The sequence below is a fragment of the Carassius auratus genome, chromosome 8 (assembly GCF_003368295.1).
Source record: "Carassius auratus strain Wakin chromosome 8, ASM336829v1, whole genome shotgun sequence".
NCBI classification, from domain to species: domain Eukaryota; kingdom Metazoa; phylum Chordata; class Actinopteri; order Cypriniformes; family Cyprinidae; genus Carassius; species Carassius auratus.
Window position 1 is genome coordinate 8,630,721 of NC_039250.1, and position 72,089 is coordinate 8,702,809.

Sequence of the window (72,089 nt, forward strand, 5' to 3'; positions counted from 1 at the left end):
GACTGACAAATTGTCTTGTTGAAGATTCGCCACACTTTAAACTTGATAGTACTGAAAATGAGTCTGAACATATGACTACTTTAGGTATATTAATGTGTTCAACCCACTGAAGAGCCAAAAATATGACAATCATTTCTGTAGTATAAACAGACGCATGATTAGATGTTCTTTCAGGTATTCTATACCTACCCACTTGGAACATATGTGTCCTGTTTCAGGATCTTTAGATTAGAGTTGGGTCCGAGTCCACCTTTGTCGAGTACGAGTCAAGACCAAGTCCACAAACATCGAGTCCGAGTCCGAGTCCAAAAGGGGCCGAGTTGGACTCAAGTCCGAGTTCTTAAAGGCCGAGTCCGAGTCGAGTCCGCCCGAGTCCAGAAAGTAATTAAATTAAAAAAGATTATAAATTGGTATTGTACATTTTTACATTCTATTAATATTTTAACCTTTCAACCCATTAAACCAATGGCAATATAAAAATGTAATAAAAAAAATACCACTGTTACATCTAGTCATTGACATTGAACCTTTTTATTTTATGTCAACAGAAATAGTTTCCTATCAAAAAAGTTTTCAAAGGTTTTATTGTATTATAAGTGCATGAAAATACAAATGAACCTATTTTATTATTGTTTCACACTATATTGTCCTCCAGTTAAAGATGACATTTCAGTTATTTAATGCCTCTCCCCCACATTTGACAGAGGTAAAGTGCAGCCAATGAGGAGATCCTTAATGATGACATTATGAATTTCTTGTTGTCTTGGAGAACTTGCATCATAAAGTTGCATTGCAAAGTTGTATTTTGTTAAACATTGGAAAGTGTGATAAAACTATTTAAAAAATATGTGTGTATATATATATATATATATATATATATATATATATATATATATATATATATATATATATATTTTTTTTTTTTTTTTTTTTAAGATAGGGGCTACATGTTTCTAATCTGTATATTGTAGATTATGTATGGGCCAAAGGGGTTTTCAGGGAAGTTGGACAATAATGAAGACTCTAAAGACTCCATGTTTAATATGAATAAGGGATGATTTATGAAATATCTGTACTGTATTTATAGTTAATGATGACAGATTCACAAACTGAGTTTGTAGTAAACAGAACATGAACACGAGTAGAGCAGCTGATGATACTGAACTGCAGCATGTGCCGGTGTCCTGACATTTTATCCTACCGTAAGATTTTCCTACCCGGGTTTTGAGCGATTCTCGTTCTCGAGTCAAGAACCGGTTGTATCAGTTTTCAGATCATCAGTAAACTGAACCGAAAACCGTTTCTTTCGGACGCGTCCGATTCGAGAACCGAGGAGCTGATGATACTGCGCATTCGTGATTCAGCATGAAGCCGAATGACTCACAGCGCGTCTGAACCGAACTGATTCTTTTGGTGATTGATTCTGAACTGATTTTGTGCTAATGTAATGAGTGCAGGTAAACCGAGGGCTTGAATGAAGAGCAATCTGACGAAACGTAAGTTCATTTAATAACAAATACATCGCAATGGATTATGTATCCGGTGAACTGTTTTTTTTTCAACCGGTTTATAGAATCAATCCGTCCGAAAGAACCGGTTCGCGGAAAAGAATCGAACTTCCCATCACTAATCCACATTGATATCCAGTGAGTGGTGCGTGTGTTTCGTCTGCAAGCATGAGACTTCTGCCTGCCGGTGTGGTGCAGTGAAATGACAGAAGGGGAGACATTCATTAATTTATCATTTCAATTTTATGCTGGTTTTATTGTTACAAATGACGTGGACTCGACTGTACTCTGAATATTTTCCGAGTCCAAAATGTTCAAGTCCGTGTCAAGTCCGAGTACAAATTCACCCGAGTGCGTGACAAGTCCGAGTTCATTCAAAATTGGACTTGAGTCCGGACTCGAGTCCGAGTCCAAGTTCGAGTACCCCAACTCTACTTTAGATACATCTATGTATATGAGTTACTTTAAAACTATATGCTCTTTATTTTCCATCTAAACAAAATTCCTTGATGTTTTATTTTATTTTAATAAGTCACTCACACTTACTTTAGTGGCCTAAATCATTATGTATTTTATTTTGTCAATATCAACTTCTGACACGAAATTCTACATTCATAAATGTATGTTTCTCAAAACTCCCCACGTTTGGTGGTATTTAAAGAGGAATTTGTGATGTATTTGGAGACGTTAAAAGGAATGAAATGTCCCAAAGCAAGATTTTTGTATTCTTCATTAAAGGACTTTGGTTTTTCTTAATGTGAAAATCTGTTACTCCCCTACTTTTTCGTTCTTTATCTTTTTCTTCAGTGTTGTTTTATTAATTTATTTTACATTTATTTTGTTTTATGATGTACAGAGTGTGAACGAAAATTGAATGTAATTTCAGACCGTATTTGTAAATCTACCAGTAAAGTACTCCTTTATGTTTTTAATGTTTAAAACTTTGAATAAAAAATAAATAAAAAACACCCACAAACACTTCCCCCTAACACTTCCCTAATAACGTTGGTCCAAAGGTTTAAATGTATGTTAAAATAATTAAAACAAAGCAACGTTATTAATAAAAACACATCATTTCTTATTTGATGAAAACATTCTACATGGTTTCAATATTAGACCGCTTTTACTTTAAAATTAGGTTAACCTACACGATTTAATTTTTTCATCTCAACAAAAATTCCTTGTTGGAAAAAAGTGCTGTTTTATTTCATTTTAATAAGTCACTCACACATACTTTAGTAGTCTAAATCCTTGAATACGTCTTTTATGTTGTCAATATTAACTTCTATCATTGCTATATCGTTGCTGTAACGTTTGATCAGGCTCCAGTCCACCAGAGGGAGCCTTCACCTGAATATTGAACTCTGCCATTTCCTGTTCCTGCCACATCATTTCCTGTCTTGTCATTTCCTGTCACCCTGTATATAAGTCATTTGTTTGCACTGCCATTTTGCGAAGTATTGCCAGTTCACTGCCTTACTAAGCGTTATTTCATTGTTCCATTGTTGATACTTGTTATGATCTTTGCTTTTGCTCTTCTGACTCACGTTTTTGGATTACTGTTTTGGATTTGTCTGCCAGTGGATTGTTTTGCCTGTGTTTTGACCCAAGCCTGTGACCTGACCACGAGTTGTGAATATTGTTTAGATTTTATGCTCAGATCCTATAATAAAGACCCGCTTATGGAATCCACTCAGCCTAAATCCTCCTTACAGAATACTTCGCCCGGTGCGGATCCAGCGGAAGTCTCTCAACTCCTTTCTACCATCGAGTATCAAAAGGATCTGCTGTATGGTTTTCAACACCAGTTGTTGACGCTACAAGCCACCAATGCCTGCCCCACGACCTGACCCGGTAAGATTCGCGTTACCTGATACGTTTGATGGCTCTCCTGACAACTGTAGTAGTTTCCTACGACAGTGTTCTATCTATTTCTCTAACCAACCTGAAACTTATCACCAAGACCATACAAAGTGTTCATTTATCATGACCTTGCTTACCGGGAAAGCATTAGAGTGGGCTACTGCTGTTTGGGATCATGATACACATATCCAGCAGTCTTATAGTTATTTCACGCAATTGATTTGTGATGTCTTACAATATCCTGCTGGGGGCATGGATGCAGCAACTCAACTAACTCAGTTACGCCAAGACAACAGGCCAGCTTCTGACTATGCTATCCAGTTTCGCACTCTCGCAGCACAAAGTGGGTTTAATGATGTTGCTTTGAAGCACATCTTTCGTTCAAGTCTGTCTGCTAAATTACAAGCGGAATTACTATGTAAAGATGACTCCCTCGACTTCTCCCAGTTTGTTACCCTTGCTATCAAGATTGACAATCTTTTACGAACTCAACCTAGTCCCAAGTCTAACTTCGCTTATGTGCCTACTATTACTGCGCAAACACCATGTCAGTCTGTTCCCTCTGAAGCCATGCAAATTGGACGAACTCACTTAACACCTGATGAACGGAGAAGAAGATTACTCAATAAACTCTGTTTCTACTGTGGTGAATCAGGACATCGCTGTTCCAACTGTCCTGTTAAACCTGCTGCAAACCCCAATTCAAGTTATCGAGAGAGTCACATGTTGAATACTTTACAAATTAGTTTATGCTTGTCACTTCCCATCATTTTGTCAGTTGCTAATGAAAACCATCATTTTTCAGCGTTAATAGATTCTGGAGCTGCTGCAAATGTGATCCATCAAGATTTAGTTAAGCAGTTGAACATTCCTACAATCAAATGTGAGCCACCTATTGCTGTTACTGCCGTTGATGATGGTCCTGTCGGTTAAGGTCATATCACTCATCAAACACTTCCCATAAAACTTATGGGCCTGTTTCACATGGAAGAAATCACTCTATATGTTATATCATCACCACGAAACCCAGTAATCCTAGGATATCCTTGGTTGTCTACGCACGAACCACAGTTTTCCTGGAGGGAGAAGGAGTTGGTCAGTTGGTCACCTCATTGACACTCTCACTGTCTAGAGCTGCCCACCAAGCTTCCAGTCTGCACGACTCATCTAGCCAAGAATCCAACTTCACCTCCCACTAATGTCCCTACTGAGTATGCTGACTTAGCCGAGGTGTTTAGCAAAGACAAGGCCACCAAGTTGCCACCTCATCGCCCCTGGGACTGCGCCATTGACCTCCTTCCTAACACCTCTCCACCTAAGAGTCGTGTTTATCCGCTGTCTATTCCTGAAACCAAGGCCATGGAAGAATACATTGAAGAGGCCTTATCTTATGGGTTTATTAGGCCATCCACCTCTCCCGCTGCATCTGGGTTCTTTTTTGTTGACAAGAAAGATGGTGGTTTAAGACCTTGTATTGACTATCGAGCACTCAACGCTATCACTGTTAAGAATCGCCATCCTTTGCCTCTTATCCCTTCTTCTCTGGAGCAATTACGTGAGGCCAGCAGGGGGCACTACGAGTATTTGGTTATGCCATTTGGGTTGGCCAATGCACCTTCAATCATCCAGTCCTTCGTTAATGAAGTTTTCAAGGATCTCTTGAATCAGTATGTGATTGTCTACATAGACGATATCTTGATCCATGGAGGATCATATCTCTCATGTAAGAATTGTGTTGTCACGCCTACTCCAGAATGGTCTTTTTGTCAAGGCGGAAAAGTGTGAGTTTCATGTTACATCAATTAAGTTCCTGGGATACAATATTAGCCATTCAGGAGTTGAGATGGATGACATCAAAGTAAAAGCTGTCACGGACTGGCCCACACCCAGCACTGTTAAGGAGTTACAACGATTTCTAGGATTTGCAAACTTCTACCGTAGATTCATCCATGATTTCAGTACCATAGCTGCACCTGTCACCTCACTACTTAAAGGAAAACCCAAGAAGTTAATATGGACAGAGGCAGCTACTTCAGCAATCAATAAGCTCAAGTCCAGTTTCACCACAGCTCCCATTCTTAAGCATCCAGATCCTAAACTTCCCTTCATTGTCAAGGTTGATGCCTCCGACTGTGGAATTGGTGCTGTCCTCTCTCAGCGTCATGGAACACCCGGCAAGTTACACCCTTGTGCATTCTTCTCAAGAAAGTTAACTCCAGCCGAAAGAAATTACGATATTGGTAACAAGGAATTATTATCCATCAAGGCCGCTCTTGAAGAATGGAGACACTGGCTAGAAGGCGCCCTTCATCCCTTTCAGGTCATTACAGACCACAGTAACCTAGAGAATATCAAGATTGCCAAGCGTTTGAATCCTCGTCAGGCAAGATGGGCACTCTTTTTCACTCGTTTCATTTTCGCAGTCACATACCATCCAGGGAGCAAAAATAGTAAAGCAGATGCATTGTCACGTATCTATGACTCTGCCAATTCACAGATGAGACCAGAAACCATCTTACCACCATCCATCATCATCGCACCCATCCAGTGGGACATTATGGAAGAGATTCAACATGCCCAACACGAAGAGCCATCCCTTCCAGAGTGCCCAGCTGGGAAAATCTATGTTCCAACCAGTCTGCGTAACAGAACCATTCAATGGGTTCACACATCCCCTGCTTCTGGACACCCTGGAATTAATCGCACCACAGCTTTGGTCAGAAATTCTTTTTGGCGGCACACATTATCTGCAGATGTCAGTAACTATGTACGTGCTTGTCAGATCTGTGCTCAGTCACGAACACCTCGACAATTGCCTGCAGGACTTCTAGAACCGCTACTAATTATAATTCCCCAACAGCCCTGGTCACACCTGTCTATTGACTTTGTCACTGATCTGCCTAACTCTCAAGGATTCACCACCATTATGGTCTCCATTGACCGCTTCTCTAAGTCTTGGCGTCTCATTCCATTGAAAGGAATACCCACTGCCATTGAAACTGCCCAAGTTTTGTTCAATTAAGTATTTAGGATTTATGGACTACCAGATGATATTGTGACTGATCGTGGGCCACAGTTCACATCCCGTGTTTGGAGAGCTTTTTGCAAACATTTAAACATCAACGTCAGTCTCACATCTGGCTATCATCCTCAAGCTAATGGCCAAGTAGAGCGTCTTAATCAGGAGATTGGAAGATACTTGAGATCATACTGTAGCCATGAACAGGAGAAATGGAGCATATTCCTCCCATGGGCAGAGTATGCCCAAAATTCCCTTACTCACTCTTCAACTGGGCTTACCCCCTTCCAATGTGTTCTTGGATATCAGCCTCCTCTGCAGTGTTAATTTCGTTGACTAAATATTTTCGTCATTATTTTCGTCACGAATATATTTTTGCCGACGAAAACTAAACGAAAACTAAAATAGAAGGCACTGATGGAGACTAAAACTATGACTAAATTGATTGACATTATCGTCAACGAATAAAGGACGAGACGAAAATAGACTGTGACGAAAATCAAATCAGCAGACGGGAGAGATGCGAGGAATGAGCAAAAGAACCGGCAAAACAGAACAGACTGCATGAGAGAAGAGAACCAATCAGAGCCTGACTTATTGAGACGTGAAGCGAAGGTTTTCAGTTTTTATGAGCTCCCGGGAAGTCGGCATTCGAAGAGGTGATAGGGACTTTAAGCAACAGCCTCTGGTGGAACGGCAACGCCATTCTGGCGTTGTATTGCGCCTGCGCGAATTTAACTGATACTTTCTGACGTTCTAATTTAACGGTCTACTACGGGAGAACAGCTGATTTGCCAGAGTCGCTACAACGTGAGAGGTTAGGTAAATAAATGTTATGTTTTTAGACTTATTTACATCATACAATATTAAAAACTCCTCTTCTGACAAAAGATTGTCATTTAACGCCAAAAGCATTCCTTCTCTTGCTTTTTTAAATTATATATTTTTTTGGATCTCAATAAATGAATTAATGCTGCGTTGCGCTGTTCTGTTTTACCGTTGCTTAGTGACTTTTACGTTCTTGGCTACAGCGGTGTGACGGCAAACTTCCGGTCGCTGTAGCCGTTCCATTCGCAGCTGTTGCTTAAAGTCCCTACTGTCTAAAAGAGCGACAAAATGTCCACAGCTCACTTCACGTATGACGACGAACAAAACAAAACAAAGTGTAAAGCACGCAGAGCGCTCATTCGTGGCAAGAACACTATCAATTTGAAAAGACATTTACAGACGAGCCACCCAGACATTTTCTCAAATGTAATTTTACAACGATGTTCTTTTGTTTATTGAGCTAAGCAAAATTGGAATAGTGCAGTGCGTAGATGTTGTAGCATTAAATATTACGAACTGAAAAGTACTGTAAAATAGCCCCTTCTTCAAATTAGATGCGAGCACAATACTAATACGTAATATCATGATAAATACATTTGATTAATACTAATGTTTAGTATATTTTATAATGTTCTACTTGTTGACAATATCACAAATATTTCTATATTAGTCATGTGAAACTTGAATGTTCACATCCTATCATTATACATACAAATCTAGCAATATTGTAGTATTTAAAACATACAATATTGCTAGACAAATGAATACCTTATAAAATCTTGTTACTTTTTTTATCCACCTAGCTGCCAACTTATTAAATATTTACTTTAAATGTATGCACTTATTGTTCAGCTCAGCTGTAAGCTTTAAGGTCCTGGACCTAACGTTATTTTTCTTTTATTGATGGTCAATTGGCAGCTAGTTATTGTTTACATTATCATGACAGTGTTTGTTGCTGCATAAAAGCTTTTGAATCGAAATAAAGACACAGTTGTGTTGAAATAAAGTTGAATTTGTGTTTTATATATTTTGGTTAAGTTTGTTTCCTATACCAGCTGTAAAAAATTGTCTAGTAAATCTGTTATTGATTTTAGTCTTATTTTAGTCGACTAAAATACCAAGCAATTTTAGTCGACTAAAATACCAAGCAATTTTAGTCGACTAAAATAAGACTAAAATTAAAACAAATCAGATGACTAAAACTTGACTAAAACTAAAAAGAATTATAGTCAAAAGACTAAGACTAAAACTAAATAAAAATTTCGTGTCAAAATTAACACTGCTCCTCTGTTTCCCTGGTCTGGGGAGCCATCTGAAGTGCCTGCTGTGGATGATTGGATTAGAAGAATTAAACAGGTCTGGGACAATGCTCATGTCCGTCTCCAGCGGGCTATTCGATCTCAAAAGATCCAAGCTGATCGACACAGTCGTCCACATCCTGAGTATCAGCCAGGTCAAATGGTGTGGCTTTCCACTCGTGACCTACGCCTGAAACTCCCGTGCAAGAAATTAAGTCCAAGGTACGTTGGTCCTTTTAAGATTATACGTCAAGTTAATCCTGTTACGTACCGTTTAGAGTTGCCTGCTAATTACCGCATCTATCCGTCCTTTCATGTGTCTCTCCTGAAACCGGCCAACGGCCCATTGAGCCCCGAAACCACTGACGAAGAACCGCCTCCACCGCTTGAGATTGAGGGAGCTCCTGCCTAGCTAGTCCGGGAGATCCTAGATTCTCGCAGGAGGAGGGGTCAGATGCAATATCTCATTGACTGGGAGGGATATGGCCCGGAGGAGAGATCGTGGGTATCAACTAAGGACATCTTGGATTCATCACTTATTAGAGACTTTCACCCAGATCGTCCGGCACCCAGACCAAGGGGTCGTCCTAGAAGAACACCTAGAGGTGTTCCTAGGGGGAGGGAATCTGTAACGTTTGATCAGGCTCCAGTCCACCAGAGGGAGACTTCATCTGAATATTGACTCTGCCATTTCCTGTTCCTGCCACATCATTTCCTGTCTTGTCATTTCCTGTCACCCTGTATATAAGTCATTTGTTTGCACTGCCATTTTGCAAAGTATTGCCAGTTCACTGCCTTACTGACCCCTCAGAGGACCCCAGATGATGCTAACCCTGAATCAACAAACAGAACTAACAATTATTGCTAAATGTGTGACTGAATCATATAATAACTTAATTAATAATATTGATAGTATATCGTCTAGCTGACTACGTCTTGTATTATATTTTTTTTCTAAAATCCTGTCAAATGTGCACAAACTACTAGCTACTACTAAATATTGTAGAAACATAATTTTCTGTAAAGTTGCTTTGTAACGATTTGTTTTGTAAAAAGCGCTATACAAATAAACTTGAATTGAATTGAATTGAATTACTAAGCGTTATTTCATTGTTCCATTGTTGATACTTGTTATGATCTTTGCTTTTGCTCTTCTGACTCACGTTTTTGGATTACTGTTTTGGATTTGTCTGCCAGTGGATTGTTTTGCCTGTGTTTTGACCCAAGCCTGTGACCTGACCACGAGTTGTTAATATTGTTTGGATTTTATGCTCAGATCCTATAATAAAGACCCACTTATGGAATCCACTCAGTCTAAATCCTCCTTACAGTTGCTATATTAATTAAAACATGCGTTTAGGCATACAAATATTAAACAGGAATGAATTCAAGACAGGCTTTTCTTGCCAAAGAAACTTTAACAACATTACAGGAAAGGCTAAATATTTAATCTCAAGTAGTGCGTAGAAACGCGTCTGGTGTCTGGCATCTGATGTCTGTGTGATTACTGTTACGACCATATCAGCGAAGATTGTAAAACATCTAAAGGTTTTTGGGGTTCGCAACTCAACTGTAATATAATTAATTTTCCGGGGTTCTGGTGTTGTAAATGGTGTGCTGCAGGTCAGCTAAAGTTAAAAAAAAAATTGTGTGCATTCACTGATCAAAGGGTGACAATTTCAACTTTATGGCTTAGGCCTGTGATCGTGAGGTTAGCTGAAAGTTCATTTACTGGTCAAAAGGATGTGAAATCTTTTAATAAGTCAGACCATAGACAAATGTTGTTTAAAAAAATATTGTTAACCTCAACATAGAAGTACTTGGAATGCAAACAAGTACACAAACACAACCATACAATCATAAACACACACACACACACACACAAATGTAAACATACAGAAAACATGAACATGTAACCAAACAAATACAAATATACACTCAAACAAGTACATAAATACACAAGCAAACAAAATAGGTCACAAACACGAAAATGCCTATATTAGATTGAAAATGAGTTGTCATAAGTTTTTATGGTCTTGTTAACCATGATGTTTAAAATAGTTTTAAAAAAGTATTATTTTTAGCTTTCATGTGGGATTCATGTCAGCACTCAAATGTTTTTAGCAAGAGGTCAGAGTCAGATGAAAATAGATGCGTGAAGAAAAAAATAATGTAAGAGGTTTTTAATGACAGACTAAATGTTTTAGATTGTTTAAAACAATTGAGTTTATGCATTTCTCTTGAATGTGTGTACGGTAACCATTGCATACATGAAGCAGAATAAATACATAAACTCATAAACGCATTGTGATTGATGTTAAACAATAAAAAAAGACTTATTTATACATCATAACTTACTTTCTTTTCATAACAATAAACATTCTTATGACTTTTTAAACTGCAAACAACCGGTTCGGTTGGAAAATAAAGAATAAATAAAAACATATTGTGTTACTTAGTTATAATGCTTATAGTTTGTAGTAAAATCACATATATAAGCTAAAACATTTTTCTTTCAAACCACGCGGTTTTCTCACACACACACACACACACACACGCACGCACACACACACACACACACCTCACAAAACTGTCAACAAGGACCTTAAGTTTTTGTTATAACGTTTAGCTGTAGCTGAGACCTATTTTACGTACAGTTTTGGGGAGGTTACTATGAACGTTGTAATAGGTTATAGATCACAAATTACCCCATTTAAAATCTAAAAGTTTAAAAAGTAATGTAACTGATAACATTTGATTACATGTTTTAAGACTTGTAATGTTTTCAACCGTTAATCTTTTGAAACGTGTAAACAGAACGGGGTTACCATTAGAGTACTCAACAACTAATGACCGTCAGACTTTTCAAAATCCTTCATTACTTAAATTAGGATTGTGATCATTTCATTTTAAAGCACAACCACCACGGAATCAGATTTGCTTGGAGATTAAATACATATTTAAAAACACAACAAGAAAGTTTAACAGCTATGATACTGTTTTTCAATTAGATTTTTGCACACCTATGAAGGGAAATGCCATGGCATCTAACAACGGTTGGTAAATCGGTTCAATTTAACAAATAAATATACATCGGCCAAATAGGAAATAAGCATACGTCTTTAACTCATGAAACATCTGACTCATATTTTAGAGTATTTAAGGTGGTTTATGAAATATATCAATTAAATCTGTAATCTGTAAAAATATTCAGATGTAACATTTTCATAATTAACCGCAATTTAATAATTTTTCTCACTGACTGTAACTGATTACATTTATTTTTAATCAAATGATATAATTTAGCTATATGTAACTAGTTGACGCCCTAACACTGATTATGCATTCTAACAAGAATAGTTGGTGAAAGAGTTCATTAGCCTCTTTAACTTTAAAAATGCATACAATGTCCACAAACAAGGGTTTGCTCTTAAAACAATCCCCAGACACCGACGTGGAAGCACCGTAACAAGTATAGCCATTGCAGAAATTTGTTATAGAGATTCAGTAAGATAAACTCTGGATGCACGACTGACCGACTTACGTTTGCTATATTATTAATTTTCTAAAGATAAAGACAATTATTTGGTTTCAGGACACACGAATTCTAATGCCCAATGGTTCACAAGATAACATGAATCAATCAATCAATCAATCACCTTTATTTATATAGTGCTTTAAACAAAATACATTGCGACAGAAAATAAAGTGGCTTGGTTTTAAGGCCAGTTAGCGCCCCTTTGAAGAAGTTAATGTCTTTTTTTTCAATTTCTATCAATGTTATTCATCAGGTTTATTTTCTTTACAATATTACAATGTTAAATATAAAGTTTGTTATTAAATACATATTTTAAATGTATTATTATTTTCCACAATTTTTTATGCGTCTCTTATATTATCTAAATTTTAAATACAAGTATTAAATAAAATGTAAAATTGTAATATATTTAATACATAATAATGTATTATAATATCTTTTTTTTTTACTAATGTTTACATTTAAGTAATACATTAAAATACTATTTATGTAATCAATTTGCTTTTTATTTGTTAAATAAATGCTTTATTTTTATTTTCCCAGGTTAATTTTTATTTCCAAAAAACTCTTTATTCAAAGAACTATACTCAATTTTTTTTATTGAGGGTGAAAAGGCTTAATAGCATGTTCCTGTTTATGTGTGTGTGTGTGTGTGTGTGTGTGTGTACATATACCGTATTGACCTGAATATAAGATGACCCCCCTTTTTCTAGATGTACCTTTTGAAAACCAAATCTTTTTCCTCTCTCTCTCTCTCTCTCTCTCTCTCTCTCTGTAAAACAGTTTTTTTCTTAAATTATTTTCATATTGCATATTTTTCCAATTTTATTATTTTTTGTTTTGAAAGTATGCTAAATTTTGGTAAAATGTACCAACAATAATCACATTTTAAAGTATACACTTTTTGATATAATTACCGGGAAGCCCATTTGAATTACATTACATTTAGTCCATCCATTTCATAGTAGCCTAGTCTTCAAATCTAGGTACTGTCTTATGATTCATGCATCTTGGCTAGATTTGTCCTAAAATATATGAGAACCATATGATCTCCCATCATTGCAGTTCTAAACTTCATTCTGTAGATTATGAGATTCTTCATGCGACTGGCACACTTCCCAAGAGTGATGGCTTCTGGAGAAGACCGAACATGTTCAAAAAGCAACAACAGGATGTTTTTGAAGAGAGATACCTGCGATTCATCTCTATTCTGGGAAAGGTACAGCAACAACAACAAAAAGCACAGAGAATCTGGTAATACCATTACAATTATAAGTGTTTTCTTCACCTAATGGATTAGTTGCAGTTTTTTTCAATTTTCATTTAAAATACGATGCACTTTGCTATTTCATAATTCAGTCTTGCTTTCATAACTAAACGTGATGATTATTGGTGCAACTATTGATTTCCAATCAGAAAGGAAGAGAGAAAAATGAAGGTTTAAGCTGCGTGTATGTGTGTGTTTAGGGTAACTTCGGCAGTGTTGAGCTTTGTCGTTATGATCCGTGGGGGGATAACACTGGAGATCTGGTAGCTGTCAAGGAACTTCAGTCAAACAAACAGGCCACCGTGGCAGATTTCCAGAGAGAGATCCAGACCATCAGCTCGCTGCACTGTGACTATATTGTCAAATACAAGGGCATCTGCTACAGCACTGGTCAGTTTACCTTTAATGATAACTATCAATTTCCAATCAGCATGCATTCTGTAAGAAGAAGTCTGTAGAAAAATGGAAAATGCACTGGTAATTTCCTGCCAGGAAGTTCAGAGACATTTCCTTTAAGCCTAAAACAATACAATACATACTGTATAGTATACATACAGTATAACTGAAATATGTGTAAAGCACCTGTGAAAAGGCAAGAATCTTTTCTTTTACACTCCTCACAGGCCGACTCAGCACAAAACTGGTGATGGAATATCTTCCATACGGCAGTCTGATTGGATATATGGAGAAGCACAGACAGAACGTCTGCACCCGAAGACTATTGCTCTTTGCCTCACAGATCTGTAAGGTACAAATACTAACCAACACTAGAGAGCTCACACAATCCCTTTTCTAACCAGTTTATTGATTTGTTTGTGGAACTTTACACACCTGAACAGCACTGTAACGCTTGTTTGTAGGGTATGGAGTACTTGCAAAGCATGCGTTATGTTCACCGTGATCTAGCTGCTCGCAATATCCTAGTCGCCAGCGACACTCTGGTGAAAATAGCTGATTTTGGGCTGATGAAGATCATTCCAGTGGATAAAGAGTACTACCGTGTTACACAGCCAGGAGAAAGCCCTGTTTTCTGGTAATGATTAAATCATGCTCTAGGGAGTTCAGGCAAACACACTATCAGTGTGGATTTCACCCAACAGTCAACATTTCATACGAACCAACAACCCAGATAACAAAATATGTTCTAAGAAAGTTTCCTAAAAGTAATTAAAAGGTTATCTGTGAATGTTCTCTGAACTCACAAAACATCCTGATTTAACATAAGGGGCCCTATCTTGCACCCAGCGCAATTGACTTTGTACACCAACGCATGTGTCATTCCTATTTTGCACCCGCGCAAAGCGCGCTTTTCCCTCCACAGAAGCACATCGCTAAACTAGTGAATGAACTTGCGCTCCCTGGGCGGTTCAGCGCAAAAAAGGAGCCGTGTTCCGGCGCAAACAATCCCTGGTGCTATTTTGCTGTTCCATTAAACAATTGCGCCACTGACCAGAAAAAACCTAGTCTAAAGTCAGTGGCGCGTTGCGCGTTGTTCATTATGCTATTTTAGGGGCGCATGCTTGACCATAATGTATAGCGTGCACAACGCGCATACACTTTGCTCATGTAATCTACACAGATGCAACAGTTATTTTTGCAAATCATAAATTGTTACACAAAAAAAATATTAACACATGAGATGACGGAAATCATGACGCTATTTTGGGTGGGTTTCTCCCATCCCCATACAGCACAACTTCTCTCTCTTTCACTGCTCTTACAAGAACATCAGTCTCCTCAGCTGTGAACCGCTCCTGGCGTGCGCCTGGTAAATTACGCCATAATAATAGCAATCCATAATGGAACTTGCGCACCTGCTTTTAAAGGGAATGTTGGATGACGCTCTGATTGGTTTATTTCACGTTACGCCCAAACCACACCTATGAATAATGAAGCTACTTCAGACCAACCCATTTTAGATTTGCGCCGGGCGCAAGAGCCATTTATCCCGCCGGGAAAATAGCAAAAGCGCCGAAACCCGCCCACAAAGTTACTTGCGCTTTGCGCTTTGACACTTGCATTTCAGATCGTTTAAATAGGGCCCAAGGTGTGTTTGAGTGCTTTTTTATGTCCTCTAATTTTCTATTGTCGTTAAGCAGAGCTTGTTAAAATAAGCTATTTTTTTGTCATACAGGGTGAAAAGAAAGAGAGAGTCACAGATAAATTTGAATATCAGTGAGAATATAAATAACAAATATAATATGAAAACAAATGTATCATTTTAATATTTCACATTGACCAGCTTCTAATCCTTGTATTGTTTTACACTCTTTTTTTCAGCTGGGTAGTGTGGGTCGAAACTGATTGGTTTCTTTTATTTTCAGAAAAGCAAATGTTAAAGTAAAGATTTAACTTGATCATTTTGGGAATGTTAGTTATGAACCTTGTGATTATAGATTTAATGAAATGCTGTTTTTCTGGTCTCTGAATGATTCAGTGTTGGTTGACAAATGCAGAGTTTTTATTGTTTTGTTTTTTTAACTTGTCATTAATGTTTTGTTTCAACTTATTTGTTTTTTCGTGTCCTGTCCTATTAAGGTATGCACCTGAATCCATTTCAGAACTAAAATTCTCCCACAAGTCAGACGTATGGAGTTTTGGAATTGTTCTGCACGAGCTGTTCTCTTACTGCGACATCAGTCGAAACCCCAAAAGAGTGAGTAAATGAAGCGCCATAATAATAGTGCTACAACTGTATGAGTACAGTGGCAGGGACGTAGTGACTGAATGACCATCTCTTTGAGAAACCACCAAAAAAACTCCCTAAAAATAAATATTCTGTCATCTTGACTCAAAACTTTTGATTTGTTAAACCTGCCTTTTTGTAAATTCTTTGATGCAGTTGTGTATCCAGAAGATAGGAAGTTATGTCCAGAGTCCGTCCATGGCTATCCATCTTGTTAATCTTCTCAAGGATAACTGGAGGTTACCGGCTCCATCTCAGTGTCCACCAAAGGTGAAAATAAGAACAGATTTCTATTAGTGCTTTTGAATGGATCACATTAATCAATTGAATTGATTATAGAAAAGAAAGTTTATGCATAAAGCATGTTACCGAAAACATCTCACAAATATTAGGTAAAGTATCTTTAAAAATGTACTGATATAAGGTTTTTTTCAGGTGCACAGTATTATGATGCAGTGTTGGGAGTTCAACAGCGAGGACAGACCAAGCTTCTCCTCTCTACAGGACCTGATTGAGAATAGTCTGTTAGATGAAAGAGAGGGCTATAAGGGGTAAATTCAGAGTTAGCCTAAACAGATCACTGTATTTTCAACATATATGTATATTTGATATATATTTGAGTATTTTAGGACATATTGCAGTAGCTTTTTCAGTGTTGTGCTTCCTTTTAAAACATAACTGTAGATCAGCTTGTATATTTGCCCAAACATTTACATAGCTAGCACTACCTGTTTAACCATATTCCTTATTAAAATGCATAGGCCCTCATCTGTTTGACTTGCAAATGACTAGTGCATCACCTTTGGTCTTTTTTTTTGCGTCATGCAATGCAGTTGATTAAGACGTTCAGTTGTTTCTGTATATATTTTTTAATGACATATGAGCAACCGAAACTGGGCTAATCTTGCACCACTCAGCAAATGAACATCAGGTTTGTTTGGATCTGTTGTCTTAGAGTTTACCATTGTTGTTAGACACAGTTCCATAAAACAATATTATTTTTTATCATCGAAAAAAACAAATGAATAAAAGAGAGTCACATATATAATTTAATATCAATTACCTCACATAAATCATTTTTACTCCGTATAAAGCTGGGTATTGTGGGTTTGTGTAGTCAGACAAGGCAGTTTCATGTCAAAGCAGTAACTAAATCAGCATACTATCATTTAAAAAACATTGCAAGAATTAGATGTTTAGTTTCCAGTTGAGACTTGGAGAAACTTGTTCATGCCTTTATCACCAGCAGGGTGGACTATTGTAATGGGCTCCTCACTGGCCTTCCCAAAAATACCATTAGACAGCTGCAGCTCATCCAGAATGCTCTGCCAGGATTCTGACTAGAACCAGAAAATCTGAGCATATCACACCAGTCCTCAGGTCCTTACACTGGCTTCCAGTTACATTTAGGATTGATTTAAAGTTCTTTTACTCATCTATGTCACTCAATGACTAACTAGGATTGAGTCATTTAGAAATACCAAGGGTTCACACAAAACAAGGGGAATCTGCTTTTAGTTATTATGCCACCCGCAGTTGGAACCAGCTTCCAGAAGAAATCAGATGTGCTAAAACATTAGCCACTTTTAAATCTAGACACAAAACTCATCTGTTTAGCTGTGCATTTATGGAATGAGCACTATGCGATGTCCGAACTGATTACAATATATTTTGTGTAAAATTATTTTCTATTTTTATTATCATTATTATTATTTTATTATTTATTTCTATTATTTTCTAGTCTTAAATTCTTTTTAAGTGCATTTTTAAATCATTTTCAAAGTTTTCAAATTTCTTGTTTTATTTTTGTGATTATTTTTCTTCAAGATTTCGTTGTACTTTCGTTTATGTAGAGCACTTTGAATTACAATTGTGTATGAAATGTGCTATATAAATAAACTTGCCTTGTCTAATATTGTAATAAATTCAGCCACCACTAGGGGGCACTGGTAAGCTTCCGTATTGCGGATTAACACCTATTCTGCCACCACCTTTAGCAGCCATTTCTCGTTGTCTCACTTGAATATCCTTATAACATACATTGGCCTTGTTTACAATACAAAATTTTTGGTCTTGACTGATTTTTGTATTTTCCCAACCCCAACTATCATGTACACAAGCTGTAAATGTCAGAGAAAATGGCTCGTTTTAGCATTGGGGAGAAAATTTTCTGCATTCCTACATGGAAATATAGAGTCGGGCTAGGACTCCAGTTGCACCATCTGAACATAAAAATGTCTGGTGTATGAATAGGCTTTCAGAGAAACAAGTCAACCATTTCAGGTACTTAAACAAATCCTGAATTCCCCTCACCAGATTAAGTTACAGGCCAACCATGAACAAAGAGAAGGGCCATAAATATCAGAAAGACGTCAATAGCAGAAATAGGGTTTATTGATTTATTGAATGGTAAGTTCTCAGAAAACATTTCAGAAGTCAAAAGAAGTGAAGTTTTATGGACTGTAAGAACTTATTTTGTGCTTTTGCAGTATTTCTGTTGAAGCTTTATTGCAGGGCTATTCGAATCTTGCCCTGGAGGGCCAATGTGGTGCAGAGCTTGGCTCCAACCCTAGTCAAACACACTTGAGCATGCTTATCAATGTTTTTGGGATCATTAGAAAATCACACGGCAAGATTTGAATAACCCTGCTTTATTGCCTCGATAATTCTGAAAAGGCCTTATCTAAACAAATCATAATTATTCCTGTATAGCCTCTCGCAAGTTTGTAAATTATAAATGTAAATGTAAATGACTGAGAAAAGGCGTCATGGCGCATTCAGATTTTTCAGTTCTCAGCTATTTGTCAGACTCCCATATTTTGTCTGTGTTTTGCTTCCCTTGTTGTTCAGTGATTTGATCCCAGGTGTTCCTCGTCTTCCCCTTATCTATTCATGTATTTAAATTAGTGTTGGGCATAGATACATTTTTTTAATCTAGATTAATCTCACTGTGATCTTGAAATTAATCTAGATTAATCTAGATTAAAATTGCTCATTCGAATTCTGCCGAAGGCATTCAGAATATGTGTGCTACCCAAATAAAATTGACAAACAGTAAGTCTTTGAGAAGGGGTTTATCAAGCTAGGTGGTGCATTAGAAAAGGGGCTCATCTCCTGTTTCCAAAATGCATCACAAAGTGATTTAAAAAGCTGTAAACTAATTCCATATTGCACAAAGTGCTAACAACCTTACGCCTGTTTCACACATACTCCGTCTGCAGTTGGTATGCATTGCATATTTTTTTACGCACCCATGTTAACGGATTCCAGTTGCATTCCAGGAGCGTTGCCTCTACAGCAGTGCAGTGATCGTTTACGTACCTAGTAGCGGACTGCAAACGCGTCCTGTGTGAAAGCACATCGAGTCTGTGCTGCACCACATATGTAACGCACATGGACTGCAGACGGAGTATGTGTGAAACAGGCATGAGCAGGGCCTTAGCTGGGGTCAGCGGGGACCCGGTGAAGGTTGTACCAGTGGGCCCTGTTTGGTTTAATTTGTATTTTAGTTTATTTTTATTTATTTGTGCTATTTACACAATGTTTACGTTTTTTTTTTCAAGTTTGTAGGTGTGAAGGTACAGAAACCAAATAATTAAATGTAAAATAGCACTGTATAGTCTTCAATGTAAAAATGAAATATACAATCAAATCTATATTTATACAGACACCTTCAACATTTCTCACATTATTACAGTTTTGCTAAATATATACCAAAGATTATATCTGGTGTCTGAATAATTTTTGGTTTGACTGTTAAAACTACAAAGTAATTCAGTCAAGAGCAGTGAGTGATTTTCATTTTCTTGGATTAACATTACAGCAGCCAGTCGCTAAATTAGGCGCGGTCACTTTAAGAGACCATGAACGCATCCAATATAATACACATCCCATTTTTTCCCTCGACTGTTTACGTTCACTTAAGAAATAACTGACAGTTTTTTCGAGCATAATTTCCAAGGTGGATATTTTGACATGTTTTGTCATCACAAGAGCAAAAATAATCAAATTCGATGTTCAAGTGTTTTGTGATGCCTTTCTCTGCGTGAGCCTGAACACCAGAACACCGTGAGTACTGAATTGGGCTCTTTCACATCTTTTTGTTTGTTCAAACTGCGATTAGTATTTGTTCGTTCAGATACAAGAGGGACTTCGCAGAAGAGAGCTCGGTTCAGTGTTGCTGTCCATGATACGCGTCTCTCTCGCTCGTGCGCACCGAACACAGCGCGCAAGTGACCAGCTACTCTGTTTCAGCTTTTCCGCGTCTTGTGTTTGGATGCTTTCATTTTTAAATCGACAAGTGATAAGGCTTAAAACGCGTGAAAGGAATAAGCTTTCGTTGCGATGCGCCAACTGTCCTCAGCATCTTTTTAGACTAGCCTCAGCCAGTTGGTTATATAAAATATCAAGGTGAAAGTCATCATAGCTTGCTTAGTATAGACCCAGCTCCCAACCCAACATTGAGAATAGATTTTAACGGCGATATTTTTTTTATCGCCCGATAAGATTCTCACGTTAACGCAGCACGTTAATGCCGATAACGTCCCACCTCTAATAATAAAATCAATATTTTTATTCATAAATATGCCCTCAATGGTGTACAAATACCTATGCCAATGTTTAAACTAATCCTCGTAAATGAAGAATTTATTATCTTTATATACATGGGACGGGTAGGTCGACGGAGGCTTCCATGTAGTTCCGCCATCTTGCAAAACTATAATAGCAGAGAGGGACAAAAAGTACTAAGCCAACGCGTTTCCAAACCGCGTTTTCGGTCAGAGCCAGAAACGCAGGTGCAGAGCAGTGAGAGGCGCTTGAAACTGCACCGGCAAGTTTAAAAGTCTGGATTGCATTCTTATTATGGACCATACATATGCCGCGCCACAGGATAAGAAAACATCGTCGCCAAAACAGTCAAAAATAGAACGTAAAAGGAAACGTGACCGTAGATTACAGAAAACAAGAGTTAATGTCGGGGAAGCTTTTTCTAGGTGGAAAGAGCTAATGCTGGATAAAGATTTCAAAAGAGACGCTGAAGTGGCCAGTTTTCTTCTCGACAGGTAAGTCAGTGTTACAATCTATATTACAATAATTGTTTTATATCTAACAATGCACATTATTCAGAAAATATAATGAATAAAGAAGACATCACTACTAATTACAATATTTCATGTTTTCCACAGTCAGTAATTCATACTGTAACATTCGTTTGTTTGTTGTCATGTTGCAGTTTGTTTGAAATAACACACCTGTTCACCTGAAAGAAAACTCGACGAAGTGCTATTAGAAGACATCCCGTCAAAGCTTTTTGGTACATATCGCCTACCGTAGATGCAACGCGCATTTGAAAAAGCGAGGCGCTGGAGAGCAAAATTAGTTTGAATGCAAAATACAATTTCACCACTAGATGGGAGTAATTTCTACTTACTGTCCCTTTAAATAGTATTCCCGGAGTTCAGTTCAAGGGCTGGTATTGTGTTTGTTAATATGCTATGTGAGTTGTCCTATGTTACTGTATGTTCATTCAATATCTGTGGATTGTTAAATGCCTCGGCTCCCTCCATTCCTCGCTCCACTCAGTAGTGCAAAATCGTGACAGAATACTGGATCTTCAACAACAAAGATGACAATGGCGGAGGACAGGCTGTGGGGATTTAAGCAGAGTGGTCGGACATTGGAGGGGTATGTGGAGGAATCCCTTGAGCTTTCCAACCAGGTGAGTTTGCATCACTCTGCTCTGCTTTCTGTTGGGGCTGGATGATAAGACTATCCACTGCGATCTCCCAGTGTGTGGAGTATTTTTTGTGTTTTTTCTGATCAAGCTGATCATTGCTTTAAATGGATCTGAATCTGAAGTGAAAGAAGTAAAGTCGAATCTCAAATCTCATTCAGACCCCTTAGAAGCACGCTGTGTCTCCACAGTTCACCCAATGCCAGGATCCCCCACACCCCACCAATGACTCTGCCCACTTGATGAGACAAGGGAATCCCCAAATTATCCAAAACTCCTCCGTGGTTCTCAGTTTGGAAGCTCTGGCTGCTCTGAAGTCAAGATGGCCAGCCTCCAAACAGAAAAGCGCCCCAGCTGCACCGATGTCCTGTCAGCCCTCCACGGCTCACCCAAGCCTGCCCCCATCCATGGATAACTCCTGTTTAGTGATATGGCAAGCAGAGTTAACATTAATCTGGCAAGCCTCCCAGCCCCTAAGTGACCCCCAGTGCCAACCCCTAGAAAGTGCTGTGCTGTGCTGTGCCTGCCCCTCTAGAGCACCCTCTAGTGCCAGGACACTGTAAGAGTCAGGGTTTTTGAATCTGCTGGCTCATGCTCACTGTAGCTGTGTCCAAATTCAGGGTCTACATCCTTCGGAGGACGCATTTGAAGGATGTTACGTCACAGCGCCGCGACGAAGGCTGTCCAAATTCGTAGGATCCTTCAAATGCGGCCCACAAATGCGTCCTCCTTTTCCCCGAATTGGAAGGATGGGTGTGGTGGATCCTTTCGCGTCCTACCTGTCCCATAATTCTTTTCGGCAGGACGAAGCGAGCGGTAGCGGAGTGGGGGAGGAGTATTATTTTCGATGTTTTTTAAAAACTGGCTTTTCAAAAATATATATTTTCAGTGGTTTTCTAGTTAGGCATTTTGTTTTAGCGTTAAGCATTTTTTTTTACATTTGTACGTGTATATGTAAAAAAAAAAAAAAAAAACGTTTACTTTTGTAAACTAGCTTCTTCCTTACTGCCTGTGTGAATATCCCCTTACACACAGCTTATTTGTTAGTGATTGAAGCTGTTTTTAACGCTTCTAAGGACGAAAGAGCAGACAGAAGTGTTTATAAAGCTCCGGGGAGAGAACGATGAGCTCTTAACCCGCGCCATGCTTGGCGCTGTCACGGTTGCTAGGCGACAGGATATGAGCAACGGTTAAGGGAGGGAACTGAAAGAAGGGTAGGCTGTCCAAATTCACAAACACCGACTTCCGGTTTTTGCGGTCGTCGGAGGACCCATCCTCCTTCAACCGGGTAGGAAGGATCCTAAGGAGGATGCAGACCCTGAATTTGGACACAGCTTGTGTGTGTTTTGTGTTGGAGGCGTGGCCACTGATTACCACTCACTTGATCACCACCAACAGCTGCAGTCACTTTTCACCTGCCAATATATGTGCTCATTTCACTTCTGTTCTTTGTCAGATCGTTTGGAGTGTTCTGTGAGTCATCCTAGCCCTCGCTGTCTTGTTCCTTTTTTTTTTTTTTTTGTTCCTGTTTCTTCATGGTTGTTCCATTCCATGGAAGACTGGTTGCCAAACTGTATCCCTGTGCTACTAGGAGAGCACCTGGTGCGCTTGCTTCCATCTGACCCCTTGCTACAACTCTTATGGTTCTCTCAAATAACTGAGATTTACATTCGCCACTGAATCCCCCTTTATCCTGACAGTAAGCCCAATCCCTATTCCCAAGTTAAGCCCAGGAGGGGCTCCCGATCCCCCTTTACGCCTAGTGTGAACCAGAGAATAAAGTGGGGAAAAAGAGGGTTTTATTTCTATAAACATTCAATTAATGCCCTGAAAACACCCACAAGCGCTCAAGCAAGCGTTACACTGGTGGCAGCAGTGGTTTTCGGCGGATACTCTAGTTTCTTTTTTTATTTACGCGTTGTTTTCGCCGGCGCCTCTTGCTTGAGTGCTTGTGGGGGTTTCCGGGGCTTTAATTGAATGTTTATAGAAATAAAATCCTCTATACTGAATACTGACGAGCTCTTTTTCCCCACTTTATTCTCTGGTTCACAAACTCCTCACTTCTCCCTTTTTCCCTGCCTTCCACCCCGTCAGAATAAAAGTCCTCATAACAACAGGCACTTTAACATGGGGCATTTCACAGAAATAAAATTGTTTAATTTAACTCTTATACTAGTGTCGGCTCAAGAGCACCCAAGAGTAGAGCTAGTTTTCCCCAATAACATTTTTTCTTTTTTTTTGAGCAGCAGCACAGCCATGGTGCTCTGAATGGATACCATGACCCCCCTCCCCATTTGATGTTATGTGGTGTGAGGTCACGCCTCCTGGAGGGGGTGTAATATATATCCGTGTATTTCGAGAAAGTTTTTGAATAATTGTCCTTCTCCCCAAATTTGGCACTATCGAAACAAATGTAATTATGTTTCTATTGACGTGAGGGTTTTGCTTACATCTACATTGCAAATATATATTTTTGCTGTTTTAATTTTAATTTTAATTTTATTTTTAATAGAGGTAAGTAAATTTTCAAATACGTGTTTAACAGTATTTCAAGTGTAATTTATGGAATTTGTATTTTGAATCCAACTGTTCTTTGTAAAAGACAAAAAGTTAATCATACTGATTTCAAAGCTAAGGATTATAACATCTTAGTAGATAATTCTGTATACTTTTTTACAAAACATCCCATGTTTCGGTAGTGACTGCACATTTTCGGTAGTAGCATTTATGCTTTAGTAGGCAACCTACTTTTAGACTAGCCTCAACTTTTTTAAGTTGTTCGGTGGTGATGCTCCTTAAAGTTACACACATTTTCAGACTATTGAAAACAATTTACCTTAAGGATGAGACCTATCACACCTTGTAGCTACATTAGAGAGGGGGACACAGGAATATTTCCCAATCTTAAATGTAGGGGTGTAAAATCAGTCTGAGCCAATGGACTAAGGGAAACACTGTTTTGGTAGTGACATGAAAAAGTCGGGACACGTTTTTTTAGAATTTACAAAGAAAATTTTACTTTTTTGAACTTCACTTTTAAAACAATTAAAAAGATACTTAAAAACTGTGGAAGAAAAATAAAATTTCAATATTTTCATAAGTTGAAATTTAGGGGTTAGGGTTTGGGACAGCCACCTCCCAATTAAAAATAACAATAAATGATGATTTATTCTGAAGCCCCAATGTAGTTTTGTTTTTTTGTTTTTTTAACTTGGCACATTATGACTGTATGTATGAAATGTGGCCTGGCGTCTGTGTCTTTAGGCATGATGAGCTGACATCATTTGGTGTGGCTTCCTGGAGAGGCGAACCTACTTAAATTGCAGCCCTGAAACAAACTTCTTTAAAGAGCGAAGTTCAGACACATTGAAAACAAAGTGCACATTGACCCCTTGTATGCAGCTTCTTTTGAATGGCTGTCTGTGGCAAAACATAAGATAATTCTTTGTTTGCAGTACAATTGCATTAAAAACATGTTTCTTTCGTTTGAAATTAATTTATAATTATTATTTATAGTTTATTTATTTGTGCTTTTGGTTTGTCAAACAAATTAGCCTGAAAATGTTACAAGAAGATTTTGGTCACATATTTTTGTAAGGATTTTTTAGTTTTTTTATTCGTTTGTTTTGTTTCTTTTTCTTTTTTTTAAAGCATTAAATAATATTACATTTAGTAATTTTGTGTTCTTTTCCAAATACAACATACTTGGTGGCAGTCAGCCTCTTTAATATGCTGCTGATTTTTAGCATTAACTGCTGCAAGTTCAGAGTGTCTAAAAATGTTCAGTTGTTAAATACAGTTCCTGGATATATATATATATATATATATGTATGTATGTGTATGTGTATGTGTATGTATGTATGTATGTATGTATATATATATAGATATATATAATATGTATATATATATATATATTTCAAACATGGTGAGAACTTCTCAGCAAATTAAAAACAACATAGAAAGAGAGAGTCACATATTTAAATATGTCAGTCATAATTACTCACATGAAACAAATGTATAATATTTTAATAATTCACATTGAGCAGCTCATAAGCCTTGTATTGTTTTACAGTTACTTTTAATCTGTTTTCAGTATTGTGGGTTTATGTAGTCCTATAGGCAATATCATGAAAATGGACAATTACTTTCTTTCTTTTCAAAAAAGGGTGGAATGTACCTTTTAGTGCACTGTACCATGGTAGCTGAAAAATAACCAGGAACTTTTTAAACATCAAGACTTTAGGTTAAAATGTAAAGATATTTTTGTAACAATTTATACTAAAGTTCCTTTAATTAATTACATAAAATATTAGCACTGCTATTGAACTGAATGAGGCTCTTCTAAGGGCTTGATTCTTGTCACCAGTTGACATTCACCTGGCTGTAAGACTAGACTGGCCATAAAATGTCTAACCAAACTGAATAAATTAAGACTTGACTTGTGTCCATGGTGAAAATAAACAGGTTGATAAAATGGCACGTCTAACACAGGAAAGAGTAATGAGAGTAATATATATAAATGCAGACCAAGAACGGATTAAAAGATTTCTCTGGTTTCTCTGACCATCAACTGACTGTGGAGAGAGTAAACTCTCTGAAGACTCATTCGCTTCGGCGGGGTCTTGCATATGGAATTACTCACAGCAATAGTTTTCATACCACGGACGCTAAACATTCTGAATTATACATGCAGATATTCATATGAGGAGTTTAGCAGCAAATTAGTCAATCAGAGAACAAATTTTATTATCGAACATGAAAAATTTACCTATTTGGCTACGGGCCTGCTAAAGATAGGTGCCCAGTCTATTTTTGATGCACGACACATCAAAACCACACAGCAAATACAAAATAGAAGTAAAAAAAATAATGTACATTTCCAAATAAACACCATGTGCAGACTCCCAATCGTATTTCACATTACTATATTCATGCTAGGAGGCCAGAAATATATGACGAGAGGTTCATCCTCAAAGTTGAAAAACTCTTGACACCACAGATCCTTTTTACAAATCCTTTTTACAAATTCCTCAAATCCTACTGCTGCACTTCTGATCCGCTTCTTACAGAAGTTCTAAGCGGCCATGCATTATCATTTTTTTATAACGAGAAAACAAGAAGGAAAAAAACTGTAATGCATGGCGGCTTAGAACTTCTGTAGCTTCTGGTGTGAATGGGCACCATACAGTCTATGGTTGGCATGCGTGGAGGATGCAACAAAATCTCTTTGGAGCCGTAAAGTGCTGCAGAGGCGTGTAGTGTAAATAAGGGGGGAGTATGTGTGAAAACAGGCGTCATTATGCTTTCACACAGGACGCATTTGCAGTCCGATTGATATGAGGCTGCACACACAACATGAGCAACTTAATATACAAATCTAGAAGCCAAATACATTTAATACACTAACAAAAATAGTAATGTGTCCAAACTTTTGACCTGCCCAGTCCCCTTATTAAGCAGACAGAATGCTCTCAGGTGCATCCTGAAAGATAGAAACAGAGAGGGTTTTGTTAAGTTCTCAATTTAATTAATTAAAAAATGTTTGTGATAGCGTAACAAGAAAAGTAGGGTAAATGTTGTGTGTTGCGCTTGCTCAAGCAACTTATTATACAAACCTACAAGTCAAATCCATGAACAATACATTATTTATATTTACTGAGTTTAAACTAACGTCTCTGAAAATTTGTAACTGTACTGTGCTAAAAGAGTAGCTATCACAATGATTGTTTTTTTTTTTTTTTTACATGATTTGAAAACAAGATAATGGACAAATGTTATGTTTGTGGCCTAAACAGCTGCATATCAGTAGCGGACTGCAACTGCGTCCTGTGCGAAAGCACAATGAGTCCGTGCTGCTTCTGCATCTTAGTTGGGGTGTAATATTGGTGAACGCTAAAGGCCTATGTTATCAGAGAACTTGCTAACATAAAAAAAAAACGTCCAGTGGTCTGTAATTATATGTAATTAATTTTTTTTTTTACTTAATTACTTAAATGTTTTATAAAATTAAATGGTTTAGATTACTAAATGCTTAAAGAGCCAGTAAGATGAAAACTCTAAGCTATATCACTGTTTATAAGTCCTGTACATTAGGTTTAAATCCATCCAAGGTTAAAAAACACCATAATTTTGTCAAAATATCATTTTAAAATTACCTAAATTCTCAGAGATCCCCAAACGGTTCACACGAAGCTGTTCAAAAGATTCAGTTTCCTTAAACCCCACCTTACAGTAGTATACTGTGTTTTGATTGGTCAACTAACATAGTCAGGTTTGATTGGTTGTTCTGCACACAACTTCATGGTAAACAATGCGTTAGCATCTTTTTGGGGTGAATTATGTCTTATTCCTGTCACCGCGAAGCAAACAGTAAAATAAAAAACTTGAACAGTCTCGCTGCTTTTTCTTCTGTGTGGGTGTATTCAAGCCACGTGCTTCAGTTTGAATCTGAATAGCGCATTCAGCGCGGGGGCGTGGTCACATTAGATATAACGAAGGGAGACATGAAAAACAGACATCACGTTGTTTTCATATGGATTACTTTATCACAGAATATCTGTTTTCGGCAGCACTTGTTTAGTTTTAAAGTAGACATGAGAAAGCATTCTATAGATATCTCTCTCATGTCTCTTTGTTGAATATTCACGGAGTTACACTTCATTTTAATGACGTGTTTGTACATGACGATCAGCGCAGATAAAGGCTGCAGACAGCACACATACTGATAAGACGCTTTTATTATTATTATTATCAGAAAATCTCTTTATTTATTTATTTATTTTTCCGTAATTCGATTTGTTGTTAAATCAAACTTCAGTCAAACTTCAGGATTGCTGCCACACGTATACTATTTTTCCACTAACTTATGTAGTAATAACATGATGTTATATCGTTTTGACGTCATCTTCTTTCATTAAAATGACATCTTTTCTTGTAATAATGAGATGTCTTCTCATTAAAAAGATATCTTTTCTTGTAATAACAAAATGTTTTCTCATTAAGACGACATCTTTTTCTCATTATAATGATATTTTATGTCATAAAAACTATATGTTTTCCTGTTATTAAAGATGTTAAATTATGTGAGCGATAAGTCCACTCTTGCTGTCGCAACAGTCTGACATAAACAGGGATCTGCACGCTGCTGAAATTATTTAAATACTACACTGTTCTAAATGTATTAATTTTAGCGGCATGTTTATCAGGATTAATTTCCAATCTGTCTACAATATAGTGCTATCCAACTCAGACACATGACTCTATAGGCTATGATCAAATCAGAACAGTTATTTTTGAATAATCGACTGTCGGCTTAATATTTCTTTATTTGAATGACTGAAGTTTGATTTAACAACAAATCGAATTACGGAAAAATAAATAAATAAATAAATAAAGAGATTTTCTGATAATAATAATAATAATAATTATAGACTAATAATAATAATAATAATTATTATTATTATTATTATTATTATTATTATTATTATTATTATTATTATTATTACTATTATTATTATTATTATTTAGTTCTGTTGGAAAATTTTGCTAAATGTTTTGTAGCCCTATTTTTGTTTTTGCACGAACAAAAATAGGGCTATGAAAAATCTAGCTTAACTTTGCAACTGAAAGAAATAATAACAATAATAATAATAATAATAGTATTTATTGTGATTAGTCTACCCTATTATTATTATTATTAGCCTATTTTTTCGTATTTTGATTTGTTTTTAAACAATATATGAACAATATATCTGTTATACTATAATAAGTCCGTGTGTCATTTTGGCACAAACTATTTTTCATCTCAAAAAAAGGAAGTTTAAAGGAAGTGTGTGTGACACTGATGTCACGTGCACTAATTTACACAGAGCATATTAATAAACTGAGACTCTTATGTGTAAGGCTTAAACATTGCCTTCCTTGCTTTCTAATACTAAATTAAACAAATGCATTCATAACAAATCTGTGTAATATGCAATTAGTTAGTATTTATTAGGAGTAATTAGTAATTACTCCTATGGACAGTAAGCATATGCATGCATTGTGAAGGATTTGCAGCACGTTTCGTTATATGCATGTGTTGTGATGATTTGCAGTGCGTTTCGTTATATGCATGTGTTGTGATGATTTGCAGTGCGTTTTGTTATATGCATGTGTTGTGATGATTTGCAGGTTGTTTCATTATATGCATGTGTTGTGATGATTTGCAGTGCGTTTCGTTATATGCATGTGTTGTGATGATTTGCAGTGCGTTTTGTTATATGCATGTGTTGTGATGATTTGCAGGTTGTTTCATTATATGCATGTGTTGTGATGATTTGCAGCGCGTTTCGTTATAAAAACTTTTGAACAGAATGAACATGAGTACATTTATCTTATTTTGCTTAAATATATTTTTTCATTTAGTACTGCCCTTTAGAAGACAAAATAAGTTAAATTTACACGGATCTTAAATTTCAAAAAGTTTTTACCCCCTTAATGCATTGTGTCTCCTTCTGCAGCATCAGTGAATGTTTGAACCTTCTATAATAGTTGCATATGAGGCCCTCAGCTGTGCTCAGTTTGAAAAGATTGTTCTCAAAAGCATACAGTTATTGTTGGAAAGAGCTCAGATATACAGAAATGCTGAAAAACCATATAATTTGTGGGACCTAAGGGATTTTTCTGAAGAACAGCAGGCAGTTTAACTGTTAAGGACAAACAAGGGACTCATAAACAATTATCACAAAAAAATAAAATAATCATTCTAATTGTGTAGCACTGGTTTAAAGGCATACTGGTTTAAAGGCATAGTACACCCAAAAATGTAAATTCTGTCATTAATTCCTCACCCTCATCTCGTTCTAAACCTGTAAGACCTCTGTTAATCTTCAGAACACAAATTAAGATATTTTTGAAGAATTTGAATATGTATGTGCATAAAACAGCAAAGAAAAGAAAGCAACATCTACACCACCAAATGAGTCATTGTAACGGTTCTGCATTTTATTAGTATTTGATTTTTGAAGCCCTGTCAAATTTTATGGCAAATAACTTCATCAGCATTTCATAAGTTAAAAAAATAGGTAATCAAATTATTTATATCCTTAAAGTTTACGTGAACATATCTCTGTAAAAATCCATTACATGTTGTCCAGTGTGCTTGTCCTGCGATTCAGATTTGGGATTTGCTGATGTTATAACTGAGGCATCTTTGTGAAACATAATTTTGAATAAGAAGAACTGAAACAATCAAGATTTAATTCAAGTAAAATGATTCAGATATGGCTATCCTACATGCAGCATACATTTCCTGTTGTTATTTTGGGTGATTTGCAGTCCTGAATGTAACTTTACATATTGAGTTTCTGTTGTGACCATAGTTTTTGCATGTGTCTTGATGAGTTAATTTTTCCCACCTGTTGGGTCATTAATTATCCCATTATTCCCTGTGTTCTTGAGTCCTGAGTTCTCCCCATCTTATTTTTTTCTTCTTCAGTTTTTGTCCATGTTACTTGTTTGCTTGGATGATTCCTGAGTTTTTCCCATCTATTTTCGATTTATATTAAACACTGTTCTTTTGGATTCACTGCTCTCTGTGACGTTGGTCTACCAGAGACCAAAACAGTAACAATCTGGAGAAATGTAGGCTATAAGACTAACAGTATTCATTTTCTCAACAAACCAAGGAAAGTAAAACATTACAGAAACAAAGATATTCATTGAAAGAAGACATTGACCTACAATTATCTGTACTTGGTTAGAATACAGCACTGTACTCCATAATACACATTTGAGAGTCAAAAAACAACAACCTATAAATAGCCTATGGACTCCTGTTTCGTATATGCACTGTATAAGAAAGTAGTTTTGAAAAATCATATTTTAGAATTTCCACTAAGTTTAGAAAATAATTCTTAATCCGCTGTTATATTTCCCCACACCCAGTTCAGTTTTTGAACATGGAATTTGTCCTTCCGCATTGCAGATGTGGGTTTTGTATCTCATTCCACATCAGAAAAATCATGTGCGGCAGAAATCTGTGGACCAAAATGATTTCTCTGAAAAAGCAAGGGTGAAATTTGTCAACATTTTCAGCGGGGATATGCAGACCAGCGGTCCTCACTCCAAAGTGGGATATAGGTTTGAGGCCGGCCTTTTCCAAACACATTCCCATATAAACATCATCAATGGGCAGCAGATCTATAGAGTGCGACATCTTGTAGATCGTTTTGGCCGTGAAGCCGGAGAGAAGAAAGCCTCCTCCACCACAGTATGGAGGATACCTTTCAGACTCTTGTACTTGCACCGGGACAAAATATTTGCTTGAATGTTGTCTGATAGGACCCACATTCTGGATGAGGTGCCCAGCGAAGAGATGTTTACTTCCATCATTGTCCTCCTGACCTTGAACATACTCAACCATGTTAAACGGATTGGCAAAGATGTCATCGTCTCCATTTAAAAGAAATCTGACATGCGGGCACCATCTTTCCATCCACTCTAAGAAAAGAATCTGCTTCAGTGTGAGGTTGAAGAAAGAATCATTGAAGTCCCACTGTAAAATGTCTTGGTTCTCACGGTTCTCCAGCTTCAATAGTTTATTCAGCCGGTGATTCTCAAAGCCAGTTTTACTCGTTCCAGTTATAAAGACCCTGCGGATCCACACACCTTTGTGCAATCTTTCTTTAGCCCATGTTTTCCGCAAAACTTCTCGTCGATCATAATTCTCTGGAGAACTCTTGATGACCAGCAGAAGGAAGACATCTGCAGAGTTTTGCGGTCCACCACACTTATCAGGCACATCAAGAAGAATGGGAAAACTCCTACAGTGTCGGTAAAGCAGGAAGTCTTGGATATGATTTGGCAGAGTAGAAAATCCAGTCACATTATAAGCAGACATATTCTGATGACAATGTGAAGACAAAGGCTGGATAGTTTCGAAGCTGGGCAAATCCTTTTGTTGACTGAGCATCTCATATACGTCTTTGCTCTTAAGTGTCGAGTCATTTTCAAAGTCGTTTTCTGTCATGATAATGACCAGGCACACAACACCTGTCAGAAGTAACACTATCGTCTGCAAGTTTTTCCTTCTCATCTCTGCACCTGTTTAAGAACAGAGACACAATATTAATGTTACTCAAATACAAGAGTGTTTGAACTTGGTCAAGAACTTTAGGACATGAATGTGCATCACAGTACAACAGGGTAAATATTAACATTAGGTTAATAAATTCCCAGTAAACTGGAAGGTTCCTGGTAAGAGGATCCATAACAAATTCCATGCTATGTCGTTTTTGTTTGGCATTCTCATTTGTATGTGGGTGCAGTTACTGGCAGATCTCATTTTACACACTAATACACACTCTTTTGTTTTTCATGTCTTAAAGTTCTTGGCAAAAAAATCAGGAAGGAGTGTTGAATATATGAATTCAACTATAATAGCATTCCAAAATTACAAAAGAAAACAGTACACAAAAATTAAAAGTTGGAGGGTCATGAGAGCACATGGAACCTCAGTGTTTTCAATCAAGTTCAGAGCCAACGCCATACATGATTGCATTAAATGCATATAGCCTGCTAAAATAAATGTTCACAATACAATTGTAATCTTCTCTTGAATGTTATATTAAATAGTCTGTTTAAATAAAAACAATGTCAAATGAGATTGATTGCTAGTCAGTACAGATAGATTTTTCCTTTGGAAAGCGTAGCACCATTAGTAGCCTATTAGTTACGGTGTTGTTGATACAGAAATATGTTTCCACTGTACATGTCTACATAAGGCTGATTGGCTGTGGGTCAAGATTAAAGAAATGCTTTTAACAGAAAGATATGGTATTAAACATTTAAGATGGTTAGATGGAAATCTGAATAGTATATTACAAATAGCTATTTAGGGTATGTCTATTTAACTGTGTGGAAAAGTCACCAGCTTACACAGAACACAGAATATTTTTTTTTTATTGCATTTCATGGTTTGAACTAAAATTAAGTTTAAAATAACAAAAGCTGCCTCCCTTCTGTGTCGGTATAGGGTCAAGTTAATCACGATAGAAAATCAACATCATTTAAACAAATTTAAAGTGTAATGACTGAAATTGAGTAAATGTTTCAGCTACTTGTGGGGGAAAAGTAAAACAAAGATTTGTTTGGGTTTCTAAACATCTAAAAGAAACAGATTAAAATATTATTAATCTTACCTGACCGTTAATTAGCTTCTTTGGAAAAGGTCCACACAAGTGTTTGAGCTTTTGTTCATGTTGAAGTGAGCGTACACAACAGTCCACACCCTCTATTTACAGCTCCGGCTCTCTCCTCTAATGAGGAAATCCAAATGCGTCTCTGTGGAACAGCTTTCTCTAGAGAGGAAACACTGAACCTGATTATATCATGTAAATTAATTAAATTAATTAATTATAAACCAATAATGAAATTTTCACTATTAAATAATAAAATGTTCACCATTTTATGTGTTTTAGAATAATTGTACAACTTTTCATGTATGCAATAATATAAATCCATTAAACGACAACACCGTTTAAGATCTTTTAAGATTAAAAAGACTGTTTAAGATTACGGTCTAAAACCAACTGTAAAAATTTCAAAATATTATTCCCAGGAATGCACAAGGCTTGTTATTTTTTCATATATGGTACTAAAACCATATTTTTCATGTTTTACATACTGTACCCACTTAAATTAATTAAACTCATCATTTGAGATAAGATCAAACCAACTGTAAAATATTCAGAATATTATTCCCTATAATGCGCAAGGCTTGTTTTTTAGATTATGCCTTTATTGTTTTTATATACATCGCTGAAACCATATTTTTGATTTGTTTTATTTTTGCAACTACTTCAGTTAATTAAACTGTGACACCATTTGAGATAAAGGTATCAAACCATCTATACAATATTCAGGATATTATTCCCTATAAAGCACAAGGATTGTTTGTTCAGATTATGCATTAGTGTAGTAATGCATTAGTAATTTTTTAGTTGGTTTAATTCTATCTGAAGTAGTGTTCAAGTTTAGTTGATTTAATTGGGTTCCAGGACTTAAATTTATACAAATAAAAATTCAAGGTTCAGTACTGTTGGCTACATAAAAATATCAGATTAATAATCAGAAAAATAATCCTTGTGCAGAAAAATATCCAGAGTAATTTACAATCGATTTAAAATCTTCATTTCAAATCTTGTTCAAATTTAATATATTTAATTGGGCTCAGTAGGCCTACTGTATTTAAAATCTGATTAATATTCTGAAAAACAAGCCTTATCCATAGTAGGGAATAATAGTCAGAGAATTGTACTGTTGCTTTGATACCTTTATCTCAAATGGTGACAGAGTTGAATTAAAGTAGCTGCACTGTAAAAAATTCTGTGACATTTAAGGTATAATACTGTGGTTGGCAGAACTTCTCATAAACAAATATGGTAGCAGCATTTTAAGTTTTACAGACTTCACAATAAAATGCTATATTTCATTCACTGATGTAATGTAAAAACAACAACATACTGAAGTATAATATCTGTTTTTAACCACTATGCATTGATAATCATCAAAAACTGGTGGTGATGAGAAAGTCATGTGATGAACAAAAGCTCATCACAAACAATTTTTCTAGGAGCTGAGGATGACCATATTTTAATATAGAAGGTGCACAGTGTCATTCACGCAAACCCTAAACCCCATCATGGTGACACACATTACTGACATAATGCAATAAACAATAAGAATAAGTAAGAAGTAAGAATAAGCTAAAAAACATATTATTCAACAACAACAAAAAAAAAAAAAAAACATCAAATATGAAGTGTCATGCAGGGAATTATGGGAATGTCAATTTACGGTTTTCACTGTAAATTATACAATGACTTTTTCTTTTTCACTTCCAAGAAAAAGTACAACATATTTTTAACATTATTTTACTGTAAAATTACATTAAATGTAATTCCATTTATTCAAAGAATATAGTATATGGAAACTCGCTGTTAACCAGTATTTTACAGTCTTTTACTTTTAAAATTGCACCAAAAAATACAGTGTACATAATAAAAAATATTGTTTCAGTTCAGTATATAATCACAATAAAGGCATATCAAAAGAACCAAGCCTTGTGCATTATAGGAAATAACTTTAATTAGTTGAAGTTGTTGTGGAAAATCTAATTCAATAGCAATTTGTAGAGACTGAGAATGAAAAACCAAACAGGGTTTTGTCTTTGTATTGCTTTAATTCTCTGCAGAGAATGATCTGGTTTACACACAGCTTCTGAGTCTGTGTGCAAAGAGATAACACACAGACTCACAGACCACTTTTTATAGTATGTAAAAAGATACACTGAAGGACAGACTGGGACCTTTGAGCCAATCATGTTGCTCAGTGCACATCACCCCATAACACATGCACATCTCATTGTAGATGCCTGGTTACTCTCAAACACTGTCCATCCCTGCTACACAGTTTCCCCTCAAATGTGGTTTTTCAACCTAAAGCAGTTGCGTGCACAAGTTACATAAAATAACTCAATGTCACTATGGACTATATATACTACCTTGATCATTGTATGTTAAAAGATACCTAAATTAGATTAATTCAATCAATGCAAGATTAGCAAAACTAAATATTTCCATAACAAAGTGAGTGTAGTATATTAAAGGGTTAGTTCGCCCAAAAATGAAAATTATGTCATTAATAACTCACCCTTATGCTGTTCCAAACATGTAAGACCTCCTTTTATCTTCGGAACACAGTTTAAGATATTTTAGATTTAGTCCGAGAGCTCTCAGTCCCTCAATTGAAGCTGTGTGTACGGTATACTGTCCATGTCCAGAAAGGTAAGAAAACATCATCAAAGTAGTCCATGTGACATCAGAGGTTCCTTTGGAATTTTTTGAAGCATCGAAAATACATTTTGGTCCAAAAATAGCAAAAAAAACGATGACTTTGCAAGACTCAGCATTGTCTTCTCTTCCGTTCGCGAACGAATCATTCAGTTCACCAAATCGAACTGAATCGTTTTAAACGGTTCGCATCTCTAATACGCATTAATCCACAAATGACTTAACTTTTATGTAATGTGGCTGACACTCCCTCTGAGTGCAAACAAACCAATATCCCGGAGTAATGCATGCACTCAAACAGTACACTGACTGAACTGCTGTGAAGATGAACACCGAGCCGAGCTAGATAACGAACAATAGACTGACTCGTTCACGAGTGAAGAACCGGTTGCATCGGTGTTCGGATCACCAGTAGTTCTTTCGGACAGTTCAATTCAATAAACCGGTTGGAGAAAATGGTTATTTTGCGCTCGACGTAATGGCGTCATTTGCGATGATTGCCCTTGATTCAAGCCTTTGGTTTACCCGCGCTCATAACACTAGCACAGAATCAGTTCAGAACCAATCACCAAAAGAATCAGTTCAGTTCAGACGCCCTGTGTGTCGGTCTGCTTCACGCTGAATCACACATGTGCAGTATCATCAGCTCCTCGGTTCACGAATCGGACGCGTCTGACAGAAACGGTTCTTGACTAGTGAACGAGTCAATGTTTTGTTCGTTATCTTGCTCGGCTCGGTGTTCATCTTTAGTTCTCTCTTCACAGCAGTTCAGTCAATGTACTGTTTGAGTACATGAATTACTCTGGGATATTGGTTTGTTTGAACTTAGAGGGAGTGTCAGCCACATTAAAGTTAACAGCTTAAGTCATTTGTGGATCAATGCGTATTAGACATGCGAACCGTTTAAAACGATTCAGTTCGATTTGGTGAACTGAATGATTCGTTCGCGAACCGGATATCCAGACTGCTTTGATTTGAACTCTCTCTCACACAGACACGGAAGAGAAGACAATTCCGAATAAAGTCGTCGTTTTTGCTATTTTTGGACCAAAATGTATTTTCGATGCTTCAAAAAATTCTAACTGACCCTCTGATGTCACATGGACTACTTTGATGATGTTTTTCTTACCTTTCTGGACATGGACAGTATACCGTACACACAGCTTCAATGGAGGGACTAAGAGCTCTCGAACTAAATCTAAAATATCTTAAACTGTGTTCCAAAGATAAAAGGAGGTCTTACATGTTTGGAACAGCATAAGGGTGAAGGGTTTTTTTTTATGACATAATTTTTGGGTGAACTAATCCTTTAAACATCACAACTATGGTTTCAGTACTGTACATAAAAACAGTAAAAACATAATCTGAAAAATCAAGCCTTGTGCATTGTAAGGAATAATATTCTGAATATTTTTACAGCTGGTTGGATACCTTTATCTCAAACAGTGTTTTTCATTTAATGGTTTTATATTATTGCATACATTAAAAGTTGTAAAATTATTATAAAACAAGAAAAATTTAAATTCCAAAATCGGAGCCTTGTGCAATAACAGGGATGTTTTTCTGAACATTGGTGTTATAGTATAACGTCATGTAGTTAAATTGTTTAATTTATATGGTTACTTTTGTTCTCCAGAAATTAAGCCAAGTGTAAGGGCATACATTTTAATTACTTTTGGTCTCAAAGTCTTGCTGCTTATCAAGACAACATGATGACCAGTGCAAGCAAGGTAGCCAGCTCACTGATTAATCATTAGTAGAAACTTTCAAATGTCACCAAATCTATTTTTTGTGAGTTTCACAGTAAATCACACTTTTCTTAAGATCAATAAATAAAATGTATGTACGTGTGTTTTCTATGAAATACATTTGCCCAAGGATAGCAAAACAAACTGCAATAAAGTGATTTTATAGAGTAAAAATGATCCTAGCTCAGTAGGCCTATGTTATATTGATCCAGCAACATGCGGAACTCGGTTAAATCTGTAAAGTTCATTTTAAGATACAGAAATGAGGATGTAAAACAGGATGTGCAATAAATTGACTCTTCCCTCAAAAGTAAGATGGAATAACTGAACTGAAAGTCGGAAGAGATTTTTTAGTACACTTAATGAACTGCTTTTGTGTAGCAAAAACTCTTCACATAAAAAATTCCACCTTTCTTCTAAATTTCTAAATCTTTTAAGCATTTAAGAGCCTTTAAACAAGTAAGCATTATAGAGATAAGTAATGCAAATTTATAGTGCTTTTTTTAATATGTGCTTTTATTGGGATAGGACAGAAGAGAAACAGCAGGAAAGTGCTGGGAGGATAGAGGGGATCGGCAAAGGACCTTGAGATGGGAATCAAACTCGGGTCGCCATGATTATATTATTATCTATACCAACATACAATTAACCTTTTGTTTATTATGCAAACGGAGCAGTTTCTGATGTCTGCCACTTTACAAGCGCTTTAAAATAAGCAAAATTCTAAGAAGCTGTCAAAACCATTGTCTTTATAGCTGTACTTCCCTACTCCCATTTCTGTGCCTTGCTCAAAGGCACCTCAGTCATGATATTGCTGGCCCGAGACTCAAACCCACAACCTTAGGGTTAGGAGTCAAACTATCGAACCATTAGGCCACGACTTCCCCAACTACAAAAAAACACACATCTACACAGACATAAATGCTAACTTTATAAAAAAATAAAAAATAAAAAAATAACTAAAACGAGTTGAGCAAATAAGAGTTTTTTCGGAGAAGAGATGGGTGACTCAGAGAGAGAAACCCACAGAGGATGACCTGAAGTTACACGCACACACACAGGGGTACAAACACATCATCAAATAAAAAAAAAACAAAAAAAAACATTGTGGATTCTGTAGTGTCAGACTATAGGAATATATACTATATGCCAACTATAGGAATGTTTCTTTTAAACAGTAGCTACTGAACAAGTTTGTATGTGTCACTTGAGGCTGAATGTGCCTGAAGTGCTTTGAAACAAGCAGCGTTATTCTAAGTGTTGATGTAATTTCAGCTGAAACGGCAAGAGAGGGCGGGAAAAATCGAGCAGCCCTGCCCCCCTTTTTAAAATAGACGGTAAGGTTTTAATTATGTCTGCTGGGGTCAGAGATATTGAGCTCGGTAAAGCCGCATTTAACAGCCACAGTCCAATAGATTACCCCCAGATTCAATAGAGAATGGGAATCTATGCCATGTTTTAGGTCACACTCAGAAGTGAAAACACATGCAAATCACCACAGAAAAAGCAGATAATTTACTATTATTACTATTAATTTAAACCATCTTACATACTCTTAGAATATAATGGACTAATGTAAATGATGTAAATCTCTTTAAATACAAAAATGCTCTGTGTATTTGTCTGAGACTGCAAATATTAATTACTCAGTCTACTTCACTACACAGTGGTACAGATTGTGACGAGCATCCTCGGAGGAATCAGTGTCACCCTGGCAATCAACGCAGACCACCTGCACGTCCTCACCGCCGGCTGCTCGGTCACAGCTGCTCCCCATCAGCCTGCGCACTTTTAAGCAGCACACGCTGCACTCACAAGAGGCTCTTGAGCCGAATGCAACACTGGTCTAATCCTTCTCTCGTTTCTCCTCAGAAAGCAGCGAATGACCGACAGCCCACTCACCTTGGAGCATGTCAGGACACCCACTTTCACTTAGAATTTCCACCGAAGAGCACAGGAACGCACAGGAAGCACCAGTCATCAGGAAGCGGCTCACCTCACATAAATCCACCCTCCGGGGCATTATATTCACAAACCCTCGTCGAGTGATTCTTCACCCCGTGACAGTGGTGGAGAATGCGGGCAAATTCGTAAAGGATTACCGACAAGTTCACCGCCCCAACTCCTAATTTTTTTTCCCCTTCTTTCCTTTCCCATCAGTTTCACGAATGGGAATACAAGCCCCGGGTGACAGCCTGTGCTCAGGCAGCCGAACTCGGCCGCATCGCCCAGCATTGGTTGCTGGAGGGAGACCCCACCCCAACACTGGTAGTGGAACGAGTGGTGGTCGATCGCCTCCTTCGCGTGCTACCTCGTGCCCGACGCGGCCAGAAAAACTTCCTGCCGATTACCTGCATGCACTGAGACACTCGCCAAGTACCGGCCTGTGAAATGGTCTTTTCGTCCCTGGTGGAGAAGGTACATCTGGAACATCTGTGGAGGGTGCTCTCGGAGCTTTGGCGGGCTGGGCTCACCGCCAACCCCTGAAAATGCCACCTAGCCCTCTCTGAGGCCAATTACCTGGGCTTACAAGTCGGCCAAGGCCTCAGGAGAAGAAGGTAGAGGCCATTCACTCCCCCCGAAGCCCCGGACAAAAACCCAGGTACGTGCCGCCTTGGGGTTGGAGGGTTACTACCGATTTTTTTTTTTTTTATCCCCAACTTCTCCTCTTTAGCCGCCCCTCTGACAGACCTAACCAGGAAGGGGCAGCCAGAGAAAGTATGCTGGACTCCGTCGGCGGAAGAAGCCTTCGCCCAGGTCAAAGCGGCACTCACGTCCTCGCCTGTGCTCTGTGCCCCTTTAGCTGCCCCTTCCTGCTGCAGATGGATGCCTCCGACACGGGACTGGGAGTGGTCTTCTCCCAAATTCAGGAAGGTGAAGAGCATCCGATCATCTACATCAGCAGGAAGCTGTCCCAGGCCGAGAGGAAGTACGCCGCCATGGAGTGGGAAGCCCTGGCCATCAAGTGGGCAGTCCTGGAGCTCTGATACTACCTCCTGGGCCACAAGTTCACGTGACGAGCGTCCTCGGCGGAATCAGCGACGCCCTGGCAATCAACGCAGAACACCTGCATGTCCTCGCCACCGGCTGATCAGTCACAGCTGCTCCCCATCAGCCTGCACGCTTTTAAGCAGCACACGCTGCACTCACAAGAGGCTCTCTCTAATCCTTCTCTCGTTTCTCCTCAGAAAGCAGTGAGTGACTGACAGCCCACTCACCTTGGAGCACATCAGGACACCCACTTTCACTTTGGATTTGCACCGAAGAGCACATGAACGCACAAGAAGCATCAGCCATCAGGAAGCGGCTCACCTCATTTCACCAGGCATTTTGCACTATAAATCCACCCTCCGGGGCATTATATTCACAAACCCTTGTCGAGATTCTTCACCCCGTGTCAAGATATAGGCTAACTGCTAAAACACTTACTGTAGCAAAGTGTAGGTTACTGTAGCAAAACCATGGCATTTTTTTAAAGAGGAGAATAGGTAGCTAGATCTCAAACAGTGGATCATTTATCATTATTATATATCATATTTCCCAGTAAAAGTGCTCAGTGTAAAGAATTTTGTTAAGTTGACATAACCTTGTAACCTTGCACTATCCAGCCCCGGTGTTGAGCACATACCCATCCTGACATTCACACAACAGAGATCCATTACAGACACAAATTTGATCACACACACCTGAATCAAGACAGTAGTCCACATCTAGAGTTGGAATATTTGAATGGAAAAGTTTAATCTATCATAAATAATGTTTTGAAGCCCACTTTGATTTACTGGAAATCATAGCATAACCAAAGAGAGAAGCAACTCCATTGGATTCCATTTTATAACATTTTAAACTTTAATTAGTAAATTGTCACATATTAAAATGTTTTACACATAACAGAATGATCAGTTTTATTTCACATGGAGATCTCCTCACAGGGGCAGACATTTAGATCATGAGCTGTTGAATACTACTTATTTTAGCTCCGTAACTACCCTGTTCTGGAAACTATTGCTCATGGAAAAATGATTTATGATCACTGACTGCCATCTGTTCTACAGTAACACTATAAATGATTTACATTGGATCACGTATGTCAACGTCATTTATACAGTTTTCCAGTGTGACACATTTCTCACCCTGACAGTGTGTGTCCTAACGCATTTTTCACACAGACATCTTCTATAGAATTTTATATATAAATTGTTAAGAAACAGTAAAATATAAATAGTGCATTAAAACATTTTATTAAAACAAAATAATATTAATGATAAGCTTTGTTTATAAAGCACTATGCACACAAGCCTAGTATATATCTATGTAAACAGTGAATAATTTTACTAATAATTTTTACTACCAATAATATATAACAACTTCCTACATGTCAGAAGAGCCCTGGCCTGAACATATTTCAAAGCCAATATTCAGTTATAATTATTATAGCGCCACCTGCTGGCAAAACGACTTGTTTCCCAAAAACTTACATTAAAAATAATAATATACTTTATTTATAAATATATATATACCAAAGTTCTCTTCATCGCTGCCATCTTCACAGTCTTGATGTTGTCACACCTCCCTGAATTGGGCACACAGCGTCCATTTGTGCACCTGAACTGTGACGTAGTGCATGTCTGTGCGCATGTGTCGAACTGTTCATCTGCTCCATCAGAGCAGTCAGGCTTGTCATCACAGATGCTATGAGAAGAAACGCAGTATGCTGCTGCCACACAGTGGAAGGAGCCATCAGTGCAACTCAAACAGAAGATCTCATCGCTGCTGTCTCTACAATCATCCACAAAGTCACAGCGAAGATTCAGAGGCACACATCTGCTGTTATTATTACACACAAACTGATCTATGCTACACCACACAACAGTAAAAACAGCTGTTTAGTTCTGAGAGGTTGGTCCTATCCTGTCATGGCCATGGAGGCCATCCATGAACTCACCGCCTGCCCTGTCATGGTCATGGAGGCTATCTACCTATCTCATCATGGCCACAGAGGCCACACTTAACCTGTTCATGTTCTCTATTTCAGCTTTACCTGACCAGAACACCATTTGAGTAGCAGGAACAAACTACACAAGGCTTAGGCTTTATCAGAGAAACAGGATACAATTCCCTATTAATTCTATCTGGCTTTACTACATTTGTTGAACTGTAGAAGTAGGAAAATACAGCCTAATCTGGGCTAATGTTTTGCACTTTTGACATCACATGGGAACCCTTGCAAGTATATAGTGATGTAAAGAGACTTGTTTGATGGAGCAAGGAATGCAAAGATCTGAGTTTTAATGTCAATATGGTAGAAGTAGACACCCCTATAAAATCAATGGGTTTGACTATTCCAGTGAAAACTATTTTTAGTTAGAGGACAGCCAGAAACCTAGGAGTTGTGATGGATCATCAGTTAAGCTTCACCGACCACATTGCTACAACGACCTGGTCCTGCAGATTTGCCTTATACAACATCAGGAAGATTAGACCCTTCCTGTCAGAGCAAGCCACCCAACTTCTTGTCCAAGCTCTTGTTCTCTCCAGATTTGTAATGCTCTCCTGGCGGGCCTTCCTGCATGTACTGTCAAGCCTCTGCAATTGATCCAAGATGCAGCAGAGAGGGTTGTCTTAAATGAGCCAAAAAAAAGCTCATGTTACTCCTCTCCTCATCAGGTTAAACTGGCTACCAGTAGCCGCTCGCATCAAATTCAACTGATGCTTGCCTACAAGACGACCACTGGCACGTTAGTGACCCTCTGCCTCAGTGGGAGATGAAGTCACGTCTGCACGGCTGTGCTGGTCCTCTGCTCCGTCCTGGTGGGCTTCTGTCTCATCTGCTCAGTGGTGGTGGTCCTCTGCTCCGCCCTGGTGGGCTTCTGTCTCATCTGCTCAGTGGTGGTGGTCCTCTGCTCCGCCCTGGTGGGCTTCTGTCTCATCTGCTCAGTGGTGGTGGTCCTCTGCTCTGCCCTGGTGGGCTCCAACGCCATCTGCTCCGCCCTGGCGGGCCCCTGTTCCCCATGTTAGGCCCAGGAAGGGCTCCAGTTTCGCCTGCTCCACCCTGGCTTCCTGCTCTGTTGGCTCTGCCTCGGTCCCCGGCCACCCCAATTCCACACGGACCTGGCTGTCTGTCCCTCCCCCTGATACTCCACCTTTCCACCTCCCTCCTGGACTCTTTGTTTTGTTTTTGTTGTTGTTTTTTCAGAGGAGCATATATCAATATAAATAGTGTAGTGTGTTCCTGTCACAGTGTCTGGTCTGTGTTTCCCTGGGTGTCCACTAGTGTTCTCACTTCCCCATAGAGTCACCCTACTGCAGGCACTACATTTCCACAAGCTTTGTCCCATTCATCACTGTTAATTGCACACCTGTTAATTGTCACTTTTGATCTTCATGGGCAAAGCCAAGTCACTCTTGATCTTCATGGGCAAAGTCAAGTCACTCTTGATCTTAATGGGCAAAGTCAAGTCACTCTTGACCTTCATGGGAAAAGTCAAGTCACCAATGATCTTCATAAGTCAAGTCAAGACACAGTTGATCTTCCTGGTAAGGTTACCATTAACCTTCATGAGTCAAGTCAAGCCACAGTTGATCTTCCTGGACGAAGTCGAGCCACATTTGACATTCCTGAACCCAGTCAAATCACCATGGATCTACCAGAGCCTTGTTACATCTCAGCTGAACTTCCAAAGCCTCGTCACATCTCAGCTGAACTTCCAGAGCCTCGTCACGTCTCAGCTGAACTTCCAGAGCCTTGTCCCGTCTCAGCCGAACTTCCAAAGTGCTCGTCCTATCCTGTCATGGCCATGGAGGATATCTACCTATCTCATCATGGCCACAGAGGCTACACTTAACCTGTTCATGTTCTCTATTTCAGCTTTACCTGACGAGACTTGCTCTCCTGTGCCATCGATGCCACTGTGGTGGTCCTCTGCTCCGCCCTGGGGGCCTTCTGTCTCGTCTGCTCGGCAGTGGTGGTCCTCTGCGCTGCCCTGGTGGGCTTCTGTCTCGTCCACACAGCTGTGGTGGTCCTCTGCTCCACCCTGGTGGGCTTCTGTCTCGTCTGCTTGGTTGTAGTTGTCCTCTGCGCCATCCTGGTGGGCTTCTGTCTCTGCCGCACGGCTGTGGTGGTCCTCTACTACACCCTGGGGGAGTTCTGTATAATCTGCTTGGCTGTGGTGGTCCTCTGCGCCGCCCTGGTGGTCTTTGGTCCCGTCTGCTCAGCTGTGGTGGGCTCCAGTTCCGCCCTGGTTCGTAGGTGGGAGGTGGGAGGGAGTTAATGAACAGTGCTCTCTTTCACCCTCAATACCCATGGCTGAGGTACCTTTAAGGAAGGCACCTTCCTAGGTGCTGGATCATATAGCTGCCCACTGCTCTGGGGGTGTGTTCACTTCTCACTGCTGTGTGTGTGCACTTGGATGGGTTAAATGCAGAGCACCAATTCTGAGTATGGGTAACCATACTTGGCAAATGTCACAACTTTCACTTTTTCACTTTCCTGTCTTAATGTGTGGAGAACAGACTTTATAAGTCTATCAGAAATTAACTTAAATTGTTAAAAGTAATTTAAACAGCAAAAAGCTAGAATTAAAAAAATGAATCAATATGTTATATTACAATGAACAGAAATTGCAGATACATACACTCATATCACATACTTTTTTATAGCGAGCGTTTAGAACACATTCTTTACTTTTTAACCCTTTAAGACCTACCATAGAACTGTTCCCCCAGAGCATATCTTAATATTTTTGCATGCTGTGTTGTCATTCTTTTGAGTATTTTCATATGCCATATATCAATACGACCCTTTTAACACAAATTTGAAGGCTATGCATGTCAGAAATCCATAGTAACTAGATAAAGAGCCCAAAATGCAATAACCACGCACAAAAAATACAAATCTGTTTTTTTTTTTTACATAAATTATTAAAAACAGAAATATGATTAATGTCATCCTCAAATTTGTCAGTGTAAAACACTTGCACAAAACACTTTACAACTACACAAAATTGATTTGAATGCTTTACATAAATTAGTTTTGAGATGCAATCATTTTTATAAAGGTGTGATGTGAAGTCAAACAGTAACATTTTGCTTTTGAGAGAACTGAATGAACTGAATGAGACCATGTAAAATGTATCTTAATTTATAAATAAATAAAAAATAATAATAATTTAAAAAAAAACTCTACATTATCAGACCTAAACATGCTGAACCACTACATATACACATATATATAGACATATGGCACCCCTACATATATACAGGCAACCCTAACTGTGATAGGACTTGTGACAGTTTCTGTCCAGAATAACACAGAGGGGCACTTAAATGGAGTGCATTTCCCACACAGCCTGCATTTCTTGCACCCCTGTGTGTCTTTTTTTTAGCTAACTGTACCAGAAATGGCAGCACAAGTGCTGGTAGCTCTCTTCTGCAGGTTGCAAGGACAGAGCTCCACTGTCAACTGTTCTTGGTTTATTTTATAATTTTGTATTCTCCAACACATATTTACATTTAGCATATTTCATGAATGAATAATTTAGATGTCAAAAGCAATATAGAAATGCCCAGAGTAAACGCCACGTGATGCACTCACATTCATTCTGTGTTTTGTTTATTATCTAACTCAACATCAAAGCATATAGCATGAATACGTATTTACATGTCCTGAAAAGAAAGGATCTAGTCCTTCAAAAATAGTCAGCTTTGTTCCCACTCGAAACATAATCAGGAGCAGATGAACAGTCAGAGAGTTCCTCTTCTTCGGACACGAGCAGTATGTCCAAAACCTCCACGTCTGTGTACACCTGTTTTTTATGCTGTTGTAACTTTGTGCATGCAACGTTTGTGATTGTGTGATTGTGCTTGCATTTGTAAATGTGCATATGTATGTGTATGTGAAAGAAATGATGAAGCAACCGATTGCAACGATAAAAGAGACAATAATGACTAGAAAGCAGTAGAATAACATATACAGCAAAACGAAGACAAATGTCGCGCCCTGTGGCGTCATCACACACGTCAAACCTTGGGGTCATAGTGCACAGAATGTGATTACGTCAATAAGTTATAGGAAAATGTAAGTAAAGCCGAGTTCAGACTGCACGATTTTCAAAGTAGTCGGGTCACTGTTCTTTTCACACTGCATGACTATCTTGGCCAGCATTCAGTCGCTGCTAGGATGGCCAAACATGCCATTTTTGCAGGACACGTTCTGGACAGGATTTCTATATTGCCTAAAATATCCAGGTTTTGGCTTTGGTTTCCTGTTTTCATACTTAATGACAGTAATGATTGTTTGACCAATAACATGCAGACATTGTACGTAATCGACCAATCATGGTGCCTGAGAAGGTGGGATCTACAGAGAACGGTCAAAGCGATGCAAATATATGTATATTTTAGTGTTGGACTGGAAGCAGCACTGGCATACTGATAGGTGTATGACATCAAAGTATCATGAGAGTGATTCAAAAGCACAAGAATCCATCTGCTCTCTAGAGCTCTCACTGTACTTTATTCAACAGTTGGTTTGCACAGCGCAAACAAAGCCAAAACGTGGATATTTTTGGCAATATAAAAATCCTGGCCAGGACATGCCCTTCGAAAATGGCATGTTTGACCACACTAATCGCTGCTGTGTTCACACTGCATGATGTACTGGTGACAGAAGATTTCACATTACATGACTTTACAATAGGAAGAATCGCCAACAACTCTCTCTGGCACACAAACTACTTTTCACAACCAAACACACACGAGATGTGTCAAGGAAACAACGCAATATCACGTGGGCAAGCTGCAAGAAGCTAGCAATGCGAATTGAAGCATGCTTGAAAAGAAGCCATGCTTGCTGATATTGTGGTCTATAACTCCTCCCTGAACTCCCTGCTGCTCTAGTATATCTTTCTCTCTCATTGGCTGTTGGTCAGCACCAATGTAGTTTTCAGTCAAGGAGCACAGACGTGAACAAGCGTAAAATCATCTGCCGAAGCAGTTTCGTTGCACCTTTTCTATTAGTTGGTAAACAGATTCTTCAGGAATTGTGTAAAGATAAAGTAAGCTGGGATGAAGATCCCCCCAAGCATATACTACCACGGTGGGAGTCGTGGCTTCGTGACTTAACTCACTTGGCTGTCCTGAAGATTCCAAGAAGCTATCTACCATCAGATTTTGACGATGTAGTTTCTTATGAGCTTCACAACTTTGCTGATGCCAGTTTCACCATGGTGCATGTTCATATCTCAGAGCAGTGAGTGAAACAGGGCAGATCAGTTGCTCACTTGTCATTGGGAAGGCCAGAGTAGCCCCTACAAAGCTAATGACTATACCACGGCTTGAATTATCAGCAGCTGTGACTTTAGTCCATAATGGATATGTTCCCAAAAGGGAACTATAGATTGAAAACTTGCAAGAGTATTACTGTACTAAATCTAGAGAAGTCCTCAGCTATGTGAACAACGTTGCCAGGAGATTTCACACATTTGTAGCCAACCAAATTCCATGCATAAGGTCTAGTACATGCTCTGAACAATGGCGACATGTTAATTTGGAAAACAACCCGGCCGATCGAGAGAGGGCTTAGTGCAGCTCAGCTGAAACATTCAAACTGGCTGAAAGGGCCTGACTTTCTGTGGCTGAGAGATCTTCTGCATTAAGAGGAAACAGTGGGAGAAATAGAAGTGACTGACCCTGAGCTTTGCAAGGCCCACAGTAACACAGTCAAGATGAAAGAAGTAAATTCAATGGTGAATCGCTTCACTTAATTTTCTGACTGGTCTCAGACTAAAGAGGTTTGTAAGAGAATTCAAAGGAGTTAAAAAAAAATAAAAAAATAAAAATGAAGCAACCAGTCTTGAAGAAAGAAAGGAGGCTTTCACTGAAGATGTCAAAAGGTTCAAACTCCGAAAGATGTCACACTGAACAAACACAACAAGTTACATCATTTACATGCTTTCTTGGACAAAGAAGGTGGACATATACTTGGACATAAAGTATCCAGCAATACTTCCGAAGAAATCTCATATGTCAGCCTTAATTGTGAAACATTATCATGAGCGTGTATACCAGTAGTGTACCCAGAAAAGAGACTCTGGGTGTGCATATGAAGATCTGGGTGTGCCACATTTATTGTCAGATGACTGTGCAAAATTATGGTATAGTATTCCTTCCAATAGTAGTACTTCCTTCCAACCATACTTCTAGTGGTAATTTGCAGGTCGTGTCAAAATGTAGTTAATTGTTAAATATAATAATTTTCTTACAAATACGATAATTTAGAACTTCTTGTAAGATGCTTGGACATTTCCAATTTGGCAACACTGTCTGTTGATGTTGGGCCCGGGGAGGGAGAAACATCCTCATCAGGTGTAATGTTAGGCCTTTTGTCCAGCTGTCCATCAAGCCAAGTTTTTTGCTAAAAATAAATAAAAAAAGGAGCTCTGCGACATAATGCTAGCTAGCAGCTGCTGTTTGCTGATTGGTTGGCAGTCCGAATGTCAGCAGATATATTTTAACAAAAATAATTTAAAATGTAAATTACATTTTAAATTTTTTAGCATTATTGCACCATATATTGGATTCTTATTTCTGTGCCCCTGAGAGTATGATTTATAATGTTCAGTGGCGTCACAGAACTGCCAGATTCAAACAGCTTTCGCGCGTTGGCTGGCATTGAGCCAGAGACGGACGCTCTCAGCACTTGTCATAATTAATATGCAGTGTTTTCGACCACACAATGTTTATTTTAGGTTTCATACATTTAAATATACATAATCACTAGTAAAACAATACATTGGTAGTAAAATACACACTGATGTCTATGGAAGCAGCAAAAACTATCTAATCAAATGTAATTTGCCGACGTGTTTTATTCATATATCAGACACACATAGCAGAACAATAAAGTTTACTCTATTCTCCAGTTCAACAGCCACCTACTTCCATGTATTTCGGGAGAAACTGGGGAATTCAAGTGTTGTACGTTAAATCCGGCTGACAGGACTCTGAACTGCAGCACTCATCTCGTTATAGATCGAGATAATTTATAGACGGTTTCAAGCACGTCCTGATTTTGCCAAGTCCGATGTGTTCCTAGGTCAACATATTTTGTTGACCCTGGAACAACATTTTACTCCAAAAATATATTCTTAACCATATCCCTACACCTAAACCTAACCTTAACCATGAGTAATCCCTAAAATCAGAGGAAATGATAGATGAATGACACTGATGTACAAGCACCAAACACTGATTTTAAGCATAAACTTCACAAAATCTATAAACTGGCTCTTCAAATCTGATTGGTTAATCACAATGTTGTTCCAGGGTCAACACCGATGTTGTCCCAGGAACATGTCTCACTTGGTAAAATCAGGTTAGGCACGGTTTCAACGGCATCAACATAAACAAACGTTAATGCGCGTGAGCGCTTTTGTGGACCTTACTTAACTTCCGGTAGACTCCAAATAGAATCAATAACAACCATAGACAGTAAAAGAAATGGACACAGCGACCCCATTGGAACTCAATTGAGACAAATGAAGCCCAGTTTTAGCGTTTTTTAGCACTTCCGTTTCTGACGCGCAGACTCGAAGCTTGACGACGTCTGCAACCTGTCTGACAGATGTAAATCTTCTAAGTGGCTGTGCGTGCAAACTGCCATCGTTAATCTTGCAGAGACGGCGAGCTTGAGCGGGGAGTTCTTTGTCATGAGTGAGCAGGAGTAAGTATTCTGATTAATTATTTTGTATAGTATTTTAAAATGTAATAATAATGATTTGTTTTTAACATGAAACGAATATTGATATTTGAAATAATTTAATAAATGAAAAAAAGTCTAAATATGAAATTAAAACCGCCAGTAGGTTACAGCAAGTGAATGTTAATGAGTGAGTCATTCATTCAAGGCTGATTCCTTCAGAAACCAAGCATTTGACTGTTAATGAGTGAATAACTAATTCATTTATTCAACCAATTCATTCAAAAAGCTGATTCATTCAATAAGTAAACACCGTCAATTGCTGTCCAGTTTTTCCTATCTGTTTTTGAGTGGATTTATAATAAAGACTATTCTTTTGGATTCCCTGCTCTCTGTGACGTTGGTAACAGTAACAATCTGGAGAAATCTAGGCTATCAGACTAACAGTATTCATTTTCCCCACAAAACAAGGAAAGTAAAACATTACAAAAACAAAGATATTCAATGAAAGCAAATATATTCGTTAACTCATAAGTAGCCTACAATTATTTGTACTTGGTTAGAATACAGCACTGTACTCCATAATACACACATAAATGTAAAAAAAAGAAACCTATGCATATGGACTCTTGTTTCTCATACCCACTGTTTAAGAAAGTAGTTTTGCAAAACTGCACCATACTTTAGAATTTCCACCATGTTAAAAAAATAATTCTTAATCAGCTGTTATATTTCCCCACACCCAGTTCAGTTTTTGAACATGGAATTTGTCCTTCCGCATTGCAGATGTGGGTTTTGTATCTCATTCCACATCAGAAAAATCATGTGCGGCAGAAATCTGTGGACCAAAATGATTTCTCTGAAAAAGCAAGGGTGAAATTTGTCAACATTTTCAGCGGGGATATGCAGACCAGCGGTCCTCACTCCAAAGTGGGATATAGGTTTGAGGCCAGCCTTTTCCAAACACATTCCCATGTAAACATCGTCAATGGGCAGCAGATCTATAGAGTGCGACATCTTGTAGATCGTTTTGGCCGTGAAGCCGGAGAGAAGAAAGCCTCCTCCACCACAGTATGGAGGATACCTTTCAGACTCTTGTACTTGCACCGGGACAAAATATTTGCTTGAACGTTGTCTGATAGGACCCACATTCTGGATGAGGTGCCCAGCGAAGAGATGTTTACTTCCATCATTGTCCTCCTGACCTTGAACATACTCAACCATGTTAAACGGATTGGCAAAGATGTCATCGTCTCCATTTAAAAGAAATCTGACATGCGGGCACCATCTTTCCATCCACTCTAAGAAAAGAATCTGCTTCAGTGTGAGGTTGAAGAAAGAATCATTGAAGTCCCACTGTAAAATGTCTTGGTTCTCACGGTTCTCCAGCTTCAATAGTTTATTCAACCGGCGCTTCTCAAAGCCAGTTTTACTCGTTCCAGTTATAAAGACCCTGCGGATCCACACACCTTTGTGCAATCTTTCTTTAGCCCATGTTTTCCGCAAAACTTCTCGTCGATCATAATTCTCTTGAGAACTCTTGATGACCAGCAGAAGGAAGACATCTGCAGAGTTTTGCGGTCCACCACACTTATCAGGCACATCAAGAAGCATGGGAAAACTCCTACAGTGTCGGTAGAGCAGGAAGTCTTGGATATGATTTGGCAGAGTAGAAAATCCAGTCACATTATAAGCAGACATATTCTGATGACAATGTGAAGACAAAGGCTGGAGAGTTTTGAAGCTGGGCAAATCCTTTTGTTGACTGAGCATCTCATATACATCTTTGCTCTTAAGTGTCGAGTCATTTTCAAAGTCGTTTTCCGTCATGATAATGACCAGGCACACAACACCTGTCAGAAGTAACACTATCGTCTGCAATTTTTTTCTTCTCATCTCTGCACCTGTTTAAGAAAAGAGACACAATATTAATGTTACTCAAATACAAGAGTGTTTGAACTTGGTCAAGAACTTTAGGACATGAATGTGCATCACAGTACACTGTATTTGGTAATAATTAGAAAATGGTTTTAAATGGCACATTTAAAAATAAAAGTTTGTGTATGTGTGTAGTTTGGGCATTCAGTCCCGCTCTCTTGAAAACCTCAGTGTTTTCAATAAAGTTCAGAGCCAATGCCATACATGATGGAATGAAATATAGCCTTCTAAAATAAATGTTTACAATACAATTGTAATCTTCACTTGAATGATATATTTTTTTATGTTTAAATAAAAACAATATCAAACGAGATAAAAAGTCAGATACGTGCAGATATACATTTTTATTTTGGAAAGCATAAAATCATTAGTCGCCTATTAGTTTCAGTGTAGTTGATATAGAAATATAAAATGTAAACATATATAAATGTAAATATGTTTCCACTGTACATGTCTACATAAGGCTGTCTGGCTGTGGGTCAAAATAAAATAAATGCTTTAAAAAAAATTATAAAAATCATGGTATTAAACATTTAAGATGGTTATCAATATAGAAATCCAAATAGCATACAGTATTCCGAATAGCTATTTAGGATGTCTATTTAACTGTGTGGAAAAGTCACCAGTTTACACAGAATACATTAAAATTAGTTTTTGAATTACGTTGTTAACTCAATAGTTGCCTAACATATATTATTATTTTTATTATTTTATTATTTATTTATTGCATTTCATTGTTTGAACTTAATTTAAGTGTAAAGTAACAAAAGCTTCCGCACTTTAGTTTCGATATAGGATTAGACTAATTACTATAGAAAACCAAGATAATTGAAACAACTTTAAAGTGTAATGACCTACTTGTGAGGGAAAAAAAGTAAAAAAGTGTTAGGGTTTCTAAACATCTAAAAGAAACAGATTAAAATATTATTCATCTTACCTGACCGTTAATTAGCTTCTTTGGAAAAGGTCCACACAAGTGTTTGAGCTTTTGTTCATGTTGAAGTGAGCGTACACAACAGTCCACACCCTCTATTTACAGCTCCGGCTCTCTCCTCTAATGAGGAAATCCAAACGCGTCTCTGTGGAACAGCTTTCTCTAGAGAGGAAACACTGAACATGATGTCAGAGGCATGTATGGCACTAAAGTTTCAGATTATGCCTTTTTTATCTACAGTGCTGAAACTATATATATATAGCACCTATAATTAAACTCTGACAAAGTTTGAGATAAAGGTATCAAACCATCTGTTCAATTTTCAGGATATTATTCCCTATAAAACACAAGGATTGTTTGTTCAGATTATGCATTAGTATAATATTCCTTTAGCTGAAGTGGTGTCCATGTTAAATTTATTTAATTGGGTCCAGGACTGTGTAAAAAGCTAAATATATAAGTTGATTAACAAAAAATAACAAAATAAAAAATGTATACAAATAAAAATTCAAGGACAAATACTGTAGTATTGGTTTTATAGTATAATGTCATGTAGTTAAATTGTTTAATTTATATGGTTACTTTTTTTCTTCTAGAAATTAAGCCAAGTGTAAAGGCATTTATTTATGAATAAGTTTGGGCTAAAAACATTACAGGCGCAAAGAGTTTAATTGTTATGAATGAATCCGAATGTCTAATGAATGTCAAACTTCAAACTAACTTTACCTCCGTGACAGACACTGGATCTCAAATGCTGCTTATCGACACAACATGACCAGTGCAAGCAAGGTAGCCAGCTCACTGATTAATCATTAGTAGAAACTTTCAAATGTCACCAAATCTATTTTTTGTGAGTTTCACAGTAAAGCACGTTTCTTAAGATCAATAAATAAAATGTATGCACATGTGTTGGCTATGAAATACATTTGCTCAAGGATAGCAAAACAAACTGCAATAAAGTGATTTTATAGAGTAAAAATGATCCTAGCTCAGTAGGCCTATGTTATATTGATCCAGTAACATGTGGTTAAATCTGTAAAGTCCATTTTAAGATACAGAAATGAGGATGTAAAACAGGATGTGCAATAAATTGTCCCTTTCCTCAAAAGTAAGTTGGAAACTGAACTGAACTGAAAGTCAGAAGAGATTTTTCAGTACACTTAATGAACTGCTTTTGTGTGGCAAAAACTCATCACATAATAAATTGCACCTTTCTGCTATATATATCCGTAATGTAAAACAGCCTGAAAGTTTAACAAACTCAAATCCATTTTGAATTCCGAGTGGGTAATTTTTTTTTTTAATGTGTGCTTTTATTGAGATAGGACAGAAGAGAGATGGCAGGAAAGTACTGGAAGGAGAAAGGGGAGAGGGATCGGCAAAGGACCTTGAGATGGGAATCAAAGTGGGGTCACCATGATTATATTATTGTCTACAATTAACCTTTCTTTTTCAGTATCTTTAATTTCCGACTTATGTTTTATTTCTCCCTTTACTGTGAGTCATGAAAAGCATTCAAAACACATTTTTTAAACTATATACTATATATACTATAACAAGGAAGAGCAAAAGCACTGACCCAAATACACACACAAAATGTTCAAGATAGGCAATCTTGACTGTCTGGACAAGACTGTCTGGAAGCCTCAAAATCTTCCTCTCACTCGCACTCTGAGCACATACCCATCCTGACATTCACACAACAGAGATCGATTACAGATACAGATATGCACACACCCGAATCAAGACAGTAGTCCACATCTGGAGGTTGAAAGTGAATATTTGAATGGAAAAGTTAAATCTATTCAAGATAATATGTGATTTACAGCAAATCATAACCAAAGAGAGAAGCAACTCCTTTGGATTACTAGAATAAGCTATGTTTTTTTTATGACATTTAAAAGTTTAATTAGTAAATTGTCTCATATTAAATATTTCACACATAACAAAATGATCAGTTTTATTTCACATGGAGATCACCTTACAGGAGCAGACATTTAGATCATGAGCTGTTGAAAACTACTTTTTTAGCTCAGTATAACCACCCTGTTCTGGAAAATATTACTCTTGGAAAAACAATTTATGATCACTGACTGCCATCTGTTCTACAGTAACACCCAAAATTATTTACATTGGATCACGTAATGTCAACGTAATTTATACATTTTTCCAGTGTGACACATTTCTCACCCTGACAGTGTGTGTCCTAAAGCACTTTTTACTCAGACATCTTCTATAGGATTTTATATATAAACTGCTTATAAACAGTAGAATATAAATAGAGTATAAATACATTTTATTATAACAAAATAATATTAATGATAAGCTTTGTTTATATATATATAAAACAACTTCCTACATGTCAGAAGAGCCCTGGCCTGAACACATTTCAAAGCCAATATTCAGTTATAATTATTATAGCGCCACCTGCTGGCGACAGAAAATGACTTGTTTCCCAATAACTTATATTAAAAATAATAATATACTTTATTCATAAATATGTACCAAAGTTCTCTTCATCGCTGCCATCTTCACAGTCTTGATGTTGTCACACCTCCCTGAATTGGGCACACAGTATCCATTTGTGCACCTGAACTGTGACGTAGTGCATGTCTGTGCGCATGTGTCGAACTGTTCATCTGCTCCATCAGCAGTCAGGCTTGTCTTCACAGATGCTATGAGAAGAAACGCAGTATGCTGCTGCCACACAGTGGAAGGAGTCACCAGTGAAACTCAAATAGAAGATCTCATCGCTGCTGTCTCTACAATCATCCACAAAGTCACAGCGAAGATTCAGAGGCACACATCTGCTGTTATTATTACACACAAACTGATCTATGCTGCACTACACAACAGTAAAAACAGCTGTTTAGTTCTGAGAGGTTTGGAAAAGAACACCATTTGAGAAGCAGGAACAAACTACATGAGGCTTAGGCTTTATCAGAGAAACAGGATACAATTCCCTATTCATTCTATCTGGCTTTACTTCATCTGGTTGAACTGTAGAAGTAGGTAAATACAGGCTAATCTGGGACGTGTTTTGCACTTTTGAACCCTTGCAAGTATATAGTGATGTAAAGAGACTTGTTTGATGGAGCAAGGAATGCACAGATCTGAGTTTTAATGTCAATATGGTAGAAGACCCCTATAAAATCAATGGGTTTGACTATTCCAGTGAAAACTATTTTAATGCTGCCTTACAGTGAAATTCTTGAGAATATCATGGTTCCAACAGTAGGGTTTGAGGAGGGCAATTTTCTTAACATTTTTACTGGTTTTAAGGGACAGACATTGACTAAATTGATATTTATATTAATTTATTTCTTTTTAAGTAACACATAACTGTAAATATAATAGAAGCAGTGTAGCATATATATATATATATGTATATATATATATATATATATATATATATATATATATATATATATATATATATATATATATATATATATATACATATATATATATATATATACACATATATATATATATATATACATATATATATATATATATATATATATATATATATATATATATATATATACATATATATATATATATACATATATATATATATATATACACACACACACACACATATATATATATATTCAAATATATATAGGGTTATTCTGCATGAAATCAACAAAATTTCAGAAGCTTCCCCGGTTCAATTGATTTATTTGGTAAATTATTTTTTTCTGTAGAAAGATAAACATGTATAGTGATGAAAGCCAAAATATTAAATGTAATTGATGTATGTTGACTAATCCACTATTTTATAGAGAGGGGTCAAAATGAGATTTGGAGCAAAACTACAGGAGGGTAAAAATGGCTTTAGAAAGATGGCATCATCATTATTTTATTTGTACACAGAGATAGGTCTATTAGTAAAATCTGCTGACTTTAGCTATCTTTGTTGCAATAGCCTATATGCCAACAGTGATAGTTCAAATATGCAAAAAGCACTTGCCTGTAACTCAAGAAGACATGTTAATAAATCACATACATAAAATCCTTTTAGATTCTAGTTCTTAACAAACTTTCCTTTTAGTATCACACAGCGAAGGAATCATAATTTTTGTGCATGTTCAGTTTGTATTAATCCCCACTGCACAAGCACTTCAAATTAATAATAATTTTATCAACAACAATATTCTTTGAATATTTTGATCATTTAGCTAAGATCATCCACGAAACAAGTTTTTTTCATAAATGTATTACACAATTAATTAATATTGTGTGTACCTACAATAAAATTTTTATGGTTTTCATAGCACAAAATGATTTATTATAAGAAACTGTCCAAAATCACTGGGACATCTGGGACGCACCTTTTTCCATCTTTGACCACAAGATGTCATTAGTATGCAACGTGTTAAAACGCTTCGAGAAATGAACCTTTTTACAGAACAGTCAAGGAGAAAGGCTAGCCTCAGCGCTGAAAAGCTTAATTTTACCATCACTACTTTTTTCTTTTAAAGAGGAATACCTGAAGATTATACAATGTTGAAACGAGAAATGTATCTCTTGATTTTCTTTAACACGATTTGTGCAACAGATATTTTTATAAAGTTTGCATGTCTGCATCTCTAAAAGTATCTATGTATCTCTTTCTAAATTCTCATTGTTATTAAGCTTTCCTTTTGAAATATTAATATTTACAAAATTAAATAATTAAACCAGGGTCCTCAAGTTCTGTCTAGACACGGAATTACCCTATTATTTAGCCTTATATATAATGAATTACAATAAGTTAAATCATTTTATATAATTACATAACATGTTAAGTTATTTGTGTCCTGCCTTGAGGCTTTGTGAGTGAGAACACGTGCTGTTGAGTTCTGAATATTGAAGCGGTTTGATAGACCGCAATCAATTCTTGAATTGATAAAAGCATGGATTGGATGAGACTTTCAGTATCAGCTTTAGAAAGGAAAGGCCTAATCCTAGCAATATTTTTGAGATGAAAAAATGCTGATTTAGTAACAATCCTAATGTGAGCCTCTAATGTCAAATTAACATCAAATATCACACCAAGGTTACGAGCTTGTAGATGGCAGTACAGAGCAGTTATCCAGTGTCAAATTAACACTGCTACTTTTTTGGATGGCTGCTGGTGTGCCAATAAGAGGAACCTCAATCTTAGAGCTATTTGATTTTAGAAAGTTGTGAAGCATCTACTTTTGTGTACTGCAAACATTCAGAAAGGATTGCAGAACAAACTTTAACATAAGATTTTAACTAATGTATATTTGGGTGACGTCAGCATAAAAATGATATCTAATGCTGTGTTTTCTAATGATTTGCCCAAGAGGAAGCATATAAATGGTAAATAGTATTGGTCCCAAAACAGAACCTTGGGGGACTCCATATTGGACCTGATTAATGTCTTATTTGTTATTTCCCAGAACTACAAACTGGGATCTATTTGTAATGTATGATCTGAACCATTCAAACAGAGTGCCAGAGATACAGAGCCAACTCTTTAGTCTATCAGGTAATACAGAGTGACATACTGTGTCAAATGCTGCCCTCAGATCTAACAAAACCAAAAAGGTAGAGGCACCAGAGTCAGCTGAGACCAGGAGGTTTTTCATAATGCAAACCAAAGCAGTCTCAGTACTGTGCCCTGACCGGCGGCACAGTGCGTGCTATTTTGATAATGACTTTTACACCTATGCTGTGGAAAAGATGAAGGACAGACATTGATAATAAGAAATGTTTTTACAGTGTCAAAGAGTCAAAATACTTTTGGCCACCAGTGTACATCAATTAAAATTTAATGTTAATGAAGGTGGGGTTATGTGTCATGTTACCTAATGAGATGAAAAGAACAGTTTTGTTGAACATTTCCTTTTTGACTGCTTACATTTTTTACATATATTCTGCTGTTAAATTAATGTAATTGTTGATATGTCATCATAATAAATATTTTGACAATAAGCTAAACAACCAATGTTTAAACTATATTTATTTCTATTTATCTTCTACTGTTAGTATTAGTGTTAACTGTCTGCACCAAGGGTCTGAAAGTAACACAGTTTCAATTCTCTGTATGTATGTGCTGTACATGTGACAGAATTGACAATAAAGCAGACTTTGACTTTGGCTTTGACTTGAAACACAAACGTTTTGTAATGGCATGAGAGCAAACAATAACAGACTTTATTACTTTTTGGTGAACTATCATTGTAAGTATGATATTTACATTTCAAGTCAAATTGTATCTCAAATAACTTCATCAGCATTACATAAGTTAAAAACATAGGTTATCAAATAATTAATATCCTAAAAGTTTACATGAACATATCTATGTAAAAGTCCATTACATGTTGTCCAGTGTGCTTGTCTTACGATTCAGATTTGTGATTTGTGGATGTTATAAATGAGGCATCTTTGCGAAACATTCTTTTGAATCAAAAGAACTGAAACAAGATTCACCCCCATGCAAATGATTAAAATATGGCCTGTTGTGACCTAGTTTTGCATGTCTTGATGAGTTCATTGTTCCCAACTCACTGAAAAAAATGTTATGTTGACTTTATTTAATTTTATTATGTCAAGGGGTTGCACAAAATAAATTTATCTAAATCCAGATATAATCAGTTGAGTGTACTTATAGGCAAGGCAAAATTATTTATATAGCACATTCATACACAATGGTAATTCAAGGTGCTTTACATAAAAGAAAGTAAAATAATCATAAAGAAAAATTATAACAAAAATAAAACAAGCAATTTTACAATTAAACAAAATTTACTTAATTAAAATGAATTTAAAAACAGTTACAAAATTATTTTACATAAAAAAACAGTGAAAATATAGTGCAATCAGTTCGGACATTGCACAGTGCTCATTCAATAAATGCACAGCTAAACAGATGAGTTTTAAGTCTAGATACTTAGTTACTTGTGTTTTAGCACATCTGGGGCCTGTACCATGAAGCTGGATTAGGTGGCTAACCAGCTATGTTTCAGTTTAGTTTCCGCCAACCCTGGGTTTTAGGTACTATGAAAGTAGCTTGGCTTTAATCGGTGTTCGTTGCCATGGTATCTTACGCTGAACGGCTAACCTGCTCTGGGGGAATTATGTTCTGGATTCAAGATCTCAGACTGAAGGTGAAACAATCAGATGTGAGAGAAGTGACACATGTCTGACGCAAAGTCACTCCATTTTATCTTGCTCCAAATTAAAGGTCACTTATGCTAAAAAATAAAATAAAATAGAAGAAGTCTGGCTTTAATGATAATTACTGAGTCATTTTGACCAAAGATGGCGGCGCGAACACATCGCGAGGCTCAGCGTCTCTCCAGTTTTTGCAATTTTGCAGTATTATTCCTGCTCATCTCGGGTCTGTTCGTACTGAACAGCTTTGCTTTAACATCATACACCCGACAGGAGCTTTTGGATATCGGTGAGGACTTTACCAGCAGTTTTATCACCAATCTTCGACTCATCCCTGAGATCGCTAGAACAACCGAGGCTTCGCACTCTACCCGGCCGGGCGGAAGTGCTCGCAGGCGGCGTCGAGATCGTAAACAAAGGCGGGGGAAGCGCGGAGGTCTAAGAGCCAAGCTAAAGCTAACACCGCTCCGGCTCTCTTTACCCAGCATTTTCCTCGCTAATGTGCGGTCACTGGTGAACAAAATGGATGAGTTACGACTCCGCATCACCCACAGTAAGAGACTTATGGACTGCAATGTCATGGTTTTCACGGAAACATGGCTACACAGCGACGTACCCAACAATGCTATTGAGCTAGCAGGACGCTACACGCTCCGGGCAGATAGAACGGCAGATGACTCCGGCAAGACAAGAGGTGGTGGATTGTGCATTTATGTCAACAAAGCTTGGTGTACGAACACTGTCATTGTTGGGAGACACTGCTCAGCTAACCTAGAGTTTCTCATGGTTAAATGTAGACCTTTTTATCTGCCACGGGAGTTCACTTCCACCATAATAACCGCAGTCTATATTGCACCGGATGCTAATGCCAAGCTTGCTTTGAACGAACTTCATGCAGCCATTAGTAAACAACAGACTGCTCACCCAGAGGCTGCTTTTATTGTCGCGGGTGATTTTAATCACTGCAAATTAAAAACAGTACTCCCCAAATTTCACCAGCATGTTTCCTGCCACACCAGAGGAGACAAAACTTTGGATCATGTTTATACAAACATCAATGGAGCTTACATCGCGAGCCCCCTCCCCCACCTCGGACAGTCTGATCACCTTTCTTTGTTTCTCACCCCTAAGTATTCACCCCTCATCAACCGTGTGAAGCCATCAGTGAGGACCATCAAAGTGTGGCCAACTGGAGCAGACTCTTTACTTCAAGACAGGTTTCAACACACTGACTGGAGTATGTTTGCTTCACAGGCTGCCTGTGGCTCTCACACGGACATTGATATCTACACCTCCTCTGTACTGGATCACATCAACTCCACCATTGACAGTGTAACAACAGAAAAACAGATAACAACATACCCTAATCAGAAGCCATGGATGAACAAGGAGGTGCGACTTCTGCTGAAAGCCCGCAACACTGCTTTCAGGTCAGACGACGCTCAGGCCTACAGTAAATCCAGGGCTAACCTGAAAAGGGGCATCAAAAAGGCCAAGTACTGCTACAAGCTGAAGGTAGAGGAACACTTTTCCAACTCTGACCCCCGACGCATGTGGCAGGGCATCCAGATCATCAGTGACTACAAGTCAAGCAACTCCACACAAACAGTCACGGACGTCTCCTTCCTTAACGAGCTAAATGACTTTTATGCTCGCTTCAACAGCGACAGCAAGGAGATCGCCACCAAAATCTCAGCCTCTTCAGACCACCAACCTCTCAAACTCACCTCCACAGATGTCCACACTGCACTGAGCCGGATCAACGCACGCAAGGCTGCTGGCCCGGATGGCATTCCTGGACGTGTGCTTAGGGCATGTGCAGAGCAGCTTGCAGGGGTCTTCACAGACATTTTCAACCTGTCCCTCACCCAAGCAACTGTGCCAACATGTTTTAAGTCCACATCCATTGTGCCAGTACCGAAACACTCCTCCCCAACGTGCCTGAATGACTATCGCCCCGTAGCACTCACACCCATCATTATGAAGTGCTTCGAGCGACTGGTCCTAGCACACCTCAAAGACTGCCTCCCACCCACACTGGACCCACACCAATTTGCCTACCGCAGAAATAGGAGCACAGAGGATGCAGTATGCACAGTGCTGCACTCTGCACTCACACACCTGGACAATAACAACACGTACGTTAGGATGTTGTTTGTTGACTTCAGTTCAGCATTTAACACCGTCATTCCCTCCAAGCTGACCACAAAACTTGGAGACCTGGACATCAACACCTCCCTCTGCAACTGGATCATGGACTTTCTGACCAACAGGCCTCAGCATGTTCGGTCAGGTCACACCCACTCCACCACCATCACACTTAATACTGGCGTACCACAGGGCTGTGTGCTGAGCCCATTCCTCTACTCCCTTTACACCCACGACTGCAAGCCTGTGCATGGATCCAACTTCATCATTAAGTTTGCAGATGACACCACGGTGATTGGCCTCATCAGTGACAACGATGAGACTGCCTACAGGGAAGAGGTACAGCACCTGGCCACATGGTGCGCTGACAATAACCTGCTCCTTAACACCAATAAGACCAAGGAGCTCATTGTGGACTTCAGGAAGAAGAATGGAAGCACGCATGACCCCATCCACATTAACGGGCTGGCTGTTGAACGTGTCTCCAGCTTCAAGTTCCTGGGAACCACCATCTCGGAGGAACTGTCCTGGGCCACAAACACCTCCAGCCTGGTCAAGAAGGCTCACCAGCGCCTTTTCTTCCTCAGGACACTGAAGAAGAACCAGCTGTCTTCATCCATCCTGGTTAACTTCTACCGGTGTGCGATCGAGAGCATCCTGACTAGTTGCATCACAGTCTGGTATGGGAACTGTTCAGTGGCTGACCGCAAGGCACTGCAGAGGGTGGTGAAAACTGCCCAGCGCATCACAGGGACACCACTTCCTGCTCTTGAGGACATCCAGAGGAAACGCTGTCTACGTCGAGCTCGCAGCATTCTGAAGGACTCCTCTCACCCTGACCACGGACTGTTTAACCCCCTGCCCTCCGGGAGGCGTTTCAGGAGCCTCCGGACAAGGACCACAAGATTCAGGAACAGCTTTTTCCCTAAAGCTGTCTCCTTGCTGAACTCTGCCCTCTGACACCCCTCAACACCCCCCACACCACACATAGACTCCTCCCCCTCTTCAACACTCTGACTGATTTATTTATTTATTCACAACAAGCAAAAACAGTAACTTATTACCTGCACTACTGTCTGTTCATCCAGGAACACTGTATAATCCATTTGCACATTGTAATATTTTCTATGCACTTTACTGTCCATTGCAATACTGTAAATTATGTTCATAGTTCTGCCTATAGTGTACATACACTTTTACATAATCCATCTGTATAGTATGTTCATAGTACACCTATCTGTATATCGTGCATATAGTATTTAATATCTGTAAATTATGTCCATAATACTTACCTGTATAGTTATTGTACATATTATAGACCTTTATTCTGTACTTACTGCTTATTGCACTTCTGGTTAGATGCTAACTGCATTTCGTTGCCTTGTACCTACATGTGCAGTGACAATAAAGTTGAATCTAATCTAATCTAATCTAATCTAATTTTATGATTTATATAATTATTGTGATCCATATTATTATTATGATAATTATTTATCTTTTACACACAATTTTAGTTTAACAGTAATTATAAATCATTTTAAATAAATATTAATGTATATAGATAATGTAATATAAATAAGCTGTAGTATCAATAGATTGCACTATTTATAAAAATTTAAAATCTGACCTTACATGTTCCAGTCTATATCACTATATATTTTCAAATGTATAAACTAAGTTAACAAATTGTACTTGTGACTGCACAGAGAAAGAATCTTTATTTTATTTGTCCTCTTTCATGTTTTTTAAATTTGTCAGATTCTTCAATCTCTTAACCTTTAGCAAAACCTTTAACCTTTAGTTTTGAATCTCGCTGGGTCTCTCGCGAGAAATAAATCAAACTTGCTTTGTGTTGCAAGGCTCGTGATTGGCTGTTTGCCAGTGATGTCACACATTCATGTGCACGCGCTCCACAAACTCAATATCAAAGCCTGAGTTGACAAAGAAAGTTGATGAACAGCATCATGGTACCAACAAAGCCGGATTGGAGAGGTTTGGTTTTGTCAACTAGAAACTAATCCTGTAACTCTGAATTTGTTCAGCTACCATCATGGTACAGGCCCCAGATCTCTTCTGGAAGCTGATTCCAACTGCGAGCGGCATAGAAACTAAAAGCAGGATCTTTTGTGTGAACCCTTGGTATTTCTAACTGTATTACTTGAGGATGTGTTAATCGCCTTCCTGATATTGATGATCTTCTCAGAAAAGAAGAATGCAAACTCATTGCATTTGTTGTCTGAGAGCATTTCACTGGGAATCTGACTTCAGTCTATGTCTCGTAACTTTGAACGCTCCTCTGGTTTCAGTTGTGTTTTTGTTTATTTTGGTGACGTATAAATAAAGTCTTCCCATCTGCCTGCACTTGAGTCTTCGCCTCTTGCGATCCGTGACACTACGTCGTTAATAACAATGGATGAAAAGTTTAGAGCCCTACTGATGATTAAGTCTAGAATGTGTCCACCTTTGTGTGTGGGTCCATGTACATACTGAATCGACATGTAAAAAAAGCCTCAAGTCCAAATATTCATTTATCACCTGTTTGACAAACACTTCCTGCTTCGATGTCCAGATTTGAATTAAAAAAAAATCTCAAACATGCTCCAAAGTCCCGATCTGAATCAACCGAGTCGCGAACTGAATCAACCGAGGGCGCGAACATGCTCCGAAGTGCCGATCTGAATCAACCGAGTCGCGAACATGCTCCGAAGTCCCGATCTGAAATCAACCGAGTCGCGAACATGCTCCGAAGTGCCGATCTGAATCAACCGAGTCGCGAACATGCTCCAAAGTCCCGATCTGAATCAACCGAGTCGCGAACTGAATCAACCGAGGGCGCGAACATGCTCCGAAGTGCCGATCTGAATCAACCGAGTCGCGAACATGCTCCGAAGTCCCGATCTGAAATCAACCGAGTCGCGAACAGGCTCCGAAGTGCCGATCTGAATCAACCGAGTAGCGAACATGCTCCGATGTGCCGATCTGAATCAACCGAGTCGCGAACAGGCTCCGAAGTGCCGATCTGAATCAACCGAGTCGCGAACAGGCTCCGAAGTGCCGATCTGAATCAACAGATGCGCGAACAGGCTCTGAAGTCCCGATCTGAAAAATTCGACCAAAGAATCTAAAAAAATAACTTTATATCTCTAATAACTCTACAACTCTATGAAAGACTCAGATCACGTATCTAAAAGTAAATCGCTATAGTAAAAGAGAAATAATAAGAGGAGTTACGTCTCCTTCTGCTGTGTTTGGTCCTCACGCGCGTCTGATGCTCTTCGGCGCTTCTCCGCCCCTCACACACGCGTTAACAGCGCTAAATTAATAATCTTTGCTAATTATTATACATTTACTTCATTGTCAGCTTCAGGTACTTCATTTATTATTGTTCAATGAACTGTTTAAAACAAAAAAAGGGTTGTATTTCAGTAATAATTCAAAATTATCAAAATAAAATATATAAAATAATGGTTTGTATTTTAATATCCTTTAAAATATAATTTATTTCTGTGATGTGCAGCTGTATTTTCAGCATTATTCCTCCAGTCTTCAGTGTCACAAGATCTTTAGAAATCATGAAAATATGATGATTTATTATCAGAACTATTAATAGTTGTGCTACCAAATATTATTTTGGAATCTGCGATACTTTTTTAAGGATTCTTCGATGTATAATTATTTTTTAAAGAACAGCGTTTATTCAAAATATAAATCTCTTCTAATAATATTAATCTTTGATATCACTTCTTATCAATTTAACACATCCTGAATAAAAGATTCTAAAATCTAACAAAGAATACAATTTCTTATAAAAAAAGAAAGGATAAAAATGTACTGACCCCAAACTATTGAACTAGTGAATATTGTTAGAAAAGTCTTCTATTTTAAATAAATGCTCTTCTTTTTAACTTTTCATTAATCAAAGAATCCTGAAAGAAGTATCACAGTTTCAGCAGCACATCTCTGATAATAAATCATCATATTATTCTGATTTCTGAAGATCATGTGACACTGAAGACTGAAGGAATGTTGCTGAAAATACAGCTGCACATCACATGAATAAATTACACCTATATATATATATATATATATATATATATTAGGGGTGTAACGGTTCACAAAATTCACGGTTCGGTTCGATACGATACACTGATGTCACGGTTCGGTTCGGTTCGGTACGTTTTAGATACAGCAAAATGCAAAAACATCTCAACTTTTCAGAATGCCGCAAGCGCACCGCGGGTCATGTGACAAGAACTAACCAATCAGCTTCATCCTTTCCCATAACAACGTTGAAAACTCAGCCAAGATGAAGGAACAGCTGATTATAGTTGTATATGGATTGCAATTTTGAAATAAATTTAGTAGCAGAGCTACTGCAAGTGATTTTTAGAGCTGCAAATCCATTTATCCTTCGCTGAAATTTCCGCGTCTCATGGAGAGAGCACGTCATTGTTGCTTAGCAAAGACAAGACGCCTCATGAGCGCTTCTGCCCGAGCGCTTTGGAAAGGAGGAGAAAGACGCGCTTAGCGTTTTCCACGCGTTTTTAGGAGCGATATGTGAACGGACCCTAAGGCGCTCGCTCACTCAGCACGCGCTGAAGGCTCATTGCAAAATGTCTAATGCATTTAACAGACCAGAAATATAAGATCCTAAAATAACCAACAGGTCTGGTGTTTGGGTGCACTTTGGATTCCCTGTAAGCTATAATACTGGTGTCTAAATGCTGCAGGCATAGTTTGTTGCGTGCATGTTTCTCCTTTTTTTCGTCTTTTCCCAGATACTGACACAATAAGGTGATGTCGGCGTAAATGAGTTGACATGTTTCAAGTATTCACGCTGGTGTTTTTTTTTTTTTTAAAGCAATGAAGCAACCGCGCAAAGCCCTCACTATATAGGATTTTAGAAAGAATGCAGAGCACTAGTGTAGTGTGCAAACTTACCACAGTGTGGATTTCAGAAAGTGTGCAAAGACTTCACGTGCACACTTACCATAACATGGATTTACAAATAATGTTCTAAGGAGGGGCTCTCATGTCACTCTGATCGAGCAGCTCATAGATGGAATCATGCATCTCAAACAATATGTTTGAGAGTCATCTTCTTTTTCTAGTCTGTTAAACGCATTGGCCATTTTGCAACGAGCCTTCAGCGCGTACTGAGTGAGCGAGCGCCTGACTGAGTCATAACATAACATAAACATAAGTTGGTGTTTTTTTCTTCTTCGGGAGTGTCAGGGGCGTTGCCTGTTACGTCGTTTGGGTTATTGGGCTACCTTGTTGAACGCATATCATTATATTTCTCTTTTTTTTTTCAAATATAATTAATTAGTCCAACGAACCGTTCGGTATACATAATGCGTACCGCGTACCGAACCGAAAGCGTCGTACCGAACGGTTCAATACGAATACGCGTATCGTTACACCCCTAATATATATATATATATATATATATATATATATATATATATATATATATATATATATATATATATACACACATATATTTACATACATATATATATATAAGCCCACTAACACACTAGGCAAGGCAAGTTTGTTTATATAGCACATTTCATACACAATGGTAATTCAAAGTGCTTTACATAAAAGAAAGTAAAAATAATAATAAAGAAAACTTATAACAAAAATAAAACAAGCAATTTTAAAACTTTTTTAATGATTAAAAAATTTACTTAATTAAAATGAATTTAAAAACAGTTACAAAATTATTTTACATTAAAAACAAAACAGTGAAAATATAGTGCAATCAGTTCCGACATTGCACAGTGCTCATTCAATAAATGCACAGCTAAACAGATGAGTTTTAAGTCTAGATTTAAATGTACTACTGTTTTAGCATATCTGATCTCTTCTGGCACCCGATTCGAACGTTATCACTCGAACTGCGAGCGGCATAGAAACTAAAAGCCCTTAGCAAGATTCCCCTTGTTTTGTGTGAACCCTTGGTATTTCTAACTGTATTACTTGAGGATGTGCTAATCGCCTTCCTGATATTGATGATCTTCTCAGAAAAGAAGGATGCAAACTCATTGCATTTGCTGTCTGAGAGCATTTCACTGGGAATCTGACTTCAGTCTATGTCTCGTAACTTTGAACGCTCCTCTGGTTTCAGTTGTGTTTTTGTTTGTTTTGGTGACGTATAAATAAAGTCTTCCCATCTGCCTACACTTGAGTCTTCGCCTCTTGCGATCCGTGACACTATGTCGTTAATAACAATGGATGAAAAGTTTAGAGCCCTACTGATGATTAAGTCTAGAGTGTGTCCACCTTTGTGTGTGGGTCCATGTACATACTAAATCGACAGGTAAAAAAAAGCCTCAAGTCCAAATATTCATTTATCACCAGTTTGACAAACACTTCCTGCTTCGATGTCCAGATTTGAATAAAAAAAATCTCAAACATGCTCCAAAGTCCCGATCTGAATCAACCGAGTCGCGAACATGCTCCGAAGAGCAGATCTGAATCAACCGAGTCGCGAACAGGCTCCCAAGTGCCGATCTGAATCAACAGAGTCGCAAACAGGCTCCGAAGTGCCGATCTGCATCAACCAAGGGCGCGAACATGCTCCGAAGTCCCGATCTGAAATCAACCGAGTCGCGAACATGCTCCGAAGTGCCGATCTGAATCAACCGAGTAGCGAACATGCTCCGATGTGCCGATCTGAATCAACCGAGTCGCGAACAGGCTCCGAAGTGCCGATCTGAATCAACCGAGTCGCGAACAGGCTCCGAAGTGCCGATCTGAATCAACAGAGGCGCGAACAGGCTCTGAAGTCCCGATCTGAAAAATTCGACCAAAGAATCTAAAAAAATAACTTTATATCTCTAATAACTCTACAACTCTATGAAAGACTCAGATCACGTATCTAAAAGTAAATCGCTATAGTAAAAGAGAAATAATAAGAGGAGTTACGCCTTCTGCTGTGTTTGGTCCTCACGCGCGTCTGACGCTCTGCAGCGCTTCTCCGCCCCTCACACGCGCGTTAACAGCGCTAAATTAATAATCTTTGCTAATTATTATACATTTACTTCATTGTCAGCTTCAGGTACTTCATTTATTATTGTTCAATGAACTGTTTGAAACAAAAAAGGGTTGTATTTCAGTAATAATTCAAAATTATCAAAATAAAATATGTAAAATAATGGGTTGTATTTTAATATCCTTTAAAATATAATTTATTTCTGTGATGTGCAGCCTTATTTTCAGCATCATTCCTCCAGTCTTCCGTGTCACATGATCTTTAGAAATCATGAAAATATGATGATTTATTATCAGAACTATTAATAGTTGTGCTACCAAATATTATTTTGGAATCTGCGATACTTTTTTAAGGATTCTTCGATGTATAATTATTTTTTAAAGAACAGCGTTTATTCAAAATATAAATCTCTTCTAATAATATTAATCTTTGATATCACTTCTTATCAATTTAACACATCCTGAATAAAAGATTCTAAAATCTAACAAAGAATACAATTTCTTATAAAAAAAGAAAGGATAAAAATGAACTGACCCCAAACTATTGAACTAGTGAATATTGTTAGAAAAGTCTTCTATTTTAAATAAATGCTCTTCTTTTTAACTTTTCATTAATCAAAGAATCCTGAAAGAAGTATCACAGTTTCAGCAGCACAACTCTGATAATAAATCATCATATTATTCTGATTTCTGAAGATCATGTGACACTGAAGACTGAAGGAATGATGCTGAAAATACAGCTGCACATCACATGAATAAATTACACCTATATATATATATATATATATATATATATATATATATATATATATATATATATATATATATATATATATATATATATATATATACACACATATATTTACATACATATATATATATAAGCCCACTAACACACTAGGCAAGGCAAGTTTATTTATATAGCACATTTCATACACAATGGTAATTCAAAGTGCTTTACATAAAAGAAAGTAAAAATAATAATAAAGAAAACTTATAACAAAAATAAAACAAGCAATTTTAAAACTTTTATAATGATTAAAAAATTTACTTAATTAAAATGAATTTAAAAACAGTTACAAAATTATTTTACATTAAAAACAAAACAGTGAAAATATAGTGCAATCAGTTCCGACATTGCACAGTGCTCATTCAATAAATGCACAGCTAAACAGATGAATTTTAAGTCTAGATTTAAATGTACTACTGTTTTAGCATATCTGATCTCTTCTGGCACCCGATTCGAACGTTATCACTCGATCTGCGAGCGGCATAGAAACTAAAAGCAGATTCCCCTTGTTTTGTGTGAACCCTTGGTATTTCTAACTGTATTACTTGAGGATGTGCTAATCGCCTTCCTGATATTGATGATCTTCTCAGAAAAGAAGGATGCAAACTCATTGCATTTGCTGTCTGAGAGCATTTCACTGGGAATCTGACTTCAGTCTATGTCTCGTAACTTTGAACGCTCCTCTGGTTTCAGTTGTGTTTTTGTTTATTTTGGTGACGTATAAATAAAGTCTTTCCATCTGCCTGCACTTGAGTCGTCGCCTCTTGCGATCCGTGACACTACGTCGTTAATAACAATGGATGAAAAGTTTAGAGCACTACTGATGATTAAGTCTAGAGTGTGTCCACCTTTGTGTGTGGGTCCATGTACATACTGAATCGACATGTAAAAAAAGCCTCAAGTCCAAATATTCATTTATCACCTGTTTGACAAACACTTCCTGCTTCGATGTCCAGATTTGAATTAAAAAAAAATCTCAAACATGCTCCAAAGTCCCGATCTGAATCAACCGAGTCGCGAACTGAATCAACCGAGGGCGCGAACATGCTCCGAAGTGCCGATCTGAATCAACCGAGTCGCGAACATGCTCCGAAGTCCCGATCTGAAATCAACCGAGTCGCGAACA

At 37.8% G+C, this 72,089-nt stretch overlaps 1 protein-coding gene and 2 pseudogenes across 1 annotated transcript; 1 reads left to right on the top strand and 2 right to left on the bottom strand.

Annotated features, from left to right (window-relative positions):
- The first annotated feature begins 12,896 nt into the window (after window positions 1-12,896).
- Window positions 12,897-17,009, top strand: LOC113107198 (tyrosine-protein kinase JAK3-like). The gene is made up of 7 exons (XM_026269536.1): window positions 12,897-13,273; window positions 13,522-13,711; window positions 13,945-14,069; window positions 14,182-14,354; window positions 15,860-15,977; window positions 16,164-16,277; window positions 16,443-17,009. Exons 1-7 carry the CDS (start codon window positions 13,100-13,102, stop codon window positions 16,560-16,562), a joined length of 1,014 nt encoding a protein of 337 aa, XP_026125321.1. The 5' UTR covers window positions 12,897-13,099; the 3' UTR covers window positions 16,563-17,009.
- A 13,710-nt stretch (window positions 17,010-30,719) lies between these two features.
- On the bottom strand, window positions 30,720-34,019 carry LOC113107199 (N-acetyllactosaminide beta-1,3-N-acetylglucosaminyltransferase 3 pseudogene; annotated as a pseudogene).
- Window positions 34,020-51,186: 17,167 nt separating this feature from the next.
- Window positions 51,187-54,019, bottom strand: LOC113106727 (N-acetyllactosaminide beta-1,3-N-acetylglucosaminyltransferase 3 pseudogene; annotated as a pseudogene).
- Between the last annotated feature and the right edge of the window lie 18,070 nt (window positions 54,020-72,089).

What these genes read in the sequence shown, in the direction of transcription:
- LOC113107198 (XM_026269536.1), top strand. Translation starts at nt 13,100, where the DNA reads ATGATCTCCCATCATTGCAGTTCTAAACTTCATTCTGTAGATTATGAG. An exon ending in GGGCATCTGCTACAGCACTG is followed by an intron (nt 13,712 to 13,944) that starts GTCAGTTTACCT and finishes CACTCCTCACAG; the next exon opens with GCCGACTCAGCACAAAACTG. An exon ending in CATCTCAGTGTCCACCAAAG is followed by an intron (nt 16,278 to 16,442) that starts GTGAAAATAAGA and finishes GGTTTTTTTCAG; the next exon opens with GTGCACAGTATTATGATGCA.